Raw genomic sequence first — 72,089 nt, forward strand, 5'->3', positions numbered from 1 at the left:
AATTCCTAATGTGAGGGGAAAAGGAAAGAAAGCCACAAGAATGGGCACTGATTTCTGTTTGCTTTTGGCTTGTAAACTGCATCAGATGAGAAGGAGCCAAGCTAAAGTCTGTAATCTATGTGTTACTCTCCTCCCTTTAAAGTATAACAACTGTGAAACAGTTTTACCTTGAACTTATGTTCTACTAGTCCAGCAATATGGGAGTAGAGGTATATCTATCTGCAGTCTTAACGTGTTACATATTCCAGCTTGGCTCCTTTCCAATAGCAAACAGAAATAAAAGAAGTTATGTATCTTAGAATATACCACAAAATACATAAGTAATTGAATTGCATAGATAGGGGAAATAAGAGATATTAGCTTCATGAAGAGAGGACTCACTCTCACAGAGTGAAGTCTCCAGAGAGGTCAACAGGAAATCAGATTCATTTTGAGGAATCAAACAGCTTCTTTCTATATGTTTGTCCCAATTATTCTTTTGGAGTCAGTCATGGAGAGAGTCTGCAGCCATGACTGTCCTCTCTCTCAAACGACTCCTCCCTTTACACAGTTACACTAAATCATGTCATCATTCTTTCAAATAGTTTAGAATCATGTTATAGTAGAAGTATGATATAGGGTTTCTCATCCCCTGCTCATGTTGAATGGGATTCATATTTTAATAAAATTAGTTATACTATTCTTGTGAAGAAGATAGAGAGCTATGAGTTAGACAATAATATAATTAGGTAGGAGTTTTAATTGGTTTGCTGGATAGAAGAAAATTATTATGTCAACTAATCAGGAGGTTGCCAGTGACATGTCCAGGGAATCATGCTTGACTTTGTGCTGTTTAACATTTTTAGCAATGTCTAGGATAAAATCATAGGAGGCATATTTATCAAATCTGCAAATGACACCAAACTCAGATGGGTAACTATTACATTGAATGACAGTCTAGATTCTACAAAGGGCTTAACTAAGTAAAACATTAGGCTGAATTTAATAAAATTTAATTCATTAGGGGTAAAAGTAAAATCTTACACCTGCCTCCAAAGGAAAGTACATGATGGAAGAAACAGGACTAGACAATAGTTGTTTTGAAAATGGTTGGTTGTGGGGTGTGTAGTGCAAACTCAATATAAGTCAGAAATGTGCTCTGGCAGGCAAAAAAACTGAAGTAATTTTGAACTGATTGGGAGATAGCTTCCTGGAACAGGGTGTGTGGGATAAAAATTCACTTAAAAATATAGAGGTTCCTCTGAGCAAAAAATAGTTTATTTTTGTCTTTCCTCCAGAAAAGGGCACACTCCAAGTCTCACAAAGGTAGTGAAGATCAAGGAGCTGCCCTGAATTGACAAGTCAAGCAAGATTATATGGCCTAATGTGGTCCCCTCCTCCTTCCTATTTTCCCCTCTCTGTAGACTCATTCATTAGTCTTCAGAGTTACATTTTAGTTGTGAAAATCTGCTACAGCACCAAAGAAAAGAGTGAAAGGTGTTCATAAAATATTATCTCATCATCCAGATGGTAACACTGACCTTCAGGATTATAAGTATCTTATTGAAGTAATGCAACTTGTCTTGGAACATAAGATCTAGGAACACTCTACTTATCATAAAACAAGAGGAGTTTTATGAGCTTCTCTGGAATGCAAGGTTTTTTTTTTTTTTTCCATGAGAACAGTCTACTGTTCTCCCAGTTAAGATAGTTTTGTCATCAAATAGGTGACTAATTAAAAAATGCAAGGTCTCTCTGGAAATAGTTCACTGTCCCCCCCCCAGCAGTCAGAAGGGTGCCTAGCTTGAATGCAAGGCCTCTCTCCCTCTTTCTTCTAAGAATAGTTTAAAAGTAATAGTCTGCCTTTGTTTTAATGATTTTAACCCTGAGAGGACTTCACTAGGAATATTAACTCTTAAGAGGAAACATCCCACTCCAGGGGGATGCTACAAAGAGCCTCATAAACCTCTTTTCTTTTCCTTGTAATGTTTTCCATTTCCTAACTAAGTATTTTCACTGGCTAGTCCCTCATCTGAAATGCTTTTCCTTCTCATCTCTGCCTCCTAGCATCCTTCAAGTGTCATCAAAAGTCCTACCTTCTTCAAAAAGCCTGTTACACTCCTCCTTGATCTTAGTGTCCCACTTTTGGAGCCCCACTTGGTTACACTGTTTGAGCCTTGATTGGCTCATAGTAATCATTCTGTAAATAACAGCTGTTTCTAATTTGGTCAGAAATCCCAAGGATCTTCCCTTTACAGATTGATTTTTTTTGAGTAAAAGAGGCCATTCTTTGCCTCATTTCTTACCTCTCCTTGATCACTGAATGGGCATAACCACAGTCAAACTCACATCTATTATTGATCTTAGCTTAAAAAGGCCAAGGTCTCACCCTGTATTCAGGGTCATCCCCAGGCTTCCTGATCTATATTAGGTCACTGGACCCAGATGACTGGAGGAGAAAGTGAGGCTGGTGACTTAGCACAGTATCCTACTCACTCAAATCCAATTCATTTGCACATCACTCTGTTAACAATCAAGGAAAAGTAACAAAAATCTTCAGAGTCCACGTCTAATTTATAATGTATATGTCTTATTTGTTTTTGCTTAGTTGTTTATGACAAGGAGCACCTTTCTGTCTTTATTCATATCCCCCAGAGCATAGTTCACTGCCTTGAACTCAGCACTCAATAAAGGCTATTTGATTGATATTCTCTTAGAAGGTATCTGGAGTATTTGGTTTGGTTTTAGCTGTTACAATTTAAAAAAGGACATTTATACACTAGTCCACATCTGAGAAGATAAATTACCAATGGGCTGTGTCATTTGAGCTTTGGTTGAAGGAACTGAGTGTGTTTAGTCTAGAGAAGAGAAAACTCAGGATGTGAGAGTGGTTGTCACAAATTTGAAGAATGGCTTGTAAAAGGGATCAGAGTTAATCTGTTTAGCTCTAGAACCAGAAACAATGGTTAGAACTTGCAAAGATTTAAATTGATGCTTGATATCAAGAAAAAAAATACTTCCTAACATTTAGATCTATCTAACAATGCAATGACTTCTCTTTTTAGATGTCTTCAAGTGGAGTCTTGATGATCAATTGGACACATGAGTTCACCATTGTTCCAGGGTGTGGAGGAGAGAGAGAGAGAGAGAGAGAGAGAGACAGAGACAGAGACAGAGAGACAGAGAGACAGAGAGACAGAGAGACAGAGAGAGAGAGATAAAGAGAAGCCAAAGAAATAAAAAAGCCAAAGTTATCTCTCCTTTGAAAGTTCCCTAGGGGCGGCTAGGTGGCGTAGTGAATAAAGCACCAGTCTTGGAGTCAGGAGTACCTGGGTTCAAATCCGGTCTCAGACACTTAATAATTACCTAGCTGTGTGGCCTTGGGCAAGCCACTTAACCCCATTTGCCTTGCAAAAATAAAAAAAAAAAAGTTCCCTGAGTGGACAATTGTCCCTGCTCCTTATTAACTGAGGCTTTGTCCTGCTTCCTCTTGGGTCACACATGTCCTTCAGAAAAAGATGCCATGTTAATGGAAGTGACTCTGATGATGGGGCTATCCGAGGGGCTAGGATACAGGTTTGGCTTCACTCATGCTCAATGGAATTCTCACCAATTGGGAAGTGGGGCTGCATGCTTCCCTGATTACTCCTATGACACCTTGATCTAATGTTTTAATCTCTTGGCTTTTCTAAACATAATCTAACAATTTTACAAAATGGATACATTTTAAGTTAATTTGTAATAATTTCCTTTTCTTGCCTTTTTGCTATATCAAACATTTCTATAAATATGTCATATAACAATGGTGAAAATGGATCATCTTGCTGTGTTTTCTTCTCAGTTTTTTCCTTCTAATGTTTCTAGATTTCATATGCTAATGGCTCTGGGATTCCAATTAATTGTTTTTTATTAAATGAAAGGAAAATCTTTTCATTTATTTCCTTTCTTAGATTAAAAAACATAAATAGGTATTATATTTCATCAAAGGATTTATATATGCATCTTATGAACATAAAATATCATAATCAATTTTAGTATTTTGGACAGCTAGGTGGCACACTGGATAGAGCACTGGCCTTGGAATCAGAAGTACCTGAGTTCAAATCCAGCCTCAGACACTTAATAATTACCTAACTGTTGTCCTTGAGCAAGCCACTTAACCCCATTTGCCTCACAAAAAAACTGTAAGTTTAATAATAAATTTATAATATTTGGATAACAATTATCAGCAAATACAAATATTTCAATATACAAAACACAGTAAAATAGCTTTTTTTTAAGAAGGTGAACTTCAGTTTATATTTATTTTTATTATTAATGATACATTTCATTTCTTCCCAGTGAGCCATCCTTTCATCTTAAAATAATAATTAATTTGATCAAAATTCTTAATTGAAAATACAAATTATACTTCCAAGAAGTAGTATACCACAGTAAATGGAAACCATAACTGAAAACCAGAATTACCTAGATTCAAGTCTGATCTCTGACACATACTTGAAAGTGACAGTGGACATAGTACTTAATCTCTCAGTGCTATAGGCAAATCCAAAATTATATATTACAGAGTAATTGCTTATCTGTAGTATTAGAGGGAGCTTGCTCCCAGGAACCAATGAAAGTATAAGTCCACTGCTGGATTCACAGAATATCCCAAATACCTTGGTGAAGTTTTCTGTTTGAATAGTTATATGGTATATTGAACTATTTTATTTGTCATTCTTTAAAAACTTGTTATATGCATTTTTGTTAGTGATATTGGTCTGTAGATTTTGCATCTGCTTTTTATCCTCCCTTTTTTTTGAGGATTAAGACAATCTTATAGAAATAATCATGGAGTTTTCTATCATTTACTATTTTGAGCAACAATTTGTATATCTCAAAGATTAACAAGCCTCTTGAGAATCCCTACTTCTAATTTTTTTCTTTTTATTTCTATGACAGCAAAATAATGGCCAGTTCATTTCCTATTTCTGAAATCAGTGTATTTAGATGATCATTTATTCTAAAATTCAGACAATTATTTTATAATCAATGTTTGGAGCTGATAAAAGGGTATATAATGATACAATATTATATGTATTATAATGTATTACATAATCCACCTTGTTCCCATTCTGCCCCTTTCTTTTCATTGTCAATTTCTTCTTTATATTTTTTTTACTTTGGAGATTTTTATTTTCTAGTTTCTTTACTACAAATTCATTACTTTTCTTTTTATACTATATAAACCTTCAATTTTATAACTTGTTTATGAAAATTATATTAGGGTCACCCAGTGAATTTTATTGTATTAATGTCATTAGTGTTTAATACAATGTTTCTTTATAACATATAATGAAGGCTGTTCATTATAGACTGGGAATTTCTTTATTTTGATCAACAAGACATGTCATTTCTCTCTACCCTTATACAAGGAAGTCTTTAAATCTTGCCAGGAAGGGAAATTGGAGGATGAGACCAGAAGCATGGCTACTCTTTTCTTCTTAGAGAGAAGAAGTCCTGGACTAAAATTACATTTGTCTGTTTTATTAGATATTATTATTTTACAAGATGTGATTTTCAGGTTATAGGTGAGTTTCTGATTTTTATTTCTTAGTGGGATAAAAAAAACTGAAATTCAAGGCTTCACTATGTTTCCAACAAATAACACTTCCACAATGAACATATAGAAGTCAGCAAGGAAATTCATCTAAGTCTATAAACAAAACAGATATCAGAGAAAGTAGACATATGAAAGTATGTACTAGATAATACAGTGTGAAGGAGCTCTCCAAATAGGAATGAATCTTTAGCTCAACAAAGGGAGTGTGATAATATTAAATATTACTCAAAGGTAAGCTCCCCAAATCTCTAGTTTAGTAAACTGCAGATAGGGACATGATGGTGATATCAAGCTGTTCTTGAATTTTCTTCTTCCTAGAGCCACTGCCTTATTTTTTAAAGCAACTTAAAATTTCAATACTCAAAGTCATAAATACCTGAAGCCTGAAGTGACTGGAAAGGCTGAAGGTAGACTCCCAAAGAGGGTCAAGAGTTTGAAGAGATTGGCATCCCTCTCTGTGATCTAACTCCATCTCATCCCTCCATTAATAAAGAAAGAATCCTGTACCAATGGGGCTTGGGACTTGGGTTAAATTTATTATTTCTTTAATGTGATCTTGTATCAAAACATTGTTTGTCTCTTCTCGGTCTCCATTTGGCCTGAATCTACCAAATATATATATATATATATATATATATATATATATATATATATATATATATATATGTATATATATACATATATATGTATATACATATATTCCCTTTGACCTTATATACTCCTATTAGAATGTAAATCTTAACCTGTTTCATTTTGGGAAGCAGATAAGAACAGCTTCCTAAAAGCCATGCCAATAGAATACAAACTCTGACAGTTTTAATATGCTGAAATGCATAAAGGTATGGCCCTGGAAAAAGACTGAGTTTGGTTTCTGAGTACTAGTCTATTTAAGTACAGAAAGGCTTATCAACGGTAACTAGTGTATCACCACTTACTTAAATCAATATTAACTAATGGAGAAAAAAATTCACAAAACTAAAATCAGCAACAGTCTTATCTGACCCTCTTTTTTTCAGCTAAATAGAAGGAAGAAAGTACTAAGAAAAAAAGCCATTTTTAGATTGCCTACCAATTAATTTGAGTATACTTGAGTTGTCTAATTCTTATACAATGACCAACCAATTTGACATGCTACTGAAGTAACTGAATTGTATTTATCTTAACACCACAATTTTATATAATCAATGTATAATAAATATAGCATAGCAATCTAGTTTTATATATATATATATGTATATATATATATCTTAATATAATCTTAGCAGATTGATTTTTAAAAACAAAATCAGAAGAAAAAGAAGCTAAATGGAAGGATGGATCACAGGTTCTCCTTGGAAAGACAAATTAAAGAACAGTTATTATTGTCATTTCTCAGTAACATCATTGCAAAGGGCATTTTATTCAGCTGGTATTACAGTATACACATTAAGTATTTGCAAAAAGACTTATGAAAATATTTACAGCCTCTGCACCAAAATCTGTTACAACATTGAAGAAGTAGAGAAATGTTTCAAAGAACTTGATTAAAAAAACCCACCAAAAAAAATAGAAATGTGCTTTTGATATTAGTGACTCCACTACAAATTGGCGGAATAGGTAAAGATGAATGAAATATTTAGGCAGGAGTTTCAATGAAGCAGTAGTCATGAGAACATTTAAGAATAGAAATAGAAGGATGTCAACAAAAAGAACAGTAGAATAAGCTTGCAAAGAATTTTTGTAACAAACCACCTTATAAAATTAGAACTAAATAAATCTTAAAATTCATTTATATCATACTTTGGGATTTGCTTATGAAGAAGATAAAAATATCATTGCACAGATCAAAGATGATAAAAATTTGTATGATTAAATTAATTATATACAAAATAGAAAATTTCTAGTGGCAGCAAATCTTTGAGGGCATAGAAAATTCACAAGGCAACTGATGGAGAATACTTAAACTATGGGGGGAAAACCAATTTTGATGACAACAAAGTAAAATAAATTTGGAGACTGAATGGAAACTCATTTATTATGCTTTTAGATGCAAAGGACTATGCTGAAGTTCTGGGGATCCAAACAGTAAAGGCAAGGTAGTTTCTATATTTAAAGAGGATATATTCTAATGGGAGGTTAGAACATATGTAAAAGATTTCAGCTTCAATTTTGATGGAAAGTTTGAGTAACCTTAAGGTAAAGTAGAAAAATGGATGATAATGTGCCTTTCTTTTTGAAATACATTCATAAAATCACATGTATTTCTAATGCCATGGATTTGGGGAGTTAGAACTTTCTTTTCTAAGTGTTCAGTTATGCTGGGCTGTACTCTCCCACAAATGAATACACTACCTATGTGGTCATCAAGCTTTGAGTTTGACAGTATATGTTGTTATTGTTGTTGTCGGTATTGTTCATCTTTCATTTTCCAAGATGATCAGTGACATCATGAGTCATGTCTTGATTTGAGTTCAGATTGGATTTATCAACATTTTAGACTTTTGTCACTGGACTTTGATGACTCTAGAGGAGGGAGTGAGGCTGCTAACTACACGATTCTGCATCCAATTAACATGGAAGTCAAGACATCATCCATATTGAGGTGGCTTCAGTCTCTCAAACAAAAAGGCAGGCTATCATTCCAACCAACATTTTATATAATAGAAACGTTCTGCTTTCATCTAATTTGTGCCCCCAAAATGCATAGTGATAATTTTTTGAGGTTTTTTTGGTCTTAGCTATTAGTATCTTGAGGGCACTCCTATGTTAGGTAAGAAGAAGGAAGTTACTAAAGAAAAATTAAAAGAAGAGAAAAAAATCATCACAACTGATTAATTTTTTTAAAAGGTTGGAAACTTATGCAATGCATAACAACTATAGTATTCCCATCTCACAAGGGAGTGGACTGGGAGTGTCCTCCTACATCTCTTCATTAATTCAACTTTGATTTTTATAATTTTGTAATATTTACTATTTTTTTTTGAGATAATTGGGGTTAATGACTTCCTCAATTTGAATTGGCCAAATTTGAACTCAAGGCCTCCTAACTCCAGGAGGTTATCCACTGTGCTGCCTTGTAATATTGATTTTTTTAAATATTTATTTTATTTTAATTTATGAAATAAAACAAGCATTTCCATAACATAATAAAATTTAAAAAGAGATGGTTGTACATGAAATTGCAAGTCTATTATGTACATTTTACTATTACATTTAAACATTAAAAAATGTTATATATACATTTTTACTTTTCCCATCTCCCCAACTTAGAAATTACTATACAAATATGCATATATAATGGAAAATCATGCTTTTTTATCAGTTCTTTCTCTAGATATAAGCATAATCTTCCTTCATAAGTTCTTTTTACTTAATTCAGGTATTTATAATGGTCAAGATGATTTAGACATTAAAAGATGTTCTTAAAACAATGTTGTTACTGTATGCAGCATTCTCTTGATGCTGTTCATTTTGTTCAATTTTTTGTGCAAGTCTATTATTTTTTCTAAAATCGATAAGTTCATCATTTCTTAAAATCCAATAGCATTTCATCACAATTATATATCACAACTTGTTCAGCCCAAATGACAGACATTCCTGCAATTTGCAGCTCTTTAAATTACAAAGAGAATTATTATAAATATTTTAGAATATATATAGGTTCTTTTCCTTTTTCTCTAATCTTGGGAAACAGACCTGATAATGGTACTGTTGGGTCAGAGTATAGACAGTTTAATAAACCTTTGGATATAATTCCAGAAAGGTTTCCAAAATGGTTAGAACAGCTCACAATTCTACCAACATTGAATTGGTGTACCAATTTCACCACATCCACTCCAACATCTGTTGCTTTCCCCTTCAATCATTTTAGCCAATGTAATAAGTATAAAATATCCTAAGGTGGCTTTATTATGCATTTCTCTAATCAATTTAAAATATTTTTTCATTTTACTATAAATTGTTTTGATTTCTTCATCAGAAAATTATCTAGCTGATGCTAAGTGAAGGGAGCAGAAGTTTTGCATACATCAACAAGATTGAGGGATGGTCAGCTATTATGGATATAACTCATCTCAGCCATTCAGAGATCAAGGACAATCTTGAGAAACAATGCCATCCACATTCATAGAAAAAACCTCCACATAATCTGAATGTATATTCATTTTTTAAAAACTTCTCTATTTTTTCTTCCTATCTCATGCTTTTTATTCCTTTCCCCTTAGTTGCAATTCCTCTTTCCCAAAATGATTAAGATATAAATATGTTAAACACAAATGTACATGGACAACTTTCACTAGACTATTCACAATCATGGAGAAGGATGGAAGGGAGGGTGGTGGGAAAAAACTGTAACTCATAAGTTTGCAAATGGATGAATGTTGAAAAAATACTATAGCATTTAATTGGAAAATAAAATAAAATTTCAATTAAAAATTATCTGTTATCAATTGGGAATGACCTGTTTTCATATAGATTTTATAAGGTTTTTGTGTATTTCATCTATGAGACCTTGGAAAAATTATCTATAAAATCCCCCACCCCCGATTTTCTGGTTCCCTTCTGTTCTTTTTTGTTTTATTTGTACAAACCTTGGATTGAAATTATCCATTTTATAGCTCATTCAGCTATCTCTTAAGCAATTCAAAAATTGTTTACCTATTTATAATGTTCAAGTAGGGGAAACACTGGACAGAAAAATATGTTTGTAATTAATCTGTTCCCTCTTTACTGACCATGTATCTTCCCTCTACCCCAATTCCATTGTTGAAGATATTGTGATGAGATCAATGAACTTTTAGCAATGTACCTTGCCCCTTCATGAAACCCTATCAATAAAACAGTGGCTCTCAGCAGCAGTCAGAAAGGATTAAGCCTTTGATTTGGGAGGAGACATACCTCCTGGTATGGAGGCTAACATTTCTTCCTTATTTTTTTTTTCATTAGGATAAACTCCGAAGGTTAATAATGATGAAGTGGAAATACCCAGCAGAAAGCAAATACTTAACTGAACTTGAACTTTTCCATGCTGACTACAAAGTCCTTCTTGTATAATTCTATATTCTTCTAATATCTTTGGAAAACTTGCTTTGTACCTCTCCTTGAGCTGAGAGAGACTATCTCAATATCCTTTGTCTAATCAGAAACTTCCCCACATCATGTATTCTGCATTCTATAAATCCTTTTTATCAAAGTTCTCATGCCTCAGACATAAACCAGAACCATCTCATCCACTGAGGCACACAAAGAATTTTGAGATAATGATTACAAATAATGAGTAAACTATCTTTAGCTATTTCTTTTTTTTTAGGTTTTTTGTAAGGCAAACGGGGTTAAGTGGCTTGCCCACGGCCACACAGCTAGGTAATTATTAAATGTTTGAGACCGGATTTGAACCTAGGTACTCCTGACTCCAGGGCCAGTGCTTTATCCACTATGCCACCTAGCTGCCCCTATCTTTAACTATTTCTGACATAATTCCTTAAACCACACTTGTGCAGAAAGCATTCTCCCCAAACACTCACAGATCATACCCCTTCTTTGCCTTTCCCTTTAAAAATTCTGTTTATTAAAGATGACAGAACACAGACAGGGACTCACAAAAGCTCAGCCCCAAACCCCTTCAAATACATTTAAATAATGACTCTAAGCAAATTCTAGAGTGACATAACCCACAAAAAGACACAATAAAATAATTTTTGATTTCAGAACAACTTGGAAGATTCAGTGGGAAAAGTCTGTTGCACTAGATGAGAGAGTAGTGTAGTACAGGATGGGTTGGCCCAACACATACTAGTCCCAGCAATCCATGAACAGGTTGTGCACCTACTGGTTCCAGCTTTGGTGGTTTCTAGAGATTCTTATCCCAGAGACAGTGAAGGACAGCTTGTAAGGTCAGTAGGAAAAATCTGTCGTAGCATGATGATAATGGAGCACAACCTAGTAAAGGCCTCAGCAATGCAGAACTGGCCCTAGCAGATGACGAGCAGTCTTGGGGAACCATTGAATCAGCAAGAGTGGTAGCTGCTACTGGAGCTCTCAACTCACAGACAGTAAGAATATCAAAAGGTTAAGAGGAGTTACTTTGTTATCTCTGAGGAAGAACTCTGTTGCCTTGCCCATACTCAGATCTGTGAGGCAGTTCTGGATCTTAGTACCAGGAAGAGGAGGACCAGTAGTACAACAGAGCTTACTGCAGCAGGGGAGCAGGAACCTTCCTTATAGTTTCAGGGCTGGCGGTCACCCACAGATCAGAGCATAAGCCAGGAGAGTAGTAAAAACCTTTACTTAGTTCACAACTAAGAAAGAACTGAAAACTTGCAAGTCTCTAGAGGTATCTCTGAAAACAACTGCCCAAAAACTCCAAAAGTTTGGAATAGTAGCCTTTTACCCTGGAAGTCAGGCCCTACCTTAAAAACAAACAAACAAAAAAACTAAAATCAAGTCATAGTCTGGGGAAATGAGCAAACAACAGGAAAATAAAATCTAATGATAAAAGTTACTATGATGATAAAGAAGAGCAAAAGAGATAGTCAGAAGAAGACAAAAACATTCAAAGTTCTTACATCCAAAGTCTTCAAGAAACATATGAACTGGTCTGAGGGAATGAAAGAGCTCACAAAGCATTTTTAAACTCAAGTAGGGAGGTAGAGAAAAAATTGGGAAGAGAAGTGAGAGTGATGCGGGAAAATCAATAAAAATTAGTCAATAGCATGGTGAAGGAGATACACACATAATAAATTTACTGAGATAATATCATCTTAAAAACCAGACTGGGTCAAATGAAAAAAGAAATACAAAACCTCACTGAAGAAAAATAATTTCTTAAAATATAAAACTGAGCAAAGGGAAACATGACTTTATGAGAAATCAAGAAGTAATAAAACAAAAACAAAACAATGAAAAGCTAGAAGATAGTGTAGAATGTCTGAAATAAATGACTTGAAAAATAGATACAGAAAAGATAATTGAAAAATTATTGAGCTTCCTGAAAACCATGATCAAAATAAATAAAGTCTAGAGATCATCATTCATGAAATTATCAAAGAAAAATGCTCTGATAGTCTAGGACCAGAGAGAGGTTCTAGTAGAAATTTAAATTATCAATTACTTCCTGAAAGAGTCAAAATGAAAACTCCCAGAAACATTACAACTAAATTTCAGAGCTGCCAGGCCAAGGGAAAAATATCAAAATCAACCAAACAGAAAAAATTCAATTTTTATGGAGTCACAATCAGGATAATATAAGATTTACCTGCATCTACTTTAAGGGATCATAGGACTAGGAACATGATATTCTAGAAAGCAAAAGAACTTAGAATGGAAGCAAGACTCAATCATCCAGCAAAACTGAGTGTACTCTTTCAAGGGAAAGATGAACATTCAATGAAATAGGTGATTTTCAAACTCTCTAGATGAAAAGACCAAAACTGAATGGAAAATTTTATTTTCAAATATAAGATTCAAGTAAAGCATAAAGAGGTAAATAGGAAAGGGAAATCAAAAGGGACTTAATGATGTTGAATTTTTATATTCCTACATGGGAAAATAATATCGATAACTCATACAACTTTTTTTTAATATATTAGAGCAGTTAGGAGTATATATATATATATACATAAGGCACAGGTGGGTGTTGAATACAAAGAGATAATATATTTTTAAAATGTAGTTAAGGGGTGAGAGGGAAATTAATTGGGAAAAAGAGAAAGGTGCAGGAAGAATGGGCTAAGTTATTTCATATAAAAGAGTCAAGAAAAACTTTTGGACTTGAATGGAAGAGGAAGGGAAGTCGGGGGAATGAGTGAGCCTTACTTTCACTGAAATTGGTTCATAGACGGAATAATTTACACACTCAGTTTGTTCTAAGAATCTATCTTTTCCCAGAGGAAAGTTGGAGATAAAGAGAATGGGAGACTGGGGAAAGAGTGTGTGAGAAAAAAGGAGGGTAGATTGTGGAAGACAGTATCCAGAAGCAAAACTCTTTTGAGGAGGAACAAGGTGAAGGGAGAGAGAGAATATAATAAATGGCAGTGGGGGAATAGTATGGAAGAAAATACAGTTAGCAATAGAAACTGTAGGAAAAATTATTGAAAAAAATTTCTCTTATAAAGATCTCATTTCTCAAACATAAAGACTGTATTAAATTTTCTTGTTTTGTTTTTTGTTTTTTTGTTTTTTAGTTTTCGCAAGGCAAATGGGGTTAAGTGGCTTGCCCAAGGCCACACAGCTAGGTAATTATTAAATATCTGAGGTTGGATTTGAATTCAGATACTCTTGACTCCAGGGCTGGTGCTTTATCCACTGCACCAACCAACCACCCCTGTATTAAATTAAAAAAAAAATAATAGTTATTTCCCAATTGACAAATCATCAATATTTATAAACAGTTTTCAGAGGAGGTTATCAATGCTATCTACTGCCATATTAAAAAAAAATATTTTAACTCACTATTGTTTAGAAAAATGCAAATTAGAGCTATTCTGATATACCTTATACCTATTGAATTGGCTAAAAGGGAAAAATGACAAAAGTTTGAGGGGATGTAGGGAAAATTAGACAATAATGCATTGTTGGAGGAGTTGTAAAATGATGCAGCTATTTTGAAGAGCAATTTGGAACTATTCTCTAAGGATTATAAATCCATGCATACCCTTTGACCTAGCAATGTTTCTACCATCTGTACTCCAGAAGAGATGAAAAAATGGGAAGGAAAAAGACCTATATGCTATAAAGATATTTATAGCAACTCTGCTCTAATGGAAAAGAATTGGAAATTGAAGGAATACCCATCAGTTGGGGATTGGGTAAACAAATTATGGTCATTACGATGGAATGTTACTCTGCTCTAAGAAATGATGACCAGGATGCTCTCACTAAAACCTGAAAAGACATGAGTAGATGTGATGTAAAAAGTATATTATTAAAAAAAAAACAGCAAAATTGTAGGATGAATATTTGAATGACTAACTTTTCTTAGCAATGCTATGATCCAAGACAACTCTGAAGGACTTATATGATAAAGAATGATATCCATCCACAAAGAGAAAGTGGTTTCCTTTGGGAGAGAGGGGAATGTATGTTTTCTTTTACAAATTGACTATTATGGAAAAACAAGTTCTGTTTATCCTCCCACATGTTGCTAGTTTGTTTGATTTTTTTCCTGGAAGTCAGTCCATTTGGGGAAGTTACACTTTTGCTCAGGCATAAATATGCCTCTCATGTATCTGGGGTCACTGTCTCTGTTCAAATTTAAACTCCATCATTTAAGTAATTGGTCAGGAAATGAACCTTGACTCTGACTTCAGAAGACCTAGACTCATGGCAAGTTTGTACCTGCATCGGGTCAGTTTATTGCATCTAGGATAAACATGAAAACTTCTGTGCAGATTCCCTTGGGGTGGGGACACCTGTCTTGGAACTTCTGCTGGGCATTGACAGTAGCCAACTTCTCCTCTCCCCTGATAAGCCTGTTCTGTAAGAATTTCTACAGGGGCAGCTAGGTGGCCTAGTAGATGAAGCACCAGCCCTGGAGTCAGGAGTACCTGCTTACAAATCTGGTGTCAGACACTTAATAATTACTTAGCTGTGTGGCCTTGGGCAAGCCACTTAACCCCATTTGCCTTGCAAAAACCTAAAAAAAAGAATTTCTACAGTATGAGGTCTCCACCATTAATTAAAACTTCAACATCTTGGGACACTTTCCCTCTACACAAAGACATTGCCCTTTAAACTTACAAAATTGGAAAGAATTTGATATTTATGACCATTTAATTTTTTTTGCCTTCCTTCAACACTAGAGGATTAGGATAATAAATAAGGCCTGTTTTGGTACCCCTATATTTTCAAACATAGTATCATATGATTGGCAAGATCTAAAGCCTGAGCTGACAAAAATATTTTACAGCACTGTTAAAATATCTGTTTTTGTTGAACAACTTTTCCTTTTTTTTTTAAGGCAATGGGGTTGTGTCTTGCCCAAGATTACAAAGCTAGGTAATTATTAAGTGTCTGAGTATGAATTTGAACTCAGGTTCTCCTGCCTCTAGGGCTGAGGCTCTATCCACTATGGCACCTAGCTGCCTCTTGAACAACTTTTCATAACTTGGATGCTATTAGAGTGAGTGCTGAAAGAAACTAAAAGATGGTGGAAAAAATACCTTAAAACCAGCTATTTTTATCTTATCTACCCTGATCATCCTGTTTTGTAACTACCATTTAGAGAACTGAATATTTCCACCTTTGCCTTAAGAGAAAATTATATCTACAATTTGGTTAGCACATATGAAATTATGTTGTTTGAACTTATTGACAGCACACTGAAACCTAAACTTGATAATTGATTACTGTGTGGAAAAAGGGGTGTCAAAAGGCAGATCCCACCCCAAGGAAGCTACATGTGCAGGAAAGGGTAACAAACTCAGTCTCTTCTCGGCAGTCCCTATCAATTCCCCATATTTTGGAAGCTTTCCAGGTTCCTAAAAACAATCTGTGTTGGCAAGGTCACACACAGTTTGCTGAAACCATCTTTGGATTATGGATCTCCTAAGTAATATGGCCTGCTGAAGATCTACAAATCCCTGGCAAAGATGGCAGAAAGAAGAAAGGCACAGTTCTAGTCTCCTGATCTTTTCCCATCTATGATATGAAACAAACTTCTTAACAGAAATCTGATCCACAAAACCCAGAAAGAAAAGTCATCTACCTCAGGATTTGTTTTCTGTGGTCCTGGGTGAGTCAGAGTGCAGAGAGATCAGCCCCGGATCAGCCTGATTAGCAGTGGGGTTTGGAGCCCTGGGAGTCTGAAGGCCCAGGAACCAAACCTGCTTCACCAGCCACAGGGCTAGATCCTTGGGGCTTGGGTCAACTAGGGAGCAGAGACATTGGTGTTGGTGCTGACCATCTGGAGCTTGCTGACAGGGCTGGGGGGAGAGTTCTGGTGCAGGAGAGATGCAGAAATTATCCTTGGGCTCCTCTGGTCTGAGGAACTCTGAGTCCATGCCTCCATTGAAGCTGAGGCCTCTTCCCAGAGCAAACACAGACTACTTCTGCCCCAGGCACACGTGTATGAGCAGAAGAACCAGACCAGCTGACAATAGGGAGAGGGATGACCTCACCCCAGGGCAGAGCTCACCATTGATTGAAGACAAAGGTACTTAAAAGCTTCAATCCCTCCCTCCAGGCCAAGGGAGAGGGCCTCAAAAAAGATCATAGACACTCCAGAGAAAGCAATCAGCCTCCTACTGGCCAACTGGAGAAATTGCACTCAGTGAGCAAATCTTCTAGCATCCCCTACTGGCCAGCTGAAGAACTTGCACTCAGTGAGTAAAGCCTCTAGGGATCCCAAGACCAAACCTCTGTGAACCAGCCCCTCCCCAACTCAAGGTATTAGCAAAAGGAAGAAAGGACAGCGGAAAGGTAGATCCATAGCAAAATTCTTGGAAAGAAAAGACCCTAACTCAGAGAGACCTAGAACCTTTGAGGAGAATATCATCTGATCTCCAGAACAGAAAGACTTCCTTGAAGAAATAAGGAAGGAGTTTAAAAATCAATTGGAAAATTTGGGAGAGTCAACACCTTGTAACAATAAAACAAATCATTGGAAAATACAATTGGACAAATACAAAATGAGAATAAATCTCTTAGATCCTCAATTGGACAAATACAAAATGAGAATAAATCTCTCATATCATCAACTGGACAAATACAAAATGAGAATAATTCTCTCAGATCTTCAATTGGGGAAATGCAAAAAGAAAATAATTCTCTCAAAACCTCTATTGGTCAAAAGGAATGCTCTTTCTAAAGTAGAATTGACCAGTTGGAAAAGGAGTTGCAAAAGGTAAATGAAGAAAACTCCTCTCTAAAAAGAAAGAATGGAGTCTGTGGAAATGACTTCATGAGACAGCAAGAGCCTGTTAACAAAATTTAAAAATAGAAAAAGTAGAAGAAAATGTAAAGTACCTCATCAACAAAACCACTGACCTTGAGAATAGATTGAGGAGACTCAATTTGAGAATTATTGGACTTCCTGAAAACATTGAAGAGAGAAAAAAAGCCTGGGCATAATATTACAGGATATAGTGATGGAAAATTGCCTTGATATCATGGAACCAGAATAGTTATTGAAAAAATACATCAGTCCCCTCCAGAAAGAGATCCTAAAATGGAAACACCAAGGAATGTTGTGACCAGATTTTAGGACTATCAGATAAAAGAGAAAAACCTGCAAGCAGTCAGAAAGAAACAATTTAAATACCAAGAAGCCACAGTAATGATTACACAGTAACTGACTGCATCAACATTAAGGGATCAAAGGGCCTGGAATGAGATATTCCAAAGAGCAAGGAGGCTTGGAATACAACCAAGAATCCACTATCCCACAAAGCAGAGCCTTCTTTTTTCAGGGGAATTGATGGACATTTAACGAAATGGAAGAATTCCAAACATTCTTGATGAAAAGACCAAAGCTAAATAGAAAATTTGGACATTAAACAGGAGTTTCAAGAGACACATGAAAAGGTTAAAAAAATAGGAGGTAAAGAAAAAAATACTATCCAATAAGTTGAAACTGGCTATATCCCAGCATGGGAAAAAGATTCTCATAACTTTGGAGAATTGTAAATCTAACACAGAGAATATACCTAGCCAGAAGTGATGGACACTCATGACTTATTCCTGACACTGCTATCCAATGGGTTGCAACTGCTATAACCCTACTTGGGAGAAAGATGCTAATAAGTCTCAAGAACTTTAATTCTATTAGATAGAATGTGAATGGGATGAATTCTCCCTTAAAACATAAGCAAATAGCAGAAAGGATTAAAAACCAGAATCCTACAATATGCTGCTTAGAAGAAACTCATTTGAAGCAGAGAGATACATATAGAGTAAAGTTAGAGGTTGGAGCAAAAAAATATTTTGCTTTAGCTGAAGTGAAAAAAGGAGGAGTAGAGATCCTTATCTCAGACAAAGTAGCTGCAAAAATAGTGTTCAAAGAGATAGGAAGGAAAGTAGAACCTCCTTAAAGGTACCATAGACAATAAAGTAATTTCAATACTGAAAATATATGTATGAACCCAATGGGATAGCATCCAAATTCTTAGAGGAGAAGCTGAAAGAATTACAGGAAGACATAGACAGCAAACCTCTACTAGTGGGAGACCTCAAACTCCCAATCTCAGACCTAGATAAATTGAATCATAAAATAAATAAGAAAAAAGTTAAGGAAGTAAATAGATTGTCACAAAAACTAGATATGATAAACTTATGGAGGAAATTGAATGGAAATAGAAAGGAATAAACCTTTTTTTCTGCAGTGTATGGCACTTATACAAAAATTGAAAATGTACTAGGACATAAAAACTTAATGATCAACTGCAGAAAGGCAGAAATAGTGAATACATCTTTCTCAGATCACAATGCAATAAAAATCATATACAATATTGGGCCAGGGAGATATAGACCTCATTTGAAAGCATGACTGGATCAAAAAAATTATAGAAAGAATTAATTATTTTATCCTAGATAATGACAATAATGAAACAACATATCTAAACCTACAGGATTCACTCAAAGAAGCTTTCGGGGAATATATAATATCTTTAAATGCTTACAGGAATAAATAAGAAAAAGAGCAAGTTAATGAACTAAATATGCAACTAAAAAATTAGAGAAAGAACAAATTAAAAATCCCCAATTAAATACAAATTATAAATTCTAAAAATTAAAGAAGCAATTAATAAAACTGAAAGCAAAAAACTATTGAATTAATAAATAAAATGAAAGTTGTTTTTATGAAAAAACCAATAAAATTGATGAACCTCTGGTCAATTTGATTAAAAAAGAAAGAAGAAAACCAAATTGCTAGTATCATAAATTAAAAAGGTGAACTGACCACCAATGAGGAAGGAATTAAAATTATATTTCCAAATAATTTTGTCCAACTCTTTGCCAATAAATTTGATAATCTAAGTGAAATGGATGAATATTTACAAATATATAAGATGCCCAGGTTAAATGAAGAGGAGATTAAATACCTAAACAACCCTATCTCAGACAAAGAAATTCAACAAGCCATCATTCAACTCCCTAAGAAGAAATCTCCAGGGCCTGATGGATTCACAAATGAATTAAGCAACATTTGTTTCCAATTCTATATAAACTCTTCAGAAAAATAGGGAAAGATGGAACTCTGCCTAACTCTTTCTATGAAGTCAATATGGTGTTGATACCTAAATCAGGAAGATTTAAAATAGAGAAAGAAAATTATAGACCTATCTCCCTGATGAATATAGATGCAAAAAATTTAAATAATATCTTAGCAAAATGATTACAACAAGTTATCACTGGGATAATACATTTTGACCAAGTAGGATTCATCCCAGGAATGCAGGGTTGCTTCAATATTAGGAAAACTGTTAGTATAATCAATTAAATCAACATCAAACCTATCAGAAATTATATGATCATATTAATAGATGCTGAAAAAGATTTTGACAAAATACAACTCCCATTCCTACTAAAACACTAGAGAGTATGGGAATAAATTGACTGTTTTGTAGAATAATTAGCAGTATGTCTCTGAAACCATCAACAAGCATTATATTCAATGGGGAGAGGCTAGAGGCATTCCTAATAAGATCAGGGTTAACAAGGATGCCCATTATCACCACTACTATTCAATATCATATTAGAAATGTTAGCTTCAGCAAAACAAGAAAAAAAAAAGAAATTGAAGGAATTAGAATTGGGAAGGAAGAGACAAAACTCTCCCTCTTTGCAGATGACATGATGGTATAGCTAGAGGATCCCAAGAATTCATCCAAAAAGCTACTGGAAACAATTCGCAACTTTAGCAAAGTTGCAGGATATAAAATAAACCCTCATAAATCCTCAACTTTTCTATATATGTCTAGCAAGATACAGCAGGAAGAGCTAGAAAGAGAAATCCCATTCAAAGTAACCTCAGACAATGTAAAATACCTGGGACTCTATTTGCCAAAGCAGAGTCAGAAACTTTTTGAAAACAATTATAAAACATTTCTCACACAAATAATATCAGATTTAAATAACTGGGCAAATATCAACTGCTCATGGATAGGTTGAGATAATATGATAAAAATGACAATTCTACCAAAACTAAACTTCCTCTTTAGTGCCCTACCAATCACCATTCCAACAAATGACTTTAATGAATTAGAAAACGTAGTAAGTGGGTTGCTAGGTGGTGCAGTGGATAACGCACTGGCCTTGGAGTCAGGAGTATCTGGCTTCAAATCCGGTCTCAGGCACTTAAAAATTACCTAGCTGTGTGGCCTTGGGCAAGCCAATTAACCCCATTTGCCTTGCAAAAGTCTAAAAAAAAGTAGTAAGTAAAATCATATGGAGAAATAAAAAATCAAGAATTTCCAGGGATTTAATGATTTAATGAAAAAAAGTGCAAAAGAAAGGGGCTTAATCCTACCCGATCTAAAATTATATTATAAAGCATCAGACATCAAAACTGTCTGGTATTGGCTAAGTAACAGATTGGTGGTTCAGTAGAATATACTAGGTGCAATAGCCAGAAATGATTATAGTAATCTGCTGTTTGACAAACCAAAAGAGTCCAGCTATTGGGATTAAAAACTCTCTAACAAAAACTGCTGGGAAAATGGGAAGGTAGTATGGAAGAAATTTAGATTAGATCAGCACCTCACACCCTATACCAAGATAAGATCCAAATGGATACAGGATTTAGACATAAAAAACAATACTATAAGCAAATTAGAAGATCCTAGACTAGTTTACCTGTCAGATCTATGGAAAGGGGAGCAGTTTATGACTAAGGAAGAGATGGAGAACATCACTAAAAACAAACTAAATGATTTTGATTACATTAAATTAAAAAGCTTTTGCACAGATAAAAGCACTGTGACCAAGATCAAAAGAAATGTAGTAAACTGGGAAACAATCTTTACAACTAATATTTCTGACAAAGGCCTCATTTTGAAAATATACAGAGAACTGAGTCATATTTAAAAAAAAAGCCATTCCCCACTTGACAAATGGTCAAAGAATATGCAAAAACAATTTACAAATGAGGAGATGAAAGCAATCCATAGTCATTTGAAAAACTGCTCTAAATCATTACTTATTGGAGAAATGTAAATCAAAGCTTCTCTGAGGTACCACCTCACACCTATCTGACTGGTCAATATGACCAGAAAGGATAATGATCATTGTTGGAAGTGTTGTGAGAAATCTGGGACACTTTTACATTGTTGGTGGAGGTGTGAACTTATCCAACCTTTTTTTTGGAGAGAAATTTGGAATGTCCAAAGGGCAACAAAAATGTTCATACCCTTTGATCCAGCAATACCACTCCTGGGTCTATACCCTGAAGAGATGTTGTAAAATGTTGTCAAAACATCACTTGTACAAAAATATTCATAGCAGTCCTGTTTGTTGTGGCAAAGAATTGGAAATCAAGTAAATGTGCTTCAATTGGGGAATGGATTGACAAACTATGGTATATGTATATCATGGAACACTATTGTTCAATTTAAACCAGGAGGGATGGAAATTCAAGAAAGCCTAGAGGGATTTGCATGAACTGATGCTAAGTGAGATGAGCATTGCCAGAACAACACTGTACACCCTAACAGCAACATGGGGGTGATGATCAACCTTGATGGCCTTGTTCATTTCACTGCACAATTTTAGGCTGTCTGCAATAGAGAATATCATCTGTATCCAGATAAAGAACCATGGAGTTTGAATAAAGTCCAAGGACTATTTCCTTTAATTTAGAAAAAAAAACCTTATGCCTTATTGTCTGATCTTGTTATATATTATACTTTATCTTTCTTCCTTAAGGATATGATTCCTCTTTAATCACACATAGCTTAGATCAATGTACAACATTGAAACAATGTAAAGCCTGACAAATTGCTTTCTGTGAGGGTGGGGGAGGGAAGTAAGATTAGGGGGAAAATTGTAAAACTCATAATAAATAAAATCTTTATTAAGAAAAAATAAACTTAAAAAAGATATACAAATCCATGTGTAATATAGAAATTATTTCTAGTAATTTGTTTTTCATATCAAGACAAATTTAAACTTAAAAAGAAAAGCAAGGGAAAATTTTTAAGTGAAATCTCTTGTGTGTGTTTGATCTGGTAAACTTTTATTGCTTATTGCAACTCCATGACAGGAGAAAAAACTTTTATCTATCTCTAGGCTGTGATTTGAGGGAAAGCTGTTGTGATTGTATCTGATTTTCAGGTTTGAATTCAGGTACAATTGTTACATTATTTATTAAGTCAGTAATCCACCTTTTTAGAAAAATGCCACAAACTACTTAGACAGAAAAGCCAAATGGATGATCTTGTTTTAAGCCCAAGATAATTTCCATCTGACTCATTTGCTCTATTATGATTCTTTGAAAAAGGCATATTTCCCACCTGCTTATTCCTAAATCTGGCTATGAGGTGGAATTGTTGCTGCATGATTGATTACCAACTATGACTCTTCCCTGAAGCCAAAAAAGAGCTAAGATGTTTGATCATGTTTTCTATGTGCTGGGTCCACAATGACTAGTTTGATGTTATATTCATGGCTTAACTTTTTCTCTTTATAATAGCAAGTTTCCAAAATCTGAACAAGTAGTCAATAAATGAACAAATGCATGCATAAGACATCCTGATACCATGTAGTATTTACCTCCAACCAAAAAAGATCAGCGTTATTGGTTTGTGGAACTATACTGAGGACAAAGCTATTGAGTCATCTATGATTTAATTTGCAAAGTAACTATTTGCATACAAAATGAGATCTTTGCATTCCTCAGAGGTCAGAGATAAGTGATTTGCAGAACAGATTTTTATACAGAAAAGAGGGATAAAAAAACCACAGAAACTTATTTTGAACACAATTAAGCTAGTTTTTTTTTATTTCGGATTTTTTCCTCCAAATGCATTAAAGTAATTAGCCTATAATTTCACATATCTGTTCTTATTTATTTACTTTTGGGGGGTTTAGATATCAGTATCATATTTGTTTCATAAAAGAAGTTTAGAAGGATCTATTCTTTGCTTCTTATTTCAAATCATTCATTTAGTACTGGAAAAAGTTGGTCTTTATATGCTTGATAGGAAGAACATTAATGGTCTATTCAATTTCTTCTTTTTGGGGAGGGTTTCAAGGCAATGGGGTTAAGTGGCTTGCCCAAGACCACACAGGTAGGTAATTATTAAGTGTCTGAGATCAGATCTGAACTCAGGTATTCCTTACTACAGGGCCGGTGCTCTATCTACTGCTCCACCTAACCATTCCCTACTCAATTTCTTTTAAAAAAATATGTCCATTTAGATATTCTAATTCCTCTTCTGCTAATCAAGACAATTTATATTTTATAAATGTTCTTCTGGTTTGAGTAAATTGTTATCTATTGGTATGTAACTGAGAAAAACAACTCCTTATAATGACTTTAATTTCATCTTCATTAATGGTATATTTACCTTTTTCATTTTTAATATTAGTGATTTCTTTTCTATCTTTTTAAATCATTATCCAATGATTTATCTATTTTGTTTTTCCATGAAACCACTTCCTACCTTTATTTATTAATTCATTGGGTTTTGTACACTCAATTTAGTGATTAATGTAGATTTTTAGTTTGTTTTTTTTTTGCAAGGCAGTGGGGTTAAGTGACTTGCCCAAGGTCACATAACTAGGCAATTATTAAGTATCTGAGGCAGATTTGAACTCAGGTCCTCCAGACTCCAGGGTCAATACTCTATCCCCTGCACTACCTAGCTGCCCTCAGTTTGTTCTCTTTCTAATTTTTAATTACTCATTTCATTGATCTGCTTTTTATTTTACTGATGCATTTAGAGATATAAATTTTCTTCTGATTCCTACTTTTGATATGTTGTCTCATTAATGTCATTCTCTTTAATGAAATTATTATTTCTATGATTTGTTCTTTAAACAATTCATTCTTTAAGATTAGGTTGTTTAAGTTTTGAGCCATGTTTCCATGGTCCTTTATTAACTATAATTTTAATATAATGTGATCTGAAAATGATACTTTAATATTTCTGATTTTCTGTTTTTAACTATAAAATTTTCATGTCTTAATATGTGGTCAAACTTTGCAAAGTATCATGGACTATGGAGAAAAAACTATTCTCTTCTATTTCCATTTAATTCTATCCAGATATCTATCATATCTAGCTTATCTAAAATTCTATTTACTTCCTTGACTTTCTTATTTGAGGTTTGGTTATCTCATTCTAGGGAGGGAAGATTAAACTCTCCTATTAGTATAGAACTGTTTTACCCTTCCACATCATGATGATTAGTAATGTAGCAGTCCCTAAATTTGAAAAATCCACATAAATTTTCTTTTAATCTGGAGAATAGGTCTCAATTTTTTCTTTTTCTTTTATGGATTGTTTATATACTTTATTATGAAACTTGGGATACTATATGATGCTATATGGTTATACATACATACATATATATATATATATATGTATGCATGTATATTATGTATTTCTGAATTTCTAAAAATTCCTTTGCATGTCATCTGCAGCTTCCACAAATCTCCCCCCCCAAATTCCCATTTCATTTTTTATGCTGATCCATGATATGTCAAACCCATGATGGGAAAATTGATGAAGTGAACAGGAAAACTGTATTACTGTATAACTATAATTCATTTATCTTTTCTTTCTAAAACTTAAGTGCTATATTATTTGTTACTTTAGGTTCAGATTTGGGATAATTTCATTACTTATGGTACCTTTTATCAAAAACTGTAGTTAATATGTTTATTTCTTTAAATTAAATCTACTTCAACCTTAACTTTATCTGAATTGATGATTGCTCTCTTGTCTTTTTTTCTGCATCAGCAGAAGCATGATAAATTATATTCCAACCCTCTATTTTAACTCTATGTCCATCTCTCAGTTTTTAAAGTTTTTTGTAAACAGTGTATTGTGGAATCTGATTTTTAATTCCTTTTGCCTTCTTTTCCATTTTATGGATGAGTTCATCCCCTTCATATTCAAAATTATAATTACTCTTTATAAATTTCCCTCCATTTTCTTTTTACTAACTTTTGTCTTTCGAAGTCTTTTTTTAACCCCATTGTTGTTATATTATACTCTCCCTTACTCTACTATTCCTTATTCCCCTCCTTCATTTTCTCCCCCTTCCCTTCTAAATCTTAATCTACATACCCTTTCATAAGTACCTCTCTTAACCTAGGGATCCTGGTCTTCTATTTCTTTATATATTTTGAAAATTTTTATACCCATATATATATATATATATATATATATATATATATATATATATATATATATATATATATATATTTGTGTGCTTGTTGTTACTTCTTTAATCTAAATCACATGAAAGGAAGGTTCTAGCACTACCAGTGCTCTACCTTCACCTGCTTCTTCTGCATAAATCTTTTCACCTCCTATGTGCATGAAATAATTGTTTGTTTTTACCTTTTTATTTCTAATTTTGCTTTTCAGAATCACTTAATCATACTGTGCTCAGCTCTAACCTTTCCTTAAAACTATATTAGTAATGATGACAGTCTTAAGAGTACTGAAAACATTTTCAAATATAAGAAGTAAACAGTTTTATCTTAATGAGTCTCTTATAGATAGTCATTAACATTTTCCCTTGAATTTCTTTTGAATCTTTCATGGCAAATTTGCAATTTAGTTCTGGTCTTTTTGTCCCAAATACCTGAAAGTCTTTAAGCTTGTTAAATGTTCAATTTATTTTCAATTAGGATGATGTTCAACTTTGTTGGGTAAGTTAGTTTTGGTTATGACCCTGATTCTTTTGCACTTTAAAATATAATCTTCCAAGACCTCAATCTTTTAGTGTAGAAGCTTCTAGGTCTTTTAAAATTCTTACTGTCATTTTGCAATATTTGTTTGTTTTCTTGTTCCTTGCAATAGTTTCTTTTTAACTTGGAAGTTTTGAAACTTGATTATCATATTACTATGAGTATTTCTCCTGGGAACTGTTCCATATGGTTAAATGGTAGATTTTTTTCCCTATTTCTACTTTATCATCTTATTTTAAAATTTAGGGCACTTTTCCCTAATAATCTATTTTAATTTTATAGCAAGGTTCCTTTTTTAATCATAACTCTCCAATAGTCCAACAATTCTTATATTGTTTCTCTTCAATCTGTTCTCCAGATCAACTGTTCCTCTGAGATGTTCTAGATTTTCTTATTATTTCATGATTTCTTATATCATTCTATTCCTCTTACTCTATTATAGATTTCAAGGAGTTATTTTCTTCCTTAAGATTTTGTACCTTTTTCCTAGTTGCTTAACTTTCTTTTCATATTTTTTTTGGATTGTTATACATCTCCTCTAATTCTTCTTCAGTCTCTCTTATTTGTTATTTGAATACCTTTTAAAGTTCTTTCAAAAACCATTTTGGACTTATGAACATTTGACATTATTCTTTGGGTTAGGAATAGATTTTATTTATTTTTTAAGCCTCACTATCTTCCTGTGAGTATGAACCCACATCTTCTTTTACTTCAAAGTAGCTATCTCTGGTATGATTCTTTCTCCTTTGTATATTCATTTAAATTTTGATTTATTTTATTTTATTTTAGCAACTTATTATTGCAATCAGATTTTAATTCTGAGTTGTGGCTAATGGTGCCCCAGGTCTCAGATTCTCCTTAATTCCTTTGGAAGGTCCAATTTTAGGTATTCCTCTGCTCCCCTAAGCCACAGTTAGGGCCCCCACCATGCCATCCTGAAAATATTCTTTTCACTACTTCATATGTCTTCCTCCAGTTGATGGATGTCTTCTCATTTTCCAATTGTTTGTACAACAAAAGACTTTACATAAACACACACACACACACACACACACACACACACAGAGAACATTTAGTCCTTTTCCTTTTCCTTTGACCTCTTTGCCATACAGATTTATTAGTGGTTCTACTGTATTAAAGCTATACAAAGCTTGATAGTTCTATGGGCATAGTTCTAAATTGTTCTCCAGAATGGTTGGACCTGTTTTTAATTCCATCAATTAGTGAATTCCCATATTCATCTCTAGTATTTGTCATGTTCCTTTTCTATTATGTTAGCCTATCTGATGTGTGTGAGATGATATCTCAGAGTTGTTTTAATTTCTCTATAGTGATTTAGAGAATTTTTTATGTGACTTGATAGCTTGAATTTCTTCTTCTGAAAACTATTTATATCCTTTGACCATTTGTCAACTAGTAAATGACTTTCTTAGTCATAAATTTATCTCAGTTCTCTATATTAGAATCTTTATCAAAATTATTGTTATAATTGTTCCATTCTACCCTCCAGTTTTCACCTTTTTTCATAATTTTAGTTACATGGGCTTGTGCAAAACCTTTAAAATTTCATGTAATCAATAATCAAAATTACCCATTTTACTTCCTGTGAAATATCTTTTATATGTTCACAAACTCTTCTTTTATCCATATTTCTGACAGGTAAATATTTCCATGCTCCTCTAACTCAGATAAGTTCTTGCTTCCAAAATATGGATTTTTTTCCTTTTCAAACACCAGATTACTATGGTCATTTAAGTGAATATTACCTAATCTGATCTACCATTGTATTTTTTTTAGCCAGAGCAGGTTGTTTTGATGAAAACCATTTTTTAAGGACTCTGGTACTGCTTGGCTGCTTTCCTTCAGACTTTATTTCATTGATTCTCCTATTTTTGACCTCTTGTTCTTCCAGATGAATTTTGTTTTATTTATTCTAGATATATAAAATAATTCTTTTGTAGTTTAATTGATATGGCATAAATAGGTAAGTTATTTTAATTAGAATAATTGTTTTTTTTTATAATGGTTTGGCCTCTACTCCCCCTGTTCCCATGAGCAATTGATATTTCTCTAAGTGTTTTGATTTGACTTTGTCTGAAAATTGTTTTGTTATTTCCAGGCTTTGCATTGGCAGGTAGACTTTTCAATATTTTATGTTGTCTCCAATTTTAAAAAATAAAATACCTTCTATCTCTTCCTCCTGGGTTCTCCTGGTAGAATATAAATGCTGATGATTTATATGGGTTTATTTCTATCCTGAGACGTTGCTGAAGTTATTGTTTCAATGGTCTCTTAGTTGATTCTCTATGATTCTCTCAGCATACTATATTATCAAGTTTAATGATTCTTAAGGATTTTTCTTGTCAGCTTGTTTTCAAGCTGAGTGGCTTTTGTTTTGAGATACCTAACATTTTCTAATTTTTTTTTGGTCATTTGACTTTGTTTTGATATTTTTTTTTGACTTAGATGCATTATCTTTGATTTGGTCCATGCATATTTTCAGGAAATATGTTGATAGGTCAAGTTTTTATAGCTCTACTGTTAAACTGTTTTTAAAATTTTTTTAATTAATTAATTTTTTTTATCCATATGCACATGTATATTTTTCAATTACAAAATTTTCTTCCATCTTCTATTCCCACTCTCCTCCCTTCAGGTTAGCATTGTACATACATTTTTTCGATAAACATATTTACACATTAGTCATATTTGCTATGAAGAATTAGGATTAATGGAAATATATATGTGATAATTTTTATAAAGTAATCATCAGATTCTGAAGGCCTGTGTTTTGTTTTGTTTTGTTTTGTTTTGTTGGTTCTGTTTTGTTTTGTTTTTATTCATCTGGATGGAGATAACATTGTCCATAGCCAGTCTAATAAGGTTTTCCTAGCTCTTTGAACTGCTGAGAGGAGCTGCCTCCATCAAGATTAATCAGTTTACAATGTTGCTGTTAATGTGTACATTGCTCTTTGTTCAGCTCCCTTTGCTCAGCATAAGATCCTGTAAGTCATTCCATACTTCTCTAGAATCTGACCATTTATGGTTTCTTCTAGAACAATAATATTCCATAGTATTCATGTACCATAAACTTGTTTAGTCATTCCTCAATTGATGGTCATCCCCTCAATTTCCAATTCTTTGCCACTACAAAAGAGCTACTATGAATATTTAGGAGCATTTGGGTCATTTCCCATTTTGTATCATTTCTTCTGGATATAAGCTTAGAATTGGAATTGCTAGTTCATAGGGAATGAGCATTTTTATTACTCATTGGTATAGTTCCATATTGTTATCCAGGATGGTTGGGTCTATTCACAACTCTTCCAGCAATACACCAGTGTCCCAATCCTCCCAAAACCTCTCCAACATTGATCATTTCCCTTTTTTCTCAACTTAACTAATCTGTTATGTGTGATGTAATACCTCATAATTGTTTCAATTTGCATTTTTCTAATCAATAATGATTTGGAGACTTCTTTATCTGATTCTATATAGCTTTAATTTCTTCATTTGCAAACTCTGTACATATTCTTTGACCATTTATCAATTGGGGAATGACTAGCATCCTTTTAACTTTGATGCAATTCTCTATATATTTTAGAAATGAGACCTTTATCAGAGCTCCTGGTTTGAAGATTATTTTCCAACTTCCTACTTTCCTTCAAATTTGGGCAGCATTGATTTTCTTAGTGCAAAACCTTTTTTAATTTAATATAGTCAAAATCAGTCATTTTGTAGTTTATACTGTACTCTTATTCTCATTTAGTAATAAATTTATCTCCTTTCCATAGATCTAATAATAGATATTTCTTGGTCTATTAATTTATCTATGGTGATGTCCTTTCTGTCTAAATCCTGTATCCATTTTGACCTTACCTTGGTATAGGATGTGAGATATGGATCTATACCTAGTTTTTGCCATACTATTTTCCAGTTTTCCCTACAATTTTTTTTTATCAAATAGTGAGTTCTTATCCCAGAGGCTGATGTCTTTGGGTTTGCTAAATAGTGGATTGTTGTGGTCATTTACTACAGTTTCTTTTGAACCTATCCTAATCCACTGATCCATTACTCAGTTTCTTAACCAATGACAGGCAGTTTTGATGACTGCCCTTTACAGTATAGTTTTAGATAAGGTAGAGCTAGGCCACCTTTCTTTAAATTTTTTCATCAGTTCCCTTGCTATTCTTGACCTTTTGTTATTCAAGATGAATTTTGTTACTATTTTTTTTCTTGATTAGTAAAGCAGTTATTGGTGATTTGATTGGTAAGGCACTGAAGAAGTTGACATTTTTATATTAGCTCGACCTAACCATGAGGAATTCACATTTTCCAATTATTTAGCTCTGACTTTATTTGGGTGAGAAGTGCTTTATAACTGTTTTCATACAGTTTCTGGGTTTGTCTTGGGCGGTAGATTCTCAAATATTTAATATTGTCTAAAGTTACTTTAAATGGAATTTCTCTTTCTATCTCTTCCTCTTGGACTTTGTGTTCATATATAGAAAGGTTGTTGATTTATATGGGTTTATTTTAAATCATACTACTTTGCTGAATTTGCTAATTGTTTCAAAGAATTTGTTAGATGATTTTCTTGGGTTCTCTAAGTATATCATCATATCATTTGCAAAGCTGAAAGTTTTGCTTCCTTGATGCCATTTCTTTTTCTTCTCCTATTGCTAGCATTTCTAATACTATATTGAATAGTAATGGTGGTAATGGTCATCATTGTTTTACCTCTGATTTTATTGAAATGATCTGAGTTTATTCCCATTAAATTCAGTATTTCTTGATGGTTCTAGATAGTTACTATTTATTATTTTAAGGAAAACTCCATTTATTCCTAAACTTTTTAATAGAAATGGCTGTTGTATTTCATCAAAAGGTTTTTCTGCATGTATTGAGACAAATCTATGATTTCTTTTGGTTTCGTTATTGATATGTTCAATTATGTCAAATATTTTCCTAATATTGAACCATTCCTGCCTACTTGGTAAAAATCCATGGTGTATAATCCTAGTAATAACTTGCTGTAGTCTCTTTGCCAAAATTTTATTTAAGATTTTTGCATCTATATTCATTGGGTAAATTAGTCTAAAATTTTCTTTTTCAGTTTTGGTTCTTCCTAGTTAAGGAGCTGGTACCATGTTGGTGTCATAAAAAGGAGTTAGGCAGAACATATTCTCTTATTTGTTTTAATAATAAAATATGAATTAATAGTTCCTTAAATGTTTCATAGAATTCAGTAGGTAAATCTATCTGAACCTAGAGACTTTTTTCTTAGGGAGTTTAATGATGGTTTCTTATATTTCTTTTTTTCTGAAAATGGATTATTTAAATAATTTATTGCCTCTTCTGTTAATCTGAGCAGTTTGTATTTTTGTAAATATTCATCTAAATTTATTGGCATACAGATTGGTAAAGTAGCTCCAAAATATCTCTTTAATTTCCTCCTCATTGGTTGTGAGTTCATACTTTTTGATCCTGGTGATTTGGGTATCTTCTTCCTTTTTTTAAAAATCAGATTAACCAAAGATTTATCTATTTTATTGGCTTTTTCATAAAACCAATTCTTAGTTTTATTTATGAAATCAATGATTTCCTTGCTTCCAATTTTATTAATCTCTCCCTTGATTTTCAGAAATTCTAATTTGGTATTTAATTGGAGTTATTTAATTTGCTCTTTTTTTCCTTGCTGTTTTAGTTATCCACCCAATTCATTGATCTCCTCTTTCTCTATTTTATTCATGTAGACATTCAGAGATATAGTTTCCTCTCAAAACTGCCTTGGCTGCATCCCAATAATTAATTTTGGTATGATGTCTCATTAAAATCATTTTTTAGATATAATTACTGATTATTTCTATTATTTGATGTTTGATCCACCCATTATTTAAGATAATTCTTTATTTACAAATTAGTTTTTTATCTATCTTTCTGGGACTCTTTATGACATGTAATTTTTATTGCATCATGGTCTGAGAAATGTGTCTTATTTCTGCATGAGGTTTCTGTGCCCTAGTACATGGTCATGTTTGGTATAGATGCCATGTACTGGTAAGAAAAAGGTATATTCTTTTCTATCCCTATTAAGTTTTCTCCAGAAATCTATCACATTTAAGTTTACTAAGATTTCATTCACTGTCTTAACTTCCTTCTTGTTTATTTTGTGGTTAAATTTATCTACTTCTGAGAGAGGGAGATTGAGGTCCCCTGTTATAAAAGTTGTGCTGTCTATGTCTCCTTATATAATTCACTCAACTTTTCTTCTACAAATTTGGATGCTTTACCACTAGGTACATACATTATTAAATATGATAAAGCTTTATTACCAATGGTGCCCTTTAAGAAGATGTAATTTCCTTCTTTATTCATTTTAAAGAGATCAATTTTTGGATCCTTGGCAGTGGCAGCAGCGGCGGCAGGAGCTCCTCCGGCGGTGGCTGGCCCAGCTGAAGCGGAGGCGAGGCAGGCGGCCGGCGGTGGCTCTCTCCGGGGCTCACGATGGACAGCCAGGGCAGGAAGGTGGTGGTGTGTGACAACGGCACCGGGTTTGTCAAATGTGGATATGCAGGCTCTAATTTTCCAGAACACATCTTTTCAGCTTTGGTTGGAAGACCTATTATCAGATCAGTAATTAAGAAAAGACCTCTACTTGTTGAATTAAAAAATAATAGGGTTATGGGACTTGTTGCCAGTTGATAAATACTCATTCACAAGTCATTTTTGCTTGTCTTCATTTGATACTGGGAAGGGGGCAGGGTAAAATTTAGTTGTTTGAAATGTTGTTTGCAAAAGAAAAATTAAGATTAAGAATCTATTGAAAAAAAGTAATTGTAGCTGCTAACTAGCATCGATTGTTTAATTCTTGAAAGAAGAGCTGCTGTTTTATGTAACTGCATAGCAGGCTTCTGCGTAGTCTACATGATCTGTATAAAACTAAACAGTGGTTATTAGTATTTATTGGAAATCTCAAATAAAATGCAGATGAAATTCTTTCCAAATCTGTTACTTTATCCAAGCAGCAAGAAATGGTATCACTAAGTAAAAAATGAGCCTTATTCCAGAAGTGAAATTCATTCACTAATTGTGATGTCTAAAGAGAAGAGATAAAGGGACCTGGACCTATGATTCCATTGTATGGAAAACTCTCTTAGATGAGGATCCTCCCTCTACCTGTGGCAACTTAGTACAGTTGCCTAGGGTAGTGTTTAGTGACTTCCCCACAGAGTCACACAGATGGATCAGAGAGGTAGGACCTGAACTCTTAGACTTTCTTGGTTTTATGGCTATATGGCACACTGCTTCTCATTTCTAAAAAAAGTCCGCCCCCCCCCCCTTTTGGGCTGAATAAAATCAGAAAAAATGACTTAGTCCTATATTTATGAAAACTTAAGCTGAACCTTTTATTTAAATGAAACAAGTGCAAAAACTAGGTTAGTTATGCAGCTGACATTTTGATAATGGTGATTGAATTATGTTTACCCATAATTTGGGAAAATACAAACTTGTAGGCATAATGGGTGTGCTTTTCAGTACCTTCACATATAACAATATGTAATAAATTTTAGTGGTAACACTATGAAGTATTTTGGATTCTTGTAGTCTTGCAAATAGACTTCATTAGGGTGGGATACACATATAAATAGGGCATTCTCTTGAGCACTGACCATGTCAGAGGATCCACATTTAGGAGAAGTACTGGTTGCTATTTTCAACATCGGTGGAAGTCAATCCATGGAATAAATTTTAAAAACCAATGAATGTTCTTTTTTAAAAATTGTTCCCTTGAATTTTGAATTGGAAATTTTCATCATAATATTTTGAGTTAAATAATACTTGGTGATTAATCTCTCTCTACACATATTACAACAATCCCATTTTAAAATCTGATTCTCATGAGTTGAATGAGTACACTTAGAAATGTATTTTCGGGTGTCTCTGTTTAATTAATGTTTTTTTGTTGTGTCAGATAAAGTTCCCATGGGGAAGTTTCCAACTGCTCCCACAGCTTAAAACAGAATGCTGCTGTGTAAGAGAACTGATTTTATCTTCTAAAAGACCAGTCGCTCAAATTTATAATTATGATGTTTTCATTCGATATTTTAATCTAGAATTTGCTTATGTCTTTGACAGTTTAAGGGTTGGTTTCTTAAGGTTACATCCTATTTTTAAACATGTGTCTGCTTTAAAACCACACCAAACCTTGATATTTAGGATGTTAACCCAGGTAAACTAATAACACAAAAGCATTATTACAGTTCTGAGCAATGTTAAAATATCTGGAAAGCCATTTGAGAAACTGTCAATGGATATTTCAATAGAGTTTTAAATTTAATTTGAGCACAGGCCTTTTTTATTAAAAAATAAAATCAAATATTTCAGAAAAAAAAGAGATCAATTTTTGCTTTAACTTTATCTAAGATCAGCATTGTTACCCTGATTTCTTTTTACTTCAGCTCAGATATAATATATAATATATAATATATAATATATAATACATAATACATAATACATAACGCATAATATAATATATAATATGTAATATGTAATATATAATATGTAATATATAATACATAAAATATATTTTTCTCCAACCTTTTGCATTTACCCTGTGTGTATGTCTCTGTTTCAAATGTGTTTCTTATAAACAACATATTGTAGGATTCTGACTTTTAATCCATTCTGCCATCCTCTTCCAATTATGGGACAGTTCATCCCATTCACATTTATAGTAATAATGACTAATTCTGTATTTCCCTCCAGGCTGTCTTTCTCTACTTGTATTTTTCTCTTTCCTTCCCCTTTATTCCTCCTCATCAAAATTTTATTGCCTTTCCCCTTTGACTATTCTTTTAAAATTAACTTTCAGTTTATTTTCAGTTATACCTTCACCTTCCCTTTTATCAGTACTTTCTTCACTTATTTTTACCTTTCCCCTGCCCTCCCTTCTCTGTGTATTAGGATAGATTTTTTTAAACCCAAATGGGAATGTATCTTATGTCCAAATCTATCAAATAGAATTCTCAGGATTCAAATTTTCTCTTTGTTCCATCTAAAATTATGAATCTTTGTGCCTTGTCTCCTGTTGTTATTTGTTACTCTAGTACTATTAATAAGGTATCATCAATCATATTTTGGTTGTTTGATTGCTTGACAAGTAGCATTGTCCCAATTCCATCAAATTATAATTATAATCATCTTTTACTTTACTCCATTTTCAAGTACCCTCCAAATACACACAATCCTCATGAGCCAAAATATCATTTATATCCAAATATTTGTGCCTCTCACCCAGGCCTATTTTTCTCTCACACTTTACTCTACCCACCCAGGGTACTGAAACCCTTGTTAAGTGAAGCATGACTTAAGTCAAACCTTGATCTCTGGAGATCTCACTAGAGAACTTTACAAATGATTCTAAGTTATGGGAAACACTGACTCAGGACCTCACAGTTTATGATGCTAAACTTTGGTCAGCAGAGCAGAATTAAAGTGGGTCAAAGGATAATAAAACACTGAAATTTAAAGTTAAAACCCCTACTTTTCATCAGGGCTTTTCGTCTCAAACATAGTGATGTAATCTTGAACCTCTTCAATGGAGAGACAAGACCCAACTATACACATATTTAAATCCAATCTCTTCAATTATTTGTGACTCTTTAATTATCCTAAGAGAAGTAAAGCTCTCAGGAATTAGAATTATTATTTATTTATTTTTAGAGTTGCATACAATTTGATGGTCTTTATTCACATTTGTTTTGTTTTGTTTTCCTTCCCCTTTTCATGCAAGTCATGATTTGGGTATTTGATGATGGAATTTTCTGTTCAATTCTGGTCTTTGTGTCAGGAAATTCTGGAAGTACTCTACTTTGTTGAACACACTGCATTTCATTTTATTTTTAATAAATATTTTATGTTTTCCAATTATACACAATAGTAGGTTCTACCTATCATTTTTCTGTAAGGTTTTGAATTTTATAATTTTTCTCCCCACCATCCCTTCCCTCCCTCCCAACAGAAGGCAATCTGAAAATCTTTACTTTGTTTCCATGCTATGTAATGTATTGATCAAAACTGAATGTGTTGAGAAGAAAAGCAACATATCCTTGAGGAAGAAATAAAATATTAGAGTTAACAAAATTATGTGATATATATATATATATATATATATATATATGGCAATTTTTTTTTAAAAATTGAAGGTAATAATCTTTGTTTTTTTGTTTAAACTTCACAGTTCTTTCTCTGGATACAGATGGTATTCTCCATCACAGATACCCTAAAATTGTCCCTGATCATTGCACTGAAGGAATGAGCAAGTCAATTAAGGTTGATCTTCATCCTCATATTACTGTTAGGGTATACAATGTTCTTCTAGTTCTGCTGTTCTGGTTTAGTATCAGTTCATGCAAGCTTTTCCAGTCTTCTCTGAAATCCCACCCCTCCTGATTTCTAAAGCAACAATAGTCTTCCATAGCATACATATAGCACAATTTGCTTAGCTATTCCCCAATTGATGGGCATTCCTTTGATTTCTAATTCTTTGCTGCTATGGATATTTTTGTATAAGTGATGCTTTTACGTTTTTTCATGATCTCTTGAGGATGTAGACTCAGTAGCAGTATTGCTGGATCAAAGGATATGCACATTTTATTGCCCTTTGGGTTTAATTCCAAATTGTTCTCTAGCAAGTTTGAATCAGGTCACAACTCCACCAATAATAGTGGTCCCAGATTTCACACAGCCCTTCCAACATTGATCATTGTCTTTTCTGGTCATATTGGCAATCTGAGAGGTGTGAAGTTATAACTTAGAGATGCTTTAATTTACATTTCTCTAATCAGTATTGATTTAGAGCATTTTTTTCATATAAGTATAGATAGTGTTGATTTTCTCATCTGCAAATTGCCTTTGCATATCCTTTGATCGTTTTTCAATTGGGGAATGGTTATTTTTGTTATAAATTTGACTCAGTTCTCTATATATATTGTTTTCCAATTTACTATATTTCTTTTGATCTTAGTTACACTGGCTTTGTTTGTGCAATTCTTTGTTCTCCTAATTAACTTATAATATTGTCCTTTATGTCTAAATCCTGTACTCATTTTGGTTTATCTTGGTTTAGGGTGTGGAATGTTTATCTAATTCAAGTTTCTGCCATACCATCTTCCAGTTTTTCCCATGGAGTTTTGCAAAAGTGAGTTCCTATCCCAGATGCTGGACTCTTTGGGTTTATTCAACAGCATATTGCTATAATCATTTCCTGTTGTCTCTTTTGCACCTAGTCCAAATTGATCCACCAACATTCTATTTCTTAGTACCAGTTTTGATGATTGATGCTTTATAATATAATTTTAGATCTACTAAGGCTGAGCTCCTTCTTTTGCATTTTTATTCATTAAATCCCTTAATATTTTTCACTTTCTGTTTCTCCATATGAATATAGTTATTATTTCTTCTAGCTCCTTAAAGTAATTTTGTGAAAGCTTGATTGACAATGGCACTAAAATGTAGTTTAATTTAGGTAGAATTATCATTCTTATTATATGAGCTCAGTCTATCCATAAGCAGTTGATATTTGCCCAGTTGTTTAAATCTGATTTTATTTCTGTGAAAAGTGTTTTATAGTTGTTTTCCTAGATTTTCTGAGTCTGCCTTGGCAGGTAGACTCCCAAGTATTTTAAGCTGTCTGAATTTATTTTTAATGGAATTTCTTTTTCTAGCTCTTGCTGCTGTATCTTGTTAGTAAAATATAGAAATGCTGAGGATTTTGTGGGTTTATTTTATATTCTGTGACTTTGCTAAATTTGCTAATAGTTTCCAGTAGTGTTTAGATGATTTTTGGGCATCTTCTTGGTATACCATCTTGTCATCTGCAAAGAGTGAGAGTTTGTTTCTTCCTTCCCAATTCTAATTCCTTCAATTTCTTTTTCTTCTCTTATAGCTGGAGTTAACATTTCTAATACAATATTGAATAACTGTGGTAATAACGGTCATTCTTATTTCACCTTTGATCTTTTTTTTTTGCAAGGCAAATGGAGTTAAGTGGCTTGCCCAAGGCCACACAGCTAGGTAATTATTAAGTGTCTGAGACCGGATTTGAACCCAGGTACTCCTGACTCCAAGGCCGGTGCTTTATCCACTACGCCACCTAGCCACCCCCACCTTTGATCTTAATGGGAACCTCTAGCTTATCCCCAATGCATATAATGCTTGTTGATGGTTTCAGATAGATATTGGTTATCATTCTAAGGAACAATCCATTTATTCCTACACTTTCTAGTGTTTTCAACAATTATATAATTTCTGATAGGTTTGTTGTTGATATAATTAATAATACTAGCAGTTTTCTTAATATTGAAACAACCCTACATTCCTGGAATAAATCCTGCCTGGTCATAGTGTTTTATCCTAGTGGTAACTTGCTATAATCACTTTGCTCAGATTCTATTTAAGATTTTTGCTTCTACAGTCATTAAGGAAATTGTTCTATTATTTTATTTCTCTTTTTTGACTCTTCCTGGTTTAGGTATCAGCACATAGAAGAAATTAAGCAGAGTTCTGTCTTCACCTATTTTCCAAAGAGTTCATGTAGAATTGGAACCAATTGTTCCTTAAATGTCTGATAAAAATCACTTCTGGCCCTGGAGATTTTTTTCTTAGGGAGTTCATTGTTGGCTGTTGGATTCTTTGTTCTTTCTCTAATATATTTAGTTGCATGCATAGTTTATTGATTTCCTCTTTCTCTATTTTATTCATGTAAGCATTTAGAGATAGAACATAACCTATAATAAATGCTTTGAGTGTATCCTATATCCAATAAAATATGTTGGTGTGTTGTCTCATATTTGTCATTGTCTAGAATGAAATCATTAATTCTATCTATAATTTGTTGTTTGGTCCACTCATTCTTTAAAATGAGGTTGTTTAGTTTCCAGTTAGTTTTCGATCTATCTTTTCATGGCCCTTTATTGTATCTGATTTTTATTGCAATTTGGTCTGAAAAGGATGTATTCACTACTTTTACCATTCTGCATTTGATTGCAAAGTTTTTAATGCCCTATCAATGGTCAATTTTTGTGTAGGGGCCATGTACTATGAAAATAAAGGTATATTCCTTTCTATGCCCATTCAATTTTCTCCAAAGGTATATCATATTTAGATTTTCCAACATTTTATTTATCTCTTTAACTCCTTTTTGTTTATTTTATGGTTAGATTTATCTAATCCTGAGAGAGAGGGAGGTTGAGGTCTCCCACCAATAGAGCTTTGCTGTCTATGTCTTCCTGTAACTCATTCAGCTTCTCCTCTAAGAATTTGGATGCTATACCAATTGGTGCTTAAATTTAATCTTGAAATCTCTTCATTGTCTTTGGTACCTTTTAGAAGGATATAGATTCCTTCCTTTTCTCTTTTAATGAGATATATTTTTGCATCTACTTTGTCAAAGATACATATTGACACACCGGTATTTTTCATTTCAGCTAAAGCATAATATAATCTTTCCCAGCCTTTTACCTTTACTAAATATTTCTCTCTCTGCTTCAAATGAGTTTCTTGCAAGCAACATATTGTAGGATTCTGTTTCTTAAATACACTTTGCTATCCACTTACATTATTTTTTTTTGCAAGGCAAAGGGGTTAAGTGGCTTGCTCAAGGCCACACAGCTAGGTGATTATTAAGTGTCTGAGGCCAGATTTGAACTCAGGTACTCCTGACTTCAGGGCTGGTGCTCTATCCACTGTGCCACCTAGCTTCCCCTCCACTTACATTTTATGTGAGAGTTCATCCCATTCACATTCAAAGATATAATTATCAACTCTTTAATACCCTCCATGCTATCTTCCTTCTGTTTGCATTTTACCCCTTTTCCACCTTATTCTTTTTTCCCAGTATTTTGCTTCTGAATACCACTTCCTTCAGTGTGTTTGCCCCCTTATATCCTACCCTTCTCCCCTTTCTTTCCTCTTTCCTTTTTTCCCACTTCTTCCTTGCCTTCCTTCTAGCAGTTCCTCTTTTCCTTCCCCCCCCCTTTTCCCTTCTTAATACCTGAAAGGTAAGATAAGCTTCTAAATTTAATTGAGTGTTTGTATGTGTGTGTGTATTCTTTGAACCAAATCTGATGAGAGTAATGTTCAGGCAGTTTTCACCTCCTCCCTTCTTCCCCTCTATTGCAATAGGTCCTTTCCACCTCTTCATGTGATGTAATTTACTCTATTCAATCTCCTCCAACATACAGCTTTTTCCCTGACAGTATAAGCAGAATTTTTCAGGGTAGTATATTCCAGGTTGCAATCCCAGGTCCTTTGCTTTCTGATATATGATATTCCAGTTTTTATGATCCTTCACTGTTGATATAAGAGTTATAATATGAGCCTGCTTGTGCTTCCTTTGTATTTGTTTCTCTTTGCTGCTTATAATATTTGAGAGTTCAGAAATTTATTTGAGAATTCTGGAATTTGGTTGTTAAAACCCTGGAAGTTTTTATCCTGGGGTCTCTTCTGGAGGGGTTCTATGGATTTTTTGTTGCTTATATTGTTTTCTTGTTCTGGTAGATTTGATCAGCTTTTCCTTATAATTTCCTGCATGATGTTTTCAAGTTTTTTTTTTTTATTTAGTCTTTCTGGTAGTCTGATAATTTGTAGATTGTCTCTGCTGCATCTATTTTCCAGGTTATTTATTTTCCCTAAAATGTATTTTGCATTTTCTTTGATTTTTTCAGCCTTTTTATTTTGTTTGATGGAATCTTATAGTCTTGTAGATTCATTGGTTTCCAGTTGTTCAATTCTAATTTTTAATGTTTTATTTTCTTCAATTACTTTTAGTGTTTCCTTTTTAAAGGTGTTGAATTATCTGGTCAATTTTTCATAATTTTCTACATGACTCGCATTTCTTTTGTCATTTTTCTTCTTCCTCTCTTCTTTGGTTTTTAAATTCTTTCTTTAAATTTCTTTCATAATTTTCTCTTGTATTTAAGTCCAATTTAAAGACCATTTTGATACTTCCCCTGTGAGTGATTTTTCGCTAGTTTCTTCTTCAGACATGGCATTGTTATCTCTTTGTAAAATAGCTTTCTATAGTGAGTATTCCTTTAGATTTTTGCTCACCCTTGTTTTACCTCTACTCCTAGGGTGTAGGGAACATAGTTCCAAGCTTTTTTTTTGTTTTGCTGGGGCTAGGGTCTGATTCCTGACTTGTCATTGACCAAGATGTTGCCTATGCAGTCCAGGCCTTGTCTTTGCAGAGGTTTGCTTCCTCCTTCATGTTGATGTTCTGATTTAGTAGTGGTTTGTTCCTGACTCAGTCCTGTGTTTTGCCTCAGTGTTCCCAGGGTTCTGATTTTTGTTTGGGGTTGGGCTCCTCCTGGCTGATTTTCTATATAGCTGCTGGGACTTCTGCTGTTATCAAGCTGTTGGGACATGGCTTGCTCTCTGGCTAAAACCCTCCTGTTGACTTTCCCTCTCTCCCTCTTACTGGGCTTTACTTCTCCCTTTTCCCCTAAGAGACAGACATTCACTAAATATCCTCCATGATGTCTTCATTTGAAAACTTCTTTGGATCTTCTCTTTATCTTAGTGGGATCTGTTGCTTGAATGTCAGAATAGAGGCTTCCTTTATCTTTGGTAGGGAAAAGCTTCAGGAATATGTTAGCTTCACACTACCATGTTACCTTCACTCTGGAAGTCTCTTCTGTTAAAGTGTTAATTCTCATTTCAATTCTTTCTTCAATAGCTTTTATTTCCTCCAATTTCTTTTCCTCTTATGCCCTCATTTCATTGATTAAATTATATTTAAACTTTTGTTCAATCATTGTTTCAATTCTTTCAGCAATTATGGTTATGTTTGTACCCAAGCTCTATTTTTTGGTGGGGGGGAACTTGACTTGCATAAGTTTTGGAGTGATTTTTCTTCTCTTGGACTTGTATCTTCTCTGTCACTGTAATACTCTTTTATGTTGGAATTTTTCTTGTTTGATACTCACTCTTACAGGCAGCTTCCTGAACTCAGAAGTGATATTGTATCTAGGTTCTGTGTACTTCTAAAGGGAAAGTCTGTCTGGTCTTACTGTTACTTCCTTTAGTGTTGTGCTATTCCAAGACCTCAAGGACAAATCAGGTTGGGGAACCTATAAGTGTTATGTGCTTTTAAGGCAAAACCTGAATGTTGCCAATGACCCATCCTCTTCTGAGTTCTGCATATTTCTAAGCTTGGTTTAAGACTTGACAATAGCAGACTACTAGTGGACTCTATTAGCTAAAAATCTCTGCTCATACAATGACAGAGCTGTAGACTTTCTTTTGTTCCCACATTCTCATCTTGGCTATTACTCTCCTGTCTTCAGACAGGATTGCAGAAAGTGTTCTGCTCTATCACTGTTGCTTGCTTGTGAAGGATATATAGCCTCAGGCCATCTAGTAGCTATTCCTCAGTTAGGAATTCAACTACTAAGAACAAGTCTTACCCATAGTTTGCTGTAGAATTGTGACTTGGAATGGCATAGTTAGGGACACACGTGCTGGTTGGCAGTTCCCATTACAATGACCTTTTATGAATCTGTTGTTTCCTTATGTCCCAAGGCACAGGTTCTCCCTATGCTGGAATGTTCTATGTGGCCACTCCTTGTCTAGTTCATGTGCCTAGTCTCCACCAATTTATCTCCTTATACCAACATGAGATGGAAAAAGGACTCATTCTGACCTTCTTTTGGATTTCCCCATTAGCATTTTATCGGATATATCTTTTAGATTTGTTTGAAGGATTTTGCCAATGGAAAAATTCATCATAATGTGTTATGCTATTCTACCATCATGGTTACTTCCACTTCTATATTTTGTCTTTTCATTTTGTCATCTTCTTTTTGGTGGCAAAAATCCCTGTTTTCTGATTCAGCATCTATCACCTATAATTGAACAATATCCCATGCCTCAAAATTATTCCCTTTTCTTTTCTTCCTTCATTTCCTTTTCAAAACTCCAAATGCCTCAGCACTACATATAGAGGTATCATATCAAACTAATTCACACAGAAGTATGAGTGACTTATAGTCTAATTTAATTTGTTAACTCTCCAGAGGTAGCATTTTGTTAACTCAAAAGAATGTTTATAAAATGGTGGCCGTAATTATATAAAAGAGATTTCTTGTCTCCTTTAAAAATACCAAGTGGATAACTTGTGTCCTAAATTAGTTTGAAAGGATCCAGTATTAACACCTTATTAGGGGCATTTTATAAAATATTATAGAGAGAGATGGCAGATTCAGACTTAGAGCTGGAAGGGATCTCTCAGGACTTCTTCAGCCCTCCCCTTCTCCCCCATTCAACAGATAAGTTATCTGAGGACTAAAAAGTTAAAGAGACTTGTCCAAAGTCACAGGGTCATTTTGATGACAGAACTGGGATTTGAAATCAAGTCATTGAACTACAAATATAGTGTTCTTTTCATTACATTAACCTGCCACCATTATAAGACTTCCATTCCACAAAGTTGAACAGTATAAAAGAAGTGACTGGAGAAAATGAATTATTAGAAATATTAAAGTTCCTAAAGTGGCTTGTTCTCAACTTTCTATATATAATAAGGATTTAATTGATCCATAGGGACTATCCATTGAAGCATGCTCAGAGTTGACATTTGTGGTTCCAGTAAAGCATTTCAGAGCTTTAAGCATTGTAGTTAACTCTGTCTCTCTCTCTGCCTCAGTCTCTCTCAGTTTCTCTCTCTCTCTCTCTCTCTCTCTCTCTCTCTCTCTCTGTCTCTATCTCTTTCTCTCTCTCAATCTCTCTGAATCATAATTAAAAGACATGTAATTTGAGATGACGTAGAGATCACTTATGGGCTACAGAGGCAGAGTTGTTGATGTCTCAGTAGAAATAAAAAATGAGTTACCTCCTCTTCAACTTCTCTCTTTCTTTCTATACTTTTAAAAAGCAATACTATTTTGAATTGTTCCTGTAAAGGGTCTATATGGGCAGAAGGATGGGAGTGGAAATAGGGTAAGGATAAGGTTTTTCTTTTCCTCACCCTAAACTACATGCAACTGTAAGTAAATTTTATCTAAAACATATCTCCTGATGAGGCAAGGCTAACCTGGTTGTCTCCTTTGGATTTGTTCTCTCCTGATCTCAGGAGAATTAACATCTCCAGATGATTGTATCCAGGCTTGGAAGCAACCTTGTGAATTTGAAAGACTGAACAGGTTGGAGTTAAATGATGATAGGTGAGAGGTTCTAGGTAATTACTTCAGTGGCAACAAGAGAATGTGCTCAAGCTTTTGTATTTTTATCAGCTAGTGAATACCAGGAGTTGCTTGAACAGTAGAAAACTAAGGTAAAATGTTAAATACCTAGTTTTCCTGAAAATTGTTTCAATTTTTGTTGAGATTTAAATATGAAGTTTTCAACAGATTGCAACAGTAGTTTTAGGTTAAATTATTAAGTCTTGTTTAATTTCTGTCAATGTATGTAATGAGTTTTTATGTCTACAATTCTTTTGTGTATAGGAATAAATTACTTTGCCGAAAGTGATTCATATTGTTCAATGAGTACCTTTTCATTTCTCACATTTAGGAAAAATCTAGAGGTGAACCATGTCCTGAAGTACAAGTAAAAAAATATGCTAAGTGAAAATATAATGAATTGAAGAATATAAGAAAAGGGAATCTATCAGTCTTCTTACTACAGACTAGATTCCCCATGAATTAAGTCCAAACTATAATGCATGTATATGGAAGCGGGAGAAGATACAGTATTCCAGACCCAATGGGCTAGCACTTTAGTCTTTATGCTCCTGCCAATGACTAGTCTGTTGTATTACATGAATTAAATTGACATTTGTTAATGACTTCTTTCTGTCACTTTAAATTATCACTGATGTGGCTGACATTTAGAATATTTGCCTCAGTCTCTTTTTTCTTCCATAGAGCTTGTATTTAAACATAAAAAAATTAGTTGATTTAATCACATGTTTAGATTTTTAGGGGATTTAAAATTCCATCTCTATTCTTAGAATTATAGAGGGAAAATATGCACAAATAATAGGTTATAGGCTAGGAATTCATAATCCAAGCCCAATCCTAATCAACTAGGAATACAAAGTCTAAGTAGTAATATAATCTTTTGGGATCCTGCCATAAAAACACAAGCAGAAATCATACAGCTAGTGCTTCTCCAATCAAGGGCTAATAACTGAATGGTTCCAATTCACTTCAGGCTGGTGACTAGGTAGTAAGTAAGGCTTTATAGAACACAATACTAAGTGCATTCAATTATACTTGGAAGCCAAGTAAAAGTACAGCATTTCAAAGAATTTTTAATAGAGTGTCTGATATATGTTTATATATGACAGGTGATAATTAAAGAAAATGGTGATAATGATGTAGTTGGTCAAATCATGTAGGCACAAATAAGAGTCATCATTTTCTAAGTTTATAAAAACTTCAGGCATAACTAGAAAAACAATATTCAAAATTGTCAAAATAATGTGAATGAAATGACCATTAAAAAGAGGTAATTACAGTACCCAGGAAAACACATAAGGATAGAAACCTCCCTTCTCTTGGAAGAAATGGAAGTTAATATAAGAGGAGAAGATTATCTGTGTTGTGAGACCTGATAATGTATTCACTGAACTATTTGTCTTTTTTTATGACAATAATACACTGGAAAGACAACTAGTTCTGGATCCAATGAATTCAAATCCTACTTTTAAGATTTATTGCTAGTGAGACCTTGGGCAAATTGTTTACCTTCCCTGAAATTCATTTTTCTCACTTAAATATGAAAGGATTGTTAGATGGCTTCTGTGATAGCTTTCAGTTCTAGATTTAAGATGCTAGGAAGGTTAAATTCTGGGTTGGAATATTGTATTTGTTGTCTCATTTTAGTCATCTCAATTTTTTGTGACTCCATTTCGAAGTTTTCTTGGCAAACAGACTAGAATGGTTTGCAATTTACTTCTCCAGCTTATTTTACAGATGAAGAAACTGAGACAAATAGGGTTAAAGTGACTTGACCAGGATAATATAATGTCTGAAGTCAGATTTAAACTTAAGATAAGTTTCTCAGTTTTTAAGCCCAGTGCTCTCTCTATCACCATGCTACCTGTCATTCTAGATGAGAAGAGAATGATATATCAAGAAATAGCTGTGCTATAAAAATAAGTCATCAATAAAATCTATTTTAAAAATAAAATTGAAAGAAAAGTGCTTCTTTTTCTCTTTAATTTGACATTGTTTCTTTAACAATTTATCAAAGGATGGTTTATGAAAAGGAAAATTTATTTCCACTATCATCCTCAAAAAGTTGGTGATATACTCTAAATGTTCCCCTTTTTCTTTCTATCACTGCCATTCATAAGTGTATTTAAACTTTCAATCTACATTTTCAGCCAACAAAGTTTCTCTTTAGATAAGGAATTTCATTATTTTACTACCTATTAAATTTACAACTTCTTAATTTCAAGTTCAAATTTCTAGTTCTAATATACTGAGATCTGGGTGACAGGTTTATATGTTTCATTAATAGCATAGATTTCATTCATACTCACCAATAGCTTTTTCTTGAGCTACACTGAAGCATGGTTATTGTTTTAACCAACTCTTGTTTAAACCCAGTCATTGCCTTGACACATTTCAAAATCAATTGAAGCCAATTCTGTTAGTTCCTTTGTTTACCTATCCAAGAAGAACCAGTGAACCTTCCTTCCAGTTAGCTGAAATGTCCTTTTGTCTACTGATTTCATTTATTGTGAGAGAGTCAATTTTAACATGGTTAAGTTCTATCACTTTGTCAACTTCTTGGTTGTTAGACAAGGATCATACATTTTCAGTACCAGCAGTTAAATTAATGTTTATAGATTGTCTAAGAACTGTTTTCTATGCATTTTGTAACTACTTTTCTATCATTTTTTCATTGCCATTATAGAAATGGATTGAAGCTATACTTTCCTGAGGGCAATATTGCATTTTTCTTTATTTGTTGATATTTCATAACAAAATAATTTGATTACTTCCCAACCAACTGGTGAGGGAACTCTCTGTGCTGAGTCTGGTACCAGATAATAGATTGTTACTGGGACCATATTTGAACTTTACACAACCTACCCTCAAGAATTATCTCTATATCATGATGAAACAGTTGGAGTAAGATTTCAATGCAGGCAAAACCTTTTATTTAAATAATCTTTATGCCTGTAGATATCAGTTTAACACTTAAAACAAATTGTATGTTGCAAATATTTGAAAAAAAATGATTTCAAGAAATTACCCTTCTCACTATGCCTTTATCTTGATTCTCTAACTTCTAAAATTGAACTGCCACTTGTTCTAAAGGATTATTGGCATGATAGTAAATGTTACTGAGCATTCAGATGCTAAGAATTCTTCAAATTTTGCCTCAGTCTAGTTCCTTCCAAGTCATGTTACCTACTGATAAGGAAGAAGCTACAAGTATCTTATACGATGTTTTACACTGGTAGAGATGTAAGAGGTTTTACAATCAATCACACTCAAATAACAAACAAATTGGAGAAATTAAATTAAGGATGATTTTATATATATATATATATATATATATATATATATATAACTTAATTTTTTTCAAAACATTGAATGGAAAATAGAGTTTGGCATTCATTTATAAAGATGGTGTTGAAATTACCCATCATATTTAGCTTTGATATCTTACTTAGTTGAGAAATTTTTTTCAGTAAAATAACTCATAGACCTTTCACTAATACTTAAATGACCTTGAAACTGGAATTGTGTTGCATAATAATTGAGAGTCTACACTCTCATATTTCTAGAGACTAGTGCAAGCTTAGATATCTAGCCTACTTCCAAGGAGAAAAGGCCCTATGAGAAAGAAGTCTCAGTTCCTTTAACTGTGACTAAAAAAAGAACCTGATGAACTTTACAAGATTGTGGATTTGGGACTTTCCATTTGCTTGTTGTCCTAGAAACATCTTCAGAGGAGCTGACAGTAATATCTTCATTGGAATCCAAGGAGAAGCACCATAGAAAATAGAGAAAAGCAATTACACCATGATTATGGGAAACTTCTTCATTATTCCTTGAATAGATGAAAAGTACTTACAGAAATCAGGAGCTATGTCTTCTTTGCAACATAAGTTCTCTAAATTTGAGTGTATGTTCTCTTGGATTCTCTATGCATTTATTGGTAGAATGTGTAGGAGATATCTGTGGGTATGGGTTGTATCAACTATACTTAATTTTAAAAGTCACTTAAGACTACCCTAATTGCAAAATCAACAGAAATTATATGCTGAACCTTTGATAAAATAAAGCATCCATTCCTATTAAAAAATTTAAAAATTTAGAATAAACTTTTCCTTAAAATGATAACTAGTGCTTATCTAAAACCATCAACAAATATTATATATGTATTGGGAATAAACTAAGAGCATTTCCAGTAAAATCAAGTGTGAAACAAGGATTCCCATTATAACCATTACTATTCAATATAGTATTAGGAGTGCTAGCTTTAGCAATAAGAAAAGAAAAAGAAATTGAAGGAATCAGAATTGGCAATGAGGAAGCAAAGGTTTCCCTCTTTGCAGGTGACATGATGGTATATTTAGAGAACCCAAGAAAATCATCTAAAATACAATTTTTCTTTTTCCTTTAATATTTTATTTATTTCTTTTTCAAATTACATGCAATAGTAGTTTTTAGCCTATCATTTTTTCAAGTTTTCAATTTTACCTTTTTCTCTATCCCTCCCTTCCCTCTCCCATGATAGAAAGAAATATGATATAGGTTCTACATTTTTAAACATGCTAAACACATATCCATATTGATCATGTTGTGAGAGAAACATCAGATCCTTTTGGAAGAAAGAAAACAAAAGAGAAAAAATGACAATATTAAATACAACTTTGAAAATTTTAAGATGATAAGCTTTGGTTTTCATTTAAACCCCCACAGTTCCTCCTCTGGATATGGATGCTATTTTACATTATAAGTCTTTTAAAATTAATTTTGATTATTGTACAGATGAAATGAGCATATCCATCATGATTGATTAATGGTTGTTAATGTGGATAAGGTTCTTCTGGTTCTATTCATTTCACTCTGTATTAAGTCATGTAAACTCTTCCAGGTTTTTCTGAAATCTCATCCTTCATGATTTCTTATAGAACAGTAGCGTTCCATAACATACATATAGAACAATTTACTTAATCATTCCCCAATTTATGGGCATTCCTTTGATTTCTAGTTCTTTGCTACCACAAATAGAGCTGCAATGAATATTTTTGTACAAGTGATATTTTTACCCCCTTTCATGATCTCTTCAGGATACAGGCCTGGTAATGGTATTGCTGGATCAAAGGGCATGTACATTTTTTTTGCCCCTTGGGTATAATTCCAAATTGCTCTCCAGAAAGCTTCGCAATTCTACCTATGCTCTCCAGAAAGGTTGGATCAGTCCATAATTCCAACTATGCATTAGTGTTACAGTTTTCTCATATCTCCTTCAACATTGTTCATTTCCTTTCTAGACATATTGGTCAATATGAGAGGTATGAGGTGGTATCTCAGAGATATTTTAATTTGCATTTCAGTAATCAATAATGATTTAGAGCAATTTTTTACATATTGGTGACAATTATTAAAGATTTAGAGATTGAAGGCAGAAGATTTAAGGCCACTGAAAAGGGGAAGGAATTTGTAGCTCCTTCTTGAAGCAATTAACACATTCAGTAAAGTAGCAGGATATAAAATAAACCCATATAAATACAAAGTCCAAGAGCAAGAGATAGAAAAGGAAATTTCATTTAAAATAACTATAGACAATATTAAATACTTGAGAATCTACCTCCCAAAACAAACCTCAAAACTGGGTGAACAAAATTATAAAGCACTTCTCACCAAAATGAAGTCAGATCTGAATAGCTAGAAAATGTCAGTTGCTCATGTTTAAGTTGAACTAATATAAAAAATGACAATTCTACCCAAATTAAATTATTTATTCAGTGCCATGCCAATACAACTACCAAATAACTATTTTACCAAGCAAGAAACAATAGTAAGAAAATTCATCTGGAGAAACAAAATATCAAGAATAGCAAGGGAACTGATGAAAAAAATGTAAAGGAAGGTAGCCTACCTCTACCAAATCTAAAACTATACCATAAAATTACAATCATCAAAACTGCCTGGTACTGGTTAAGAAATAGTCTAAAGGATCAGTGGATTAGGATAGGTTCAAAAGAAACTACAGTAAATGACAACAATAATTCACTATTTGACAAACCCAAATACATCAACTTCTGGGATAAGAACTCACTATTTGATAAAAAAAAAAGTTGTAGGGAAAACTGGAAAATAGTATGGCAAAAACTAGGCATAGATCCACATCTCACACCCTATACAAAATGTGTACAGGATTTAGTCATAAAGGATGACCCCATAGATAAATTAATACACCAAGAAATATTCTATCTATCAGATCTATGGAAAGGAGACATATTTATGAGCAAACAAGAAAAACGATACATTATAAGCTACAAAGTGAATGATTTTGACTACATTTAAATTCAAATTGTTTTGCAGTAATTAATAAAATAAATGCTGCCAAAATTAGAAGTAAAGTAGAAAGCTGGGGAAAAATCTTCAAAACTAAGAGTTCTGACAAAAGTCTCATTTGTAAAACATATAGAGAATTGAATAAAATTTATAAAGTTACAAATAATTCCACAGTTGATAAATAGTCAAAGCATATGAATAGAAAGTTTTCAAATGAAGAAATTAATGCTATATATAATCATATGAAAATGCTCCAAATCAGTATTAATTAAAGAAATGCAAATTAAAACAATTCACACCTATCAGGTTGGCTAAGATGAGAGAAAGGGGAACTGATCAATGTTGGAGAGGTTGTGGGAAGATTAGGACATTGATGCATTGCTGGTGGAGTTGTGAATGGATCCAATCCTTCTGAAGAGCAATATAAAACTATGCCAAAAGAGCAATAAAACTTTTCCTACTCTTTGAACATAGCAATTCCAATTCTAGGCCCATATTCAGCAAAAAATCACAAAAAATGGGAAAAGTTCCATTTGTTCCAAAATATTCATAGCAGCTCTTTTTTTGTAGTGGCAAAGAATTGAAAATTGAGGGGATCCTCTTCAATTGAGAAATGGTTAAACAAGTTATGGTACACAAATACTATGGAATATTATTGGGCTGTAAGAAGCCATAAATGATTGGGCTCTGGAGAAGCATATAATGAGTTACAGGATCTGATGCTGAACAAAGGGCCCAGAACCAAGAGAACAATGTACACATTAACAACATTGTGAGATGATCAACTTTGATGGAAGCAGTTCCTCTAAGCAGGTCAGAGAGCTAGGACAACTGTATTAGACCAGGTATGGACATTGCTATCACCATCCAGAAAAAGAAAAACAAAGCAAAACCAAAAAACTCCTTCAGATTCTGATAAACATTATGTAAAAATTATCTCATGTATTGCTTTCCCTTAATCCTAATCCTCATGCTGAAAATGACTAATCTATAAACATGTTTATCAAAAATATATATGTCCAATTTTAACCTGACCATTCCCCACTGAGGGGAGGGGGGGGGGTGGGAAGGGAGGGTGGAAGGAAATTTTGTAATTTAAAAATATACTTATGCATATGAATGAATGTTGAAAAAACTTTTATAACTTGTATTTGGAAAAATAAATTATCAATTTAAAAAAAGACAAACTTAAGTGAATCAGTTGATAATCTTAAGGAAAATACACTAGGAAACATTTAGGCTAATTTCATTAGAACCACTTTTTATGGATATTTCTATTATCTTGAGGATGAGATATAGCCATTTTCTAACGAGCCAACCCATCAATGACAGTAGAAATTGGGATAAAGAGCCTCAAAGAATAAATGGGCTACCCATGTGTCTGTTCATATACCTTTCCACTGATTTAGAGGTCTTATGCACAATTTCCTTTCCTATCAAATGCATTGTTTTTACCTTTTCTTCCTGAGCACCATGTCTTTTTATTGGGATATTTTCAATAAAAGACATGACATCAATTATTTTCAACCAAAAGTTACTACTGCAGTTCATTTGAATCAATGACATATATTATGTTGTTAGAAAAGTTAAGAATTTGAAAGTCAACTGTGACTCAAAAGTCTTTGTGCTTATTTGTCTAAAAAAGTACTTACAAGTGTCACAATGACTTTAAAGCATGGGAATGCAAGGTAATACTTCTTTTTCCCTCTAGCACCAATTCATGAGCCTCTTAAGAGTTGTGATTAGGTGATTAGGAAAAAAAATTACATTAATGAAGTATTAATTCTTCCAAAATCAGGTGGAGTTACATTTTTTCATGTTAAATAGTCATTGTTTTAGGTGTTGAAAAGACATACTTAAAGCTAATTCAAGACCAACTATGGTAAAAGGAACTAGGGATAACCTAAAAAAGACAGTCATAATAGCATCACAAAGGTGAGTTAAAATTTAGATGATTCAATCCATTAGAAAGCCTTAATATGGAAACAATGTAAAGACTATCAGACTACCTTCTGAGGTGGGGGGGGGGGGAGTGAGATTAGGGGAAAAATTGCAAAATTCAAAAATAAATTACTTAATTATTTAAAAATTTTAAAACAAAAGGTTTGACAAGGAAAATAAGTTTGCTTATTTATTGGGCAAAAGTAGTTCAGAATTCAAATTAAAAAAAATAGGAAATATAACTATCCCAAACAGTCGTCTTCTTACATATTTTACCTGGCCACAGAATAAAAATAAAGCAACATTCCACTGGAGGATTCTCATTTCCTTTCTTCCATTAAATCTTTGCATGTGTTTGGGTAAGGCATTATGTCTCTCAGGACTTCTGTTTTTCTTCTCTAAAAAGAAGGGGTTGGACTAGATGGTCAGTCTCAGCTTTAGTCTCTCTAAGTGGTATGGAATCATTGATGAGATTAGAGCATGAATGGTTGATTGAACACTCCATTCATGACACTCTGAGAATTCTTTCTATATTTCAAACATTGTCTTCAACAAAGACTTGCTGAAAACCAACTGGGCTGCAGCACTTTTATGGCAGGCAAAAATGTTTGCCTCTTTTGTCTTGCCTTGGTTTATGAAAAACTGATAATCTTGAGTGCATTCTCAGTCAATGTTTCCAATACTCTTGGACAGATTCAGGTGTTAGTTGATATATAAAGCACTGTGCAGTACATTATGGATGAAGAATAGAAACAGCAGATGGACTCTTTATCTTAAATTACATTTTTCCTATTCATGATTTTAATGAAACAAAATTGATTCAGGGCCAGATTCTGGTGACATGAGGAGCAGCTGCAATATTCAAGATGGAAATGTCCTCAGCAGGTTTCAGGATTGATATTTCAAAACATTCCTTCAGGTTTAGAGTGGTTCTCATATGCAACAATCAAGAAATAAGTTTTGTTGAAAGCTTTAATACAAGGGAAATCTAAATAGTATTCATAAAGTCCCTACTATCCACAAATCATGGTGCTAAGCTCTAGGAATATAAATCCCAAACTAAAAAATGATCCATAACTGAAGAATCTTAGATTTTACTGGAAGAATATGCATTAGGTGTTTATTAAAAGTCAATTATAGGGGCAGCTAGGTGGCACAGTGGATAAAGCACCAGCCCTGGAGTCAGGAGTACCTGGGTTCAAATCTGGTCTCAGACACTTAATAATTACCTAGCTGTGTGGCCTTGGGCAAGCCACTTAACACTATTTGCCTTGCAAAAAAAACCTTAAAAAAGTCAATTATATATAAATGAAGTTAGATAGATGAGGTCAACACATACATTTGTAAGCTACCCCTCAGCCTATCACCTGGCTAGTTCTCATATTAAATCTTCTAATCTTGAGCTCTTGAATGATCAGGGGGTATGTTTGCATATTTTCTTTTTATCTTTGATCTTAGAGGTGATAGGGACACACTGAAATTTACTGAACAAAAGGAATGTCATGGTCAGATCTGAGTTTTAGAAAAATTACTATGATAATTGAATAGAGGGTGAACTGGAGTAGGGAAAGACTAACCATCAAGCTATTGAAATAGTCCATGTGAGAGAAGATGAAGTTCTACACCAGGTTGATGGCACTGTCAAAGAAAAGAGTAGTATTAACAGGTGTTACAAAGGTAAAATTGAATGACCTTGGCAATGAATGGGAGGGAGGAGAAGAAAGATTGCAGAATCTAGGATGACACATAGGTTTGCAAACCGTAGGAACCCAGGAGGATGATGGTGCCCTTGACAGAAGCACAGCATTTTGAAGGAGAAAGGATTTGAAAAGAATTATTATAAATTCAGTTTTAAGTATGGAGAATTTAAGATGTCTAAAGGACATTGAATCCAGAATATCTAATGGGCAGTTGGACATGAGAGAGGTTAGGCTGGATTAAGTAGTTCTGAGAGTTATCATTGCAGAATTAATTCAATCCGTGGGTAATGATGGGATTTATAAATCCCATTATTAAATAGTATAGAGGAAATATATAGAAAGAAAAGAATAGGGCACAGGATGGATACCTGTGGGGCACTGACAATTAACAGAAGGGACTTGGATGAAGATCCAGCAAAGGCAGCTAAGAAGGATCCATCAGAGAAGAGAGAGGAGTATCCTGAAAACCTAGAACGAAAAGACTACCAAGGAGAAAAAGGTACAGAGAGGTCAAGAATGATGAGAACTGAGAAAAACAAAAAATCCATTACAAAAAATTAAAAGAAAACCAAAAACATAGAATATAATTTATCATATTTGTCATATGTATCATATGTCCTTGCAAAAGATCATAGCTGGAATCATCTTAAACCCTTGTTTGTATTAACAGATGACTTCTATTCAAGTAACAGCATTTAAGCATTCACTATGTACACAATTAAACTCAGGAATCTTCTTCATATTTATGCTAATGAATTAAATTTTTGTCTCAGTAAATAAATTATTTTAGTCCTTTTTGTGGAGGGGGTGTCCTTTAGCTACTATAGGAAACAACTTTTCCTTAGGATTTTGTACTTGGCAGCACTTCACAGGTTCTTCTTAGAATTTTCTCTGTGATAATTCTTTATAATAATAATTAAGATAATTTTTATGAGAACAAAACTTCTCACATTCCTCATTTTTGTCTTCTTCACATCCTCTTCATATATCCTCATTGATCAAAGATTCTCCCTGACTCCATAGGGAGAAGTATTTCATAGAAATACATGTACAATTGTCTCCAAACTGCCAACAGAAACTGCTTTTTCTGAAACATTTCATTTGACTCTAAAAGATACAGAAATAGTTTCCATAATCTCTGTAGAGAACTAAGTGAAGCAAGTATTACAAGGCACTCTATTAAACACTGGTATATTCATATATGGTATCAATATAAAGAAGTTTGGAAAAATAAGAACTAAATGTTTCCCAATCTCTAGAAAGAAATAATGTTAAATAAAACAAGTGGTTAAGGAAACATGGTATCATTTTACTCAAGTCTCACTTTCCTAATTCCATAAAATTAAGATAATAATAATATCTGCTCAGCCTACACCAGAGGACATCATCAAATTTTAAAAAATAACTATTCTTGATCTAGCATCTTTCCTTGAAGTCTTCTTATGTGTATGGTTCCTTGATTTAAAAAATTCCCTTTCATAAGGAAGATTTCTTGAAATTGTATATCTCAAGATGAGACTTGCCATCAAATAACTATGACAGAAAGGATTCTGTCATGGCTACAAGTTTTTTTTTTTTTATAAATGTGATCTCTGGGGTGGCTAGGTGGCACAGTGGATAGAGCACCAGTCCTGGAGTCAGGAGTACCTGAGTTCAAATCTGGCCTCACATACTTAATAATTACCTAGCTGTGTGGCCTTGGGCAAGCCACTTAACTCCATTTGCCTTGCAAATATCTTTAAAAAAAGTAGTAAGTAAAATCATATGGAGAAATAAAAAGTCAAGAATTTCCAGGGATTTAATGAGTTAATGAAAAAAAGTGCAAAAGAAAGGGGCTTAATCCTACCCAATCTAAAATTATATTATAAAGCAATTGGTCTATTTGAGGTCCAAGATGCTGACATTCTTGAACATAGATCCCAATCCTGCTCTTAATCAGCTTGGAGAAAACAAACAAAATTAATGGTCTGTAGTATTCCCCAACCCAAGAATAAGGAGTCTGGGATTCAAAGGAGAGAACTTGGAGAGAATTTTTTTCTCGCCCTTGGGCAAGAAATTTGAGAAAGTGAACTTAAGGTTACATTGAATATGGTCAGTGGCAATGTGGACATTTATCCTTACTGCAAAACCTATGTCTGATATTCGGTGGTTCTGGAAAAAACATCATCAGCTAAAAATCAGCAGGATGCTTCAAATGGGAAAAAAAATACTTCTCATCAATGGAATTCACATACAAGGCAATTTCTAGGAAAGATGCTGAAGGGAAAATATGTCACTATCCATTTGTAGAGTACATTTCCTATGGATTTGAAAATCTGAGAAAGTTTTCCCCCCTAGTAGCTGGCTCAGAAAAAGTTCTTAATCTATGCTTAATAAATTGTTTTCATTCTCTTATGTAAAGTGGTTTCATAATACATGCCACAGCAAATTGGACTTTTCTGATTACTCTGCTTGACATCTTACCATGGGGAAAACAAATTCAACAGATTATTGAGAAGAGAAAAATTTGTAAACCTTAAAACAGTAAAAAGGTGCCATTAGTGTTTGCTGAATGAATTAATTTATTAATCACAAGCATCTAGATGATTCTCTGAAAGTAATGTACTGAGCAATGAGAATTAAATAGGAACAGTCCCTCCTAGAGGGCAGGAGTCTCTTTTCAGAGGATCCGTGCCTGTGAAATTCTGTTTAAAGACTTTAATTTGTTCAATTAGTTTCAGTACAAAAAACTTCATCTCACTAGAAAGTTTTGTGAAGTATTATACATAATTGACTTTTCTGGGCAACTTGGTGATAATGGAAAAAAAAACTACATTCTCTTTCTGATCTTAAAGTACAATGACATTGCTGACTTCTGAAACTTGAAACATATGAAATGATGCAACACCTTCATTCTGAACATTAACTACTATATTGTGGGACTAAGGATATAGATATAGTGGATGTAGTAGGATTTAGAAGTGGTTTAGAACATAAAACTGAACTTATATCTAGACAAAGGCAAACCCAGGAGAGACTGGCATGCCAAAAACCTAGAGAGAAATCAGTATCATAAAGGAGAGTGTGATTAATAATGTCAAAGGCTGAGGTCAAGAAGAATGAGGACTGAAAAATGTTCACCGGATATGAAAATAAAGAAATCATTGAGAAGTTTGAAGACAGCAGTTTTGATAGAGTGACAACATCAGAAGTCAAATTGTAGAAGGTTAAAAAGAGAGTAAGAAAGAGTGTGTAGATCAATGGAATAAATTAGGTTCACAAGATATAGAAGTAAATGACTATAGTGATCTGATATTTGATAAGGAACTCCCTATGCAATAAAAACTTCAGAGAAAATTAGAAAATAGTATGGCAGAAACTAAGTATACGAGTAGGGATAAAAAGCCTTAGAATAGCCACTGTAGAAAGGGGGAGAAAGAACTGACAAAGAAGGTAAATCAGGATTGCCTAGCAACCCTGAGAACTCCTGTGAAGTCATGTAACATAAATGTTAGGAGCTAAAACGGTGAATGCTGGCAATAATGTAATGTTGAGACTTGACTGGGCAAATTCAATAGGATAGAGGTTAGGGATTCAAGAGAAGAGTGTAGAGTTTAATTGCTCATGAAGGAGTCAAGATTAGGAGAACAGGAAAGAGTGACTTGTTCAAGAAATGAACCAAAGAGGAGTCAAATGGATCAGAAGTCATAGTGTTGATAGAAGCACAGGATTATGTAAGGGAAAGCAGGGGATAAAGTGGAAGGTCAATAGATTATGGTCAGATGATAGCATCTTCAATAGATGCCAAGAAAACTAAGCAGAACCAAAAGAATATGCAAAATAATTACAAGAGAAAACAAGTCTAAAACATAACACAACTTGTTATGTTATAATGGTTTTAATGACCAATCTTGGTTCCTGAATGTAGGTGATAAAATATTACTCTCTCCTTCTTGTTATGAGATAAAAGACCAACTACAGAAAAGAAGTGAGGTATAGTCTTTCAAATATGTTTATTTTATAAAATTTTGCTCACCTGATTTTGAAAATTTGTGGGTTTACATTGAGAAACAATGATAGTGCAAGAAAAAAGGGCTGATATCAATAAACCCTTTAGAAAAAAAATGAAATTGTTGAACTAGAAGGTGTCTGTATACTGTTAGCACTCACATTTTGTGATATTTTATTTCTAAATCAGGTAACTGAAATGTTAGGTTTGCTGACATGACTTATCTGTGTTTTTGTGTCATTAGAAGGGGACTAAAGTATTGAGGAATTGGTTTTTTTAATTCATTGTTATGTATATTGAAACTCATTGTTTGTGTCATAGATATAGGTAGTTTGTTTCAAAGGCAGTTTGGTGGCACAGTGGAAAGAACCCAGGGCACAGAATGAGGAAGATGAGTTCAAATACAGTCTCTGAAAATATAACAAGATCTGTGACCTTGGCAAATTATTTAAGTACTATTTACCTCAATTACATCAATTGTAAAATAGGAATAATAAGAATACCTGTCTTTCAGGGTTATTATAAGGATTGCATGAAATAATATTTGAACTCAGGTTTTCCTGATATCAAGACTGGTGTTCTAACAAGCTATCCTATTAAATGATTATTTGCAAAGCATTTAGCACTCATCTAGCACATATAGTGCTTAATAAATGGCTTCTTTCTTCCATGATCTGATAATTGGCAACTAAGTCTTAGTCAATTAAAATCAACCATAAAATTCATTTTAAAGCTTCATCAGAAGCTGCCTTTTTTACATTCAACAGCAATTGAGACTTATTTGCCCAAAAGAATTGCAGTTTGAAATTGATGAGTCTGTTGGGAATAGTATCCCCATGCTTATTGTCTGTCAATAATAAAATCTTTCACCCCCAAGATCTAATACAGTCAGCCTTCATCAATGTAGGCTTCTAGCACTGCTCACATAAAGTTAATCGGGAAATCATCCAAACAGTAAAGAGAAGAACCTTAAATTCAAAGCAACTCGATAGTTGTAGGTGGTGGAAACTAGAGACAATAAATAGCACCTTCAAGATTGCTCAGTTATTTTTGTTGATCAGAACCAGAAACTATCAACATCAGAACCCAAGACAACTCTCAAGAAAGCTTTGTCAAGACTTGAGTTTGTGTGTGTGTGTGTGTGTGTGTGTGTGTGTGTGTGTGTGTATGTTGGTCTGAGGGCAAATATTTTCAATATGTAGATTACAGAAAATGCATAGAGTGGGATGTAAATAAGTTTCATATCTGATACCTAGAGATATAAAACACTCCCTTTCTCTCTGGGCTTGTCTCATTCCTACCATATCCCCTTTCACTAGTACACCAATTTCCTAGACACTTACAGCACAGTTACATTCAAATTCTCTCAGGATCCTAGGGAGGTAAAATCTCAAGGGGAACATATACTTCTCTTTCTGCCACTCTAACTCTTGAAATCATGGCCATTAATTCACAATAATTATAATTTCTCATTTTAAAAATCAATTTACTTTATAAGGTAAAAGAAACAATATTATTATAGATGCTAAAACACTAAAATAAATAAAAATAAGTTCCATCACATCATATAAAAACCTAGATAATACTATTTTGACCAATGCATTCAATAGCTAGGGTGGAAAAAGGTATATGCTTATCAGAAAGATATGAGGGAGGAAAACTTAAGTACTTGGATCAGCCTTCAAATGCTTCAATGTTACTGGTCCATTCAGAAATAATAGCATATGAAACTGTTTAATAAATGACTGCTGACTCTCATCACTCTTTAGATGAGGAAATTCTCATTTCTATTTGAATACAGCCTTTATAAATTTAATTAACTATTATCTTTCTTTTTTAAAAATTTTATTTATTTAAGGCAAGATCACACAGTTAGGCAATTAAGTGCCTGAGACAAACAGGATTTGAAATCATGTTCTCCTGACTCCAGGAGGTACTCTATCTACTGCACCATCCTAACTGCCTTAATTTTCACTTTCCAAAGAGAATTTATAAAATCAGAAAACTGCCCTCTTCAGCAAATTGATTATTTGGGGGATATGAGGGCTAGTCTGGCCAATTATTTACTCACCCAAATACTGGGTTGTCCAATCAGAATGAAGTTCATGGTAGCACATTTCAAGTTCACTAACTGAGCCCCTAGCAAATGAAAACTTCACTCTACTTTGTTTTTTCCCTGAAGCCAAAAGAGAAGGCATAAAGCAAATATCCCTATGAAAAGTCTCACAGTCAGTTCTGGATATCACTGATGGGCAATAGGTGTCACTGCAACTCTTAATCAATGAAATAATTTCTTACTCTTCTGTTATTACTCAGAAGTCTTCTCAGCGTATTCTCTCTAAATACAACAGTTACAAGAAAGATGCTTTTCGGGACCCATTGCAGTGTCTTGACTTCTCAGACTCTTTTCTTCCTCTTTTTCCTTTGCCTTTTTTCCTTTTGCTCCTGGATATCATAGTTGTAGTTTAATGACTTCATTGAAATCTTCCTGAATCTTAGTGGCTCACCTTTTATTTTAAAAATCAACACTTAGGTTAGGTGGTAGAATAGGTATAGCACCAGTCCTGAAATCAGAAAGACCTGAGTTCAAATCAAGTCTCAGCCACTTACCAGCTGTGTGACCCTGGACAAGTCACTTAATTGTGTTTACCCCCCCACCCAAACAAACAAATCTATGATTTATCAAATTTGACTTCTTATTTCAACGATATGCTAGTTTTTAAGTATTTATGTGATTTTTCATTTTCATAATTCTGCCTTCTTTGGACATAATCTCTATGAAAATGAGCTGAGATAACCAACAGGCCTCTCCTTTAACAAAGAAGTCTGTCTCTTGGGTGTCCTTGATACCATACTTCTTCACACTCACATTTCTTCTGTTTTTAGTGATAAGATAAAATTGTTCCCACAGAAATGAGGCATCATCTATCACAAAGAGATCTGCCTTCAAATCTACAACATAGATGATTTGTCTTCAAAACTGTTCAAAATTCCATTTGTAAGTTGCTCCTTCTTGCACATATTTTCCTTGTTAATATTAAAAAAGTTATTTTTACGGTCATATTAATTAACAAAATGTTTATCAAAACTGTAGCACTTTTTTACATCCATTGGAAACAAATAAATGTCTTCTTTTGTATAAAGTTCTTTTTACACCCTTTCATTAATAATAAATGTACAATTTACTAAATTATCTAATCTGGAGCTTTGATGCTACATATTATAAACTTTTAGGTAACCTCAAGTATGTAAGAAAAAAAAGAAAGAACCTAGCTGAAACACATTCAGAATAGGATGGAAAAGATTTTGAAGAACCTGGAAAATGTGGAATTCAAGAACAAGCTGAAAGAAAAGGGGAAAAAATAGGGTGGAAAGCTGGGAATAAGAATTGTTTTTAAATATATGAAAAACTGTCCTTTAGAAAAGGGATTAGATTTGTTATTATTGACCTTAAAAGAAAGAATTAGGAATAAATGTTTGAAACAATTAGACAAATTTCTATTCAATGCAAGGGAAATGTTCTTAATAATAATAGATATTTAAAAATGGAATGAGTTCTCCCAACAGTTAATGACATCACCGAAGACTGAGTGGCTGTATTTTGCTGATACTTGAAATCACATTCATTTTGAGGTAGAAAGGATCAGAATTAAACCTAATGTCCTCCTAAGTTCTTTAGAGAGCTACAATTCTATGATTCCATAAGGATAGCAGTATTAGATTTATTATTCTTGTATGTCATTCTACTGCCAATATTGGCAATTCATGTTGTTCCAACTTCTCTTATAATCTTGGGAATGTAGAAACATTGTGTGTGTGTGTGTGTGTGTGTGTGTGTGTGTGTGTGTGTGTTTGTGTGTATATGTGTGTGTGTGTGTATGTGTGTGTATTTGGGTCTGTGTGTAGAGTGTGTGGGAGGATATATGTGTTGTTCTCAGTGACTTCAAAAGATATTCAAGAAGTATTGTTGAAGGAATGGAGAAATTGTGAAATTTCCAGATTTCTATTAATTTTGACCTCCAGAGCAATTCATAGTATGGTTATATGGTAAAATGGAGAAATTCAAAAATTAATAAGGGTAGCTAAGGATAAGAATGTGTTATGATCCAAAACTCAAAGAAACTCTCCTCCAATTTAGAGAGACTTGAAAAATTGACAAGTTATGTGAGTAATTTCTACTTTGTTTAATAAATCCTACCTTGTTTAAAGCAGCTCTAATACCTTTTTAAAAAGTCAATTTTTAATATCAGGTTGTATGTCAGCTATCTATAGTTCAGCTATCATTCAACTCATGTGGAACTCCTTAAGTGTATGTATATAGTACATGTACATAAATGTGATCACACATTTATTTGCATATATTGAAATACTTCTATACATATATGAATATAGATATGTATGTTGTACTAAAAATACTTATATTCCTATGAGTATATATATATTTATATATATACATATATATATATATATATATATATATATATATATATACATGAAATATAAAACTAGTTAGGATGTGATTTTCATTAGCATACACATTTTTCTAGGTCTTTTCCAGATCACCACTTATCAATGTGGGATAAGCAAGTAGCACGCACCTGATTCAAATTGTAGGTCCAGAAGAATTTGACATTTTCTTTTATGCGAAAATCAGTCAGTGGTAGTCAGTCTGAGTTAAAATTTTCAGTAAAATATAAATAAAATGCTCCATAAGAATACAAATAAAGCCACAGATTTATGTAATTGCCTTTCTCTTATGTACTAATATAGGTATGTTTATTCACATATGTATTTTACATACAGGTGCATATGCAAAAATTATATGTGTATATAACTTGTAATCCAATGTGCATCAGTTTGAAATTATAAATTACATTGGTAGATTCTCAAGTATGGTATAAAGCTTCTCTCAAAAATAAATAATGAAATTGTATTGCTTCTTCCATTGACTGTAAATCTCCTAGTATAATACTGTCCTTAGATTATCTTTATTGTGTCCAGAAAAGAATAGAACTGTAGAAGGTGCTTTAAGAAAAGTAAATTTTGTAAAATATCCATATATAGGAACATTGAGAGAAATAATTCATTTGTACCTCTACTCTATTCTAATCAGTATCGATCAATCTGATATGATGCAACAGGGCTAATGGTTATAAACTCTGTACATAAGGTCCAAGGAGGGCTGGAAGTCACAGATTTTAAGATCACTTATGTAATCATAGGAAGCTAGCTAGAGGCACTTCAACCTTGATTTTCTTTTTATTGGTGACAAAGTCCAATGTGGTAGAGATTACTCAATTACATGGAAACTACCAATTTCTTTCTGTACCTCCAAGCCAAGAAGTGACCATTTTCTGACTATCCTATAACTTATGACCATCTAGTAAATATGCAAAGACCTGTACCATCTCCTCCTGCCTCACCTAAGAAGTAGCTCATCCATTTTATATGGATCCATCACCTAATCAGTGAAGTTATTTTTGCATTGCCTAAACCCATAACCCTACTGATATTTATTTTGCTTATTCTAGCCTATGTATTGTTTTGTCAACAATGAAATTATTCCCATATTTGAGATATTTGGGCCTATAAAATCAGGGCCCTGGAAGGAGAAGGCATCACAGATTTTGAGGAAGATCTGAGATCTGCCTCAATAGAGGGAACTATGGGTCCTTTGGTGAAGTGTCATTGGCTCAGAGTTCTGTCTCAGTACCTTTTATTCTAGGCAGAACAATTTTAATTGCCACAAGGAGGCATGATGAAGATACTTTATGCTCCAGGATACCAGTGTGGAAATGAGCCAGTTTTGGTCCTTTAAGGTATACCTGACCTCCAGTCATGATTTCCAGAGTCATCTTCTTAAGATGCCATCCTCCAGGTTGCCTTATTCTTCAACACTTCAGATGTGATAGCCCACTTCCCTAGGACCATATCTTCTTTCAGCATGATATACCTCTAGTTAGATACACCAGTGCAATCATCATTTTATTAATGTGTTTTGGATGCAGAAAGTCCTAGTTATACCACTGTGTAAAATGAACAATAATGGTTTCTGAAGAAATACAAATTGTAAATGGTAATACTACATCCAAAATTTGTGCCGGTACTGAAAAATGAACATGAACATTGATCAGACTTTAAAATAGTTCAAAAGAAGTAGTACATTTTTTTCATTTAGCATTTACTAGAAATGTTACAGACAAATAAGATATTCTCTATTTTTAAACTATCTGTTATAGCAAGGGAAATAAATTGGATCCTTCTGGGACTCTATGAATGGGTTGAATATAGTTAGTTAATAGCATAGGAACATGAATGTCACAAACAAAAACCTCAAAGAGGGTAAAACAAGAATAAGTTACAGGATGCTAGGAGATTAGAAATGCAGAAAGCAGGAACCTGGGAGGAAACAAACAAAAAGAAAAAACAAAAAGGAATTTGAATTAGAAATAAAGAGTGAGCAAGTTGCCAGTTCAGTCTCAGGAAGAAGGAAGCCAGAATAACCATTAATCACTCAGCAATCACCTATTGACTCTCCATATTCCAAAAATTGTACTGGGCAATGGAGATCCAAAAATAGAAATAAAAAACTTCCTATATTCTAAAACTGTATATTCTAATGTCAATGACAATATGGACAATATATTGTATGTGTTCCTGTGTTTATGTACTAAACATGTACAAACTAGATAAGAGACAACTTTTTAAGGAGAAGGAACTAACAATGAGATAGAAGAAAGACTGTTAAATGTGAGGAAGACCTAAAAGGCCATATGGTTGGAAATATCCCTTAATGGAAGGGAGTTAGGTTGTAAAGGCTGATTGACATTTGCATGTCAAACAAAAGTATTTTATATTTTATTTTTGAGGTAATGAGTCATTGAAATTTCAGTAGCATTGGAGGGTGGATGGGAATAGCTTAAGTGAGAATAAGGAGTCCAGAGGGATATCAAGATTATGACTCAGGTATTCTAGATGAATAAAAGAGCCTTCCAAAGATATGGGTTGGAAAAGATAATGAACTCATTTTTGTAAACTGACAACTGATTGGTCTGTTAGGAAACTATATTAACTAATTACTTTTTTATAAGTTATTGTCCCCTCCCCCATATATGATTTTGTTAAATGTAGGGAATATAGAATGTGAAAACTTAAATCAAGATATATAGATATATATATATATATGTGTATATATATATACACATATATATATATATGTGTGTGTGTGTGTATGTATATCCTATTCACCTTCAACCTGTAGTCTTTGAGAGTTGTTCCCAAAATCAGAGTCAATATACTTTTATTTATTACCTTCATTGTTTCAAGGACTGTTCTAAGAGCTGATGATTCAAAGAAAGGATAAGATAATCTCTGCTCTAAAGGTGTTCCCAACCTAATATAGGAAGACACAAAAAAGAAGCTGAAGAAGGGAGAAAGCTGACAAAGGAGCATGATGAAGTCTTGAGGTTCATGTGGGAAATGATCTGAGAATATGAGAGTTTCAGAGGTATTTTGCAGATCAGTGTAGATTGATGGTACTTCTAGCCAAGATGGCAAGGAGAAGACAGGCACTGTGTTAAGTGCTCCCACTTCCCCTCAAAAATAACATGAAAGAAGTCTCTTAACAGAAATTTGATTGACAAAACCCAGAAAAAGAAGCTAGGAGAAGAACACCTACCAAAAATGTCTGTCTCAGGGGACCATTGTTGAAGTGGGAATGGAGAGCAGAGGGCAAGAGCAGGAATAGCAGTGGGGGGGGGGGCAGAGGACCAACTTTAGCCACAGAATCTTTGGTGGGGGTGAAGAACTCTGGTGAGCCCCAGTTGTCAGGAGGGTGAGTTCCAGAAAGAGAGATGCTTAGTAGCCCTGGAAAATGATGAGCTCAGCACAGGACTTGAGGTCTATACTTTTTGTGGAGTCTTGTTTCCAGAAGGAATGGTAACCACTCCACCCCCAACCCCTCAGACTCAGGTGTGGGCAACAGAGTTCATTCAGCTGAAAGGGAGTTTATCTCCCTCCCCAGGGCCCAGCCCAGTGTTCAAGGACAATTCAGACCCTGCTACCCCTCCTCCCTTCTTCATTACTCTCTCCAGGATTAGGGAGAGGGAGTCAAACACTCCAGAGAAAACACCCAGCACCTCCTAATGACTGACCCTTGAAATTAATAAACCAAGTGAACAAAGCCTCTAGGGTTTTCAAAAGCAAACCTGAGAGTCAGCTGCCCCCCAACACAAGATCCTAGGAAAATGAAGAAAGGCTAATGAAAAGGGAGACCCATGGAGAAATTCTAAGAAGAAACATACTCTAACCCAGAGAGATCTAGAACTTCTGAGGAGAATATGAATTTGTCTCCAGACCAGAAAAATTTCCTGGAAGAGATCAGGAAGGAGTTTAAAAATCAATGGAAAAAATTGGGAAAAGAAACTCGAGAAAATTAACACTTTGCAGGAGAAAATTAACATCTCACAACAAGAAAACAAATCCTTGGAAAATACAATTGGACAAATACAAAAAGAAAATAATTGTCTCAAAACTACACTTGGGCAAAGGAAAACTGTGAAAATTTAATTGACCAATTAGAAAAGGATTTTCAAAAGGTAAATGAGAAAAAGTCTTCTCTTAAAAAAGAATAGAATCTGTAGCAAATAATGACTTCATGAGACATCAAGATTCCATTAAACAAAACCAAAAGATCAAAAAAATAGAAGAAATTATAAAATACCTTATTAGCAAAACCAATGACCTCAAGAATGGATCAAGAAGGGACAACCTGAGAATTATAACTCTTCCTGAAAACATTGAAGAGAAAAAAAAGCTAGACATAGTATTATAGGATTTAGTGATGGAAAACTGCCCTGATATGGAACCAGAGGACAAAACAGTTATTGAAAGAATACGTAGATCCCCTCCAGAAAGAGATCCTAAAATGAAAACATGAAGGAATGATGTGGCCAAATTCCAGAACTATCAGATAAAAGAGAAAATCCTGCAAGCAGCCAGAAACAATTTAGATACCAAGGAGCCACAATAAGGATTATGCAGGACCTGACTGCATCAGCATTAAGGGATCAAAGGACCTGGAATGAAATATTCTGAAGAGCATGGGAGCTTGGAATGCAACCAAGAATCCACTGTCCAGTAAAGGAAGACATTTAATGAAGTGGGAGACTTCCATCATTTTCTGATGAAAAGACCAGAACTAAATAGAAAATTTGGACACCAAACAGGAGGCTCATGAGACACATGAAAAGGCAATAAAGAAACAAACAAACAAGCAAACAAACAACCAAATAAATAAATAACAGGGTAAAGAAAAAACATTGCTATCCAATAAGATGAAACTGACTATATCCCTATCTGGGAGAAAGATGATCATAACTCTTGAGAATTGTAACTCTGTTAGAGAGAATATAGTTAGCTACAAGTGATGAACACTCATGATTTACCTATGAAACTACTATCCAATAAGGTGAAACTGGCTATAACCCTATCTGGGAGAAAGACTCTAATAACTCCTGAGAATTGTAACTCTATTAGAGAGCATAGCAAGAAATGATAGACATCCTTGACTTTTCTGTGACTCAGATAGAATTATATAAAAACAATACCTCCTTAAAAGGGGGGGACAGTAAGGAGATAGGGGTATGGAGGAGAATGAATGGGGTAAATCTCATTACATTAAGAAGTACAAAAGACCTATTGCAATAGAGGGGTAAAAAGGAGGAGATGAGAACCACCTGAATCTTTCTATCATCAGACTTGGTTTAAGTCAGGCTAAGAAACTTATCTTACCTTTCAAGTTTTAAAAAGGGGAAAGGGGGTGTGTGGGGAAGGGGATACATAGAGGAGCTAACAGAGGAAGGGAAGGAAGAAGGGGAAAAGGAAAAGGGGAAAGAAAAGAGAGGGAGGTTGATACAGGAGGGAAAATACTAAAGGTGGCAGTATTCAGAAACAAAATAAGCGAAAAAAGGGGAAAATACAAACAGTGGGAAGACAGAATGGAGAGGAGTAAAGAATTAGTAATTATAACTTTGAACATGAATGGAATGAACTCTCCCTTAAAACATAAATGAATAACAGAGTGGATTAAAAACCAAAATCCTCCAATATGCTTTATGAAAGAAACCCATTTGAAGCAGAGAGATACATATAGAGTAAAGGTAAAAAGTTGGAGAAAAATATATTTTGCATCAGCTGAAGTGAAAAAAAGCATGAATAGCCATCCTCATCTCAGACAAAGCAGCTGAAAAATTATATACCATTAAAAGAGATAAGGAAGGAAACTATATGCTCCTAAAAGGTACCATATGTGATAAAGTAATTTCAATACTAAATATTTATGCATCCAATGGTACAGCATCTAGATTCTTAGAGGAGAAATTGAAAGAACTACAGAAAGACCTAGCAGCAAAACTCTACTAGTGTGAGACCTCAACCTCCTGCTCTCAGATTTATATAAATCTAATGCTGATAACTAAACTAGGAATAGTTAAAACAGAGGGAAAAAAATTATAGACCTATACCCCTGAAGAATATAGATCCAAAAATCTTAAATAAATTCTTAGCAAAACAATTACAAGTTATCACTAGAATAAGAAATTATGTTCAAGTTGGATTTGTCCCAGGAATGCAGGGTTGGTTCAATATTAGGAAAATTGATAGTATAATTAATTTTGTCAATAACAAACTTATCATAAATCCTATGATTATATCAATAGAGGCTGAAAAAGCTTCTGATAAAATACAGCACCCATTCCAATAAAGCACTAGAGAGTGTAGAAAAAATGGATTGTTCCTTAGAATGATAAGCAATAGCTATCTGAAACCATCAGCAAGCATCATATGTAATGGGGATAGGCTAGAGGCATTCCCAATAAGATCAGGGGTGAAACAATGATGTCCATTATCACGACTGCTATTCAATATTGTATTAGAAATGTTAGCTTCATCAATAAGATAAGAAAAAGAATCTGAGGGAATTAGGATTGGGAAGGAAGAGACAAAACTCTCACTCTTTCAGATGATATGATGTTATAACTAGAGAATCCCAAAAAATCATCTAAAAACTACTAGAAAAAAATTAGCAATTTTAGCAAAATCACAGGATATAAAATAAGCCCTCATAAATCCTCCACATTTCTATATATGACTAGCAAGATAGCAAAAGAGAGAGCTAGAAAGAGAAATCCCATTCAAAGTTCAGACAATATAAAATACCTGGGAGTCTACTTGCCAAGGCAGACATGGAAACCTTTTGAAAATAATTACAAAATACTTCTCACACAAATAAAATCAGATTTCAATAACTGGGCAAATATCAACTACTCATGGATAGGGCAAGCTAATATAATAAAAAATGACAATTTTACCAAAATTAAAATACTTGTTTAGTGCCCTATCAATCAAAGTTCTAAAAAATTATTTACTGAGTTAGAAAAAATTGAAAGTAAATTCATATGGAGAAACCAAGTCAAGAATTTTCAGAGAATCAGTGAAAAAAAGTCCAAGAGAAGGTGGCTTAGCCTTTCCATATCTAAAAATTATATTATAAAATATTAGTCATCAAAACTGTCTGGTATTGGCTAAGAAATAGAGTGGTGCATCTATGGGTTAGACTAGGTGCAATAGCAGAAAATGATTATAGTAATCTGCTGTTTGATAAACCCTAAGAGTCCAGCTATTGGGATAAAAATTGTTGGGAAAATTGTAAGTTAATATGGAAGAAACTTAGATTAGACCAACACCTAACACCCCATACCAAGATAAGATCAAAATGTATATAGGATTTAGACATAAAATCAATATTATACACAAACTAGATCAAGGAGTAATTTACCTGCCATATCTATGGAAAGGGAAGCAGTTTATGACCAAGGGAGAGATAGAGAAAATCATTAAAAACAAACTAGATGATTTTGATTACTTTAAATTAAAAAGCTTATGCACAGACAAAACCACTGTAACCAGGATCAAAAGAAATGTAGTAAATTGGGAAACAATTTTTACAACTAGTATTTCTGACAAAGGACTCATTTCTAAAATATACAGAGAACTGTGTCAAATTTTCAACACAAACAAGCCATTCCTCAATTGACAAATGGTCAAAGGCTATGCAAAGACAATTTACAGTTGAGGAAATAAAAGTGATCCATATTCATGTGAAAATTGCTCTAAATCATTGCTTATTAGAAAAATTAGAATTAAAGCATCTCTGAGGTACCACCTCACACCTCATAGACTGGCCATTATCACGAGAGAGGACAATGATCCATGTTGAAAGGGATGTGGGAAATCTGGGACACTAATACTTTGTTGGTTGAGGTGTGAACTCATCCAACCTTTCTGGAGAGCAATTTGGAATTATGCCCAAAGGGCAACAAAAATGTGCATACCCTTTTATGCAGAAATACCACTACTTGGTCTATACCCTGAGGAGATTCAGGGTATAAACATCACTTATACAAAAACATTCATAGCAGCTCTGCTTGAGGTGGCAAAGAACTTGAAATTGAGGGGATGTGCTTCATTTAGGGAATGGCTTAATAAACTGGTATATGTATGTCATGGAACACTATTGTTTTATTAGAAACCAGGAGGGATGGGAATTCAGGGAAGCATGGAAGTACTTGCATGAATTGATGCTGAGCGAGATGAGCAGAATCAGAAGAACATTGTACACCCTAACAGCAACATAGGGAAAATGATCAACCTTAATGGACTTGCTCATTCCATCAGTGCAACAATTAGGCACAATTTGGGGATAACTGTGATAGAGAATACCATTAGTATCCAGAGAAAGAAATGTGGAGTTTGAACAAAAACCAAACACTATTACCTTTAATTTAAAAATTCTTATTTAATTTTGCTATCTCTTATACTTTATCTTTTTCCCTAATGATATGATTTCTCTCTCATCACATTCAACTTAGATCAATGTATACCATGGAAACAATATAAAGACTAACAGACTGCCTTCTGTTGGGAGTGGGGAGAGGGAAGCAAGATCCAGGGAAAAATTGTAAAACTCAAAATAAATAAAATGTTTCAAAAAATAAATGTAGATTGATGAGCTTTCTAGCACCTTCTTTTGAACTTTTCCATTGAATCCCTAGAGCTAGGTGGGAAGTAATGAAGTAAGGACATTTCCTTGACTGGCCTTCTTAAATTACAGAAGATCTGGAAAGAATTCCCTGCTTCTAATCAGAAGGTGGGAGAGATATCAGGGGCAGGAATAATTGAGAAGGTATGTTTACAGCAGTAAGAGAATAAGTTGGGTATATAGAAGTGCAACCTAAACCCATATTTTCCTAGCCCCCGTAGCGTCTCTTACTAGGTTAATATTTAATAAATTAACTAAGTCACCAAATTTGCCATAGTCTCACTTCATCATAAATGGAATCCCTCCCATCTCCAGGCTAGACTACTCTTTTAGACTTTATGATCTCCAGAAATTTATCAGTTTTCAAGGTGAAGGAATCCCTGATTCTCA

Source organism: Macrotis lagotis, chromosome 1 (assembly GCF_037893015.1).
Source record: "Macrotis lagotis isolate mMagLag1 chromosome 1, bilby.v1.9.chrom.fasta, whole genome shotgun sequence".
Taxonomy (NCBI): Eukaryota; Metazoa; Chordata; class Mammalia; order Peramelemorphia; family Peramelidae; genus Macrotis; species Macrotis lagotis.